The sequence below is a fragment of the Sorex araneus genome, chromosome 2 (genome assembly GCF_027595985.1).
Source record: "Sorex araneus isolate mSorAra2 chromosome 2, mSorAra2.pri, whole genome shotgun sequence".
NCBI classification, from domain to species: Eukaryota; Metazoa; Chordata; class Mammalia; order Eulipotyphla; family Soricidae; genus Sorex; species Sorex araneus.
The window spans coordinates 356,323,656-356,393,043 of record NC_073303.1 but is presented as its reverse complement, the minus strand read 5'-3'; the positions used below and the strand labels follow the sequence as shown (position 1 = coordinate 356,393,043).

General features: G+C 56.5%; 8 protein-coding genes across 8 annotated transcripts; all 8 read left to right on the top strand.

Moving 5' to 3' along the window:
• The first annotated feature begins 17,736 nt into the window (after positions 1–17,736).
• LOC129401901 (elongin-A-like) lies at positions 17,737–19,864 on the top strand. The gene is made up of 4 exons (XM_055124858.1): positions 17,737–17,790; positions 18,055–18,105; positions 18,179–19,185; positions 19,312–19,864. Exons 1-4 carry the CDS (start codon positions 17,737–17,739, stop codon positions 19,862–19,864), a joined length of 1,665 nt encoding a protein of 554 aa, XP_054980833.1.
• A 5,024-nt stretch (positions 19,865–24,888) lies between these two features.
• LOC129401900 (elongin-A-like) lies at positions 24,889–26,514 on the top strand. The gene has a single exon (XM_055124857.1). The coding sequence runs from the start codon at positions 24,889–24,891 to the stop codon at positions 26,512–26,514; it is 1,626 nt and encodes a 541-aa protein (XP_054980832.1).
• A 5,048-nt stretch (positions 26,515–31,562) lies between these two features.
• LOC129401899 (elongin-A-like) lies at positions 31,563–33,182 on the top strand. The gene has a single exon (XM_055124856.1). The coding sequence runs from the start codon at positions 31,563–31,565 to the stop codon at positions 33,180–33,182; it is 1,620 nt and encodes a 539-aa protein (XP_054980831.1).
• Positions 33,183–38,212: 5,030 nt separating this feature from the next.
• Positions 38,213–39,832, top strand: LOC129401897 (elongin-A-like). The gene has a single exon (XM_055124850.1). The coding sequence runs from the start codon at positions 38,213–38,215 to the stop codon at positions 39,830–39,832; it is 1,620 nt and encodes a 539-aa protein (XP_054980825.1).
• A 5,046-nt stretch (positions 39,833–44,878) lies between these two features.
• On the top strand, positions 44,879–46,504 carry LOC129401896 (elongin-A-like). The gene has a single exon (XM_055124849.1). The coding sequence runs from the start codon at positions 44,879–44,881 to the stop codon at positions 46,502–46,504; it is 1,626 nt and encodes a 541-aa protein (XP_054980824.1).
• A 5,024-nt stretch (positions 46,505–51,528) lies between these two features.
• LOC129401895 (elongin-A-like) lies at positions 51,529–53,148 on the top strand. The gene has a single exon (XM_055124848.1). The coding sequence runs from the start codon at positions 51,529–51,531 to the stop codon at positions 53,146–53,148; it is 1,620 nt and encodes a 539-aa protein (XP_054980823.1).
• A 5,025-nt stretch (positions 53,149–58,173) lies between these two features.
• Positions 58,174–59,793, top strand: LOC129401894 (elongin-A-like). Its single transcript, XM_055124847.1, has one exon. The coding sequence runs from the start codon at positions 58,174–58,176 to the stop codon at positions 59,791–59,793; it is 1,620 nt and encodes a 539-aa protein (XP_054980822.1).
• Positions 59,794–64,813: 5,020 nt separating this feature from the next.
• On the top strand, positions 64,814–66,436 carry LOC129401893 (elongin-A-like). Its single transcript, XM_055124846.1, has one exon. It carries the CDS (start codon positions 64,814–64,816, stop codon positions 66,434–66,436), a length of 1,623 nt encoding a protein of 540 aa, XP_054980821.1.
• Positions 66,437–69,388: the final 2,952 nt, after the last annotated feature.

The window sequence follows — 69,388 nt, the reverse complement described above, 5'->3', positions numbered from 1 at the left end:
ATCAGAAAATTACAAGGCATTCTGTAGAAGAAATTTTAAAATAAGGCAGGAGTGAAGTACAGCAGGTAGGGTGCTTGCTTTGCATGGGCCAATGTGGGTTTGATTCTCTAGCAACCCATATGGTTTCCTGAGCCCTTCTAGGAATGATCCCTGAGATCAAAGCCAGGAGTAACTGCTGAGCATTGTCAGGGATGACCCTGACTTCAGAAGGCTGAACACAGACTGAATTCACAAAGTGAGTATCTTCCTGGCCTGTTAGTAAACAGCTGAAGGCAATCACCACATTTTCAGAGACTAGATGTGTTTCCATAGACAGTCACAAGGAATTTATTTGATTTGGCATGTGACAATCCTATTGCCAACCTGGATCTAAGTTGCTCAACTTTTAACAAGGTGGTTTACCTCCATGGAAACATGTCTAAATCATTGACTCAAGAAACCTCACTGTGGGCCAGAGAGACAGCTCAAGTGGCCAGAGACAGGTCCACGAGTTTGAGTTAGAACAGGGACCCTCCTCTAAGCCTGCTGAGGATTAAGTATCCATGTGGAACAACAAACAAACAAAGGAACTTTTTTTGAAGGAGCTCTATGGATAAATTAATAAATGGTCATTTATATTTGTATGTCAACTTATCTTCAAAATATGAGACACTGTAAGAAGTGTTTTTTAATTTTATTTCACATACAAACCTTTGTTTCTACTTTTAACATCTTTGTAAACAACAACAAAAGCATTGTTATTGTTGTTTGTGCTGCCAGGAACCAACCAAGGGCCTCACACATGCAAGATAAGTGCTCTACTGCTGAACTATACCCCTGGCCCTATTTTTTTCACTTCCTTTATCTTTGTTCTTTTCATCTTTGGTTGCTTTTTATTCTTTTTTTTTAAACTGTTTTAATTTTTTTTTAATTTTTATTTTTTTTAAATTTATTTATTTTTAATTAGAGAATCACCGTGAGGGTACAGTTACAGATTTATACACTTTTGTGCTTATACTTCCCTCATACAAAGTTCGGGAACCCATCCCTTCACCAGTGCCGTACAAAGGAGCGCCCCTCAGATTTACAGCAGACCTGTCAGAGGAAACTCTCTGAGCCCAAAGACAATGGTGGGACATAGTGAAAAAACTCAACTAAATGAACGCATCACCAAGAATACTATATCTGGCTAAACTCTCACTCAAACTCGAAGGAACCATACACTATTTCTTGGATAAACAACAGCTCAGGAACTTCATAGACTCAAAGCCAAACTTAAAAGATGGTCTAAAGGGGCTATTGTAAGACAAGGAGGAACCCCATAAGAACAACAAACCCCACAGAAAGATGACCCAAAACCCCATGACAATAATCTCTCTCAATGTCAACGGCCTAAATGTACCTATCAAGAGACACAGAGTGGCAAAATGAATCCGGAAATTAAACCCAACATTCTGCTGCCTGCAAGAAACACACCTGAACAGTCAGAGCAAACACAGACTCAAAGTCAAAGGATGTTTAAAATATTTTAAAATTTATCTCTTTCCGACCTTAAAGTTCCCATTCTTTTTTTAAATTTTTCTTGTTGGGTCACATCCAGCAATGCACAGGGGTTATTCCTGGATTTGAATGTATACCCTTAGCAGGTTATTAAATGTTTCATTATATTGTGTGTATTTACCAAAGAGCAGAAGCTTTCTATCTCTCTCTCAGCCACCTGTGTTCAGTGGTTTCTTCTTCCCCCATCCTGGGGAGGCTGATGGCGATGGATAGGCAAAGGAAAGAAAGAGGGCCAGCTGGTTGGTCTCAGCTGCAGTTTATTCCAATCTCCTCTCCATTCTCCTCTGATTTACCTTCTGCTTCTCTCTGGATCCCCTTTTGCTCTCCTTCTTGCTCCGAACCCCTTTCGATCTTGAGATCTTAGTTTATATAGCAATCATGTAGGGTGGTGATGCAAAGGTGGATTGAACACTAACAAATCAACAAAGAGAGGTAAGACCACTCTTCCAAGAGATTAATTCAAAGACAAAATATCATCTAAGGAGATTACTCCATATTACTAGGAGATCCACCGAAGGGTGGGATCCCAAGGAGGGTGTGTCGCTTTCTTCTTTCCTCAGCTAGTATCACTGTAGCACTGTTGTCCCATTGTTCATCGATATGCTTGAGCGGGCACCAGTTACATCTCCATTGTGAGACTTCTTGTTACTGTTTTTGGCATATAGAATATGCCATGGGTAGCTTGCCAGACTTTGCCATGCGGGTGGGATACTCTCGTTAGCTTGCTGGGCTCTCCGAGAGGGACAAAGGAATTGAACCGGGTTGGCCTCGTACAAGGCAAATGCCCTTCCCACAGTGCTATTAATCCTCAGCTAGTAATCCACTTAAATAGTTGTAGTAAGTCTACTTCTAATATTTCTAGCAATGTTATTCTGTACGAGCACAGTAAGAGATATATCAAACTTAAAGTTTGGTTCTTCCTGAGGACATCTCACTATATATTCCAGACTGCAGTCCTCAGGCCAGGTTAGTCTTCCTAACCCCAGCAGGGTTACCTCTTTTGGGTCATGACAGAGTTTGTCCATGTCTGTGCTCTTAACTTATAGTTAAGTATTATGGCGCTTGGCCTGGCCTATTTCTTTTTTTTTTTTTAATTTATTTATTTTTAATTAGAGAATCACCGTGAGGGTACAGTTACAGATTTATACACTTTTGTGCTTATACTTCCCTCATACAAAGTTTGGGAACCCATCCCTTCACCAGTGCCTGTTCTCCACCACCCGTAAACCCAGTGTCCCTCCCACCCTCCCCAATCCCATCTCCCCCCCACCCCACCCTGCCACTGTGGCAAGGCATTCCCTTCTGTTTTCTCTCTATAATTAGCTGTTGTGGTTTGCAATAGAGGTGTTGAGTGGCCGCTGTGCTCAGTCTCTAGCCCTCATTCAGCCCGCAACTCCCTTCCCCCACATGGCCTTCGACTACAATGTAGTTGGTGATCGCTTCTCTGAGTTGACCTTTCCCTGGAACGTGAGGCCAGCCTCGAAGCCATGGAGTCAACCTCCTGGTACTTGTTTCTACAGTTCTTGGGTGTTAGTCTCCCACTCTGTTATTCTATATACCATAGATGAGTGCAATCTTTCTATGTCTGTCTCTCTCTTTCTGACTCATTTCACTCAGCATGAAACTTTTCATGCTCATCCACTTGACTACAAAATTCTTGACCTCCTTTTTTCTAACAGCTGCATAGTATTCCACTGTATAGATGTACCAAAGTTTCCTCAACCAGTCATCCGTTCTGGGGCATTCGGGTTTTTTCCAGATTCTGGCTATTGTAAACAGTGCTGCGATGAACATACATGTGCAGATGTTGTTTCGATTGTACTTTTTTGCCTCTCTGGGATATATTCCCAGCAGTGGTATTGCTGGGTCAAATGGGAATTCAATATCTAATTTTTTGAGAGTCGTCCAAATTGTTTTCCAGAAGGGCTGAACCAGTCGGCATTCCCACCAGCAGTGAAGAAGGGTCCCTTTCTCCCCACATCCTCTCCAACAGCGGTTGCTTTTGTTCTTTTGGATGTGTGCTAGTCTCTGTGGTGTGAGGTGGTATCTCAAAGTTGTTTTGATCTGCATCTCTCTGATGATTAGTGATGCAGAGCACTTTTCCATGTGCCTTTTGGCCATTCGTATTTCTTCCTTGGTAAAGTTTCTGTTCATTTCTTCGCCCCATTTTTTGATGGGGTTGGATGTTTTCTTCTTGTAGAGTTCAACCAGTGCTTTATATACCATTGATATCAACCCCTTATCTGATGGGTATTGTGTAAATATCCTTTCCCATTCTGTGGATAGTCTTTGTATTCTGGTCACTGTATCTTTTGCGGTGCAGAAGCTTTTTAGTTTAATGTAGTCCCATTTGTTGATCTCTGTTTTTACTAGATTGCTTAGTTCTGTGTCACCTTTGAAGATACCTTTATCTTCAATATCGTGGAGGGTTTCGCCGACCTTGTCTTCAATGTACCTTATGGTTTGTGGTCTAATGTTGAGGTCTTTAATCCATTTTGATCTGACTTTTGTGCATGGTGTCAGGTCAAGGTCTAAACCCATCTTTTTGCATGTGGTTGTCCAGTTGTGCCAGCACCATTTGTTAAAGAGGCTTTCCTTGCTCCACTTCACATCTCTTGCTCCCTTATCAAAGATTAGATGGTCATACATTTGGGGTTGTGTGTAGGGATATTCCACCCTGTTCCATTGGTCTACGGCTCTGCCTTTGTTCCAGTACCATGCTGTTTTAATTGTTACTGCTTTGTAGTAAAGTTTGAGGTTGGGGATGGTGATGCCTCCCATCATCTTTTTCCCAAGAATTGTTTTAGCTATCCTTGGACGTTTGTTATTCCATATGAATTTTAGGATTGCTTGATCCATTTCTTTGAAGAATGTCATGGGTATATTTATAGGGATCGCATTGAATCTGTATAATGCTTTAGGGAGTATTGCCATTTTGACAACATTGATTCTCCCTATCCACGAGCAGGGTATATGTTTCCATTTCCTCATGTCCTCTTTGATTTCATGGAGTAGCGTTATGTAGTTTTCTTTGTAAAGGTCTTTTACTTCCTTGGTTAAGCTGATTCCGAGGTACCTGATTTTCTGGGGCACGATTGTGAATGGGATTGCTTTTTTCATGTCCCTTTCCTCTGCCTCATTGTTTGCATATATGAAGGCCATGGATTTTTGGGTATTGATTTTGTAGCCTGCAACTTTACTGTATAAGTCTATTGTTTCTAAGAGTTTCTTAGTAGAGGTTTTAGGCTTCTCTAGATATAGTATCATGTCATCTGCAAATAGTGAGAGTTTGATTTCTTCCCTTCCTATCTGGATGCCCTTAATCTCTTTTTCTTGTCTAATAGCTATCGCAAGTACTTCCAGTACTATATTGAAGAGGAGTGGTGAGAGTGGGCATCCTTGTCTTGTGCCTGATCTCAGAGGAAAGGCCCTTAGTTTTTCCCCGTTGAGGATAATGCTTGCCGTAGGCTTGTGATAGATGGCTTCGACTATCTTGAGGAAAGTTCCTCCAAACCCCATTTTGGCGAGGGTTTTCATCATGAAAGGATGTTGGATCTTGTCAAATGCTTTCTCTGCATCTATTGATATGATCATATGGTTTTTATCTTTACTTTTGTTGATATGCTGGATTATGTTGATTGATTTCCGAACGTTAAACCATCCTTGCATCCCTGGGATGAATCCCATTTGGTCGTGATGTATGATCTTTTTGATGAGTTGTTGGATCCTATTTGCTAGTATTTTGTTGAGGATCTTCGCATCGGTGTTCATCAGGGAAATTGGTCTGTAATTTTCTTTCTTAGTGGTGTCTTTGTTTGCTTTTGGTATTAGGGAGATATGTGCTTCATAGAAACTGTTTGGGAGAGTTCCTGTTTTTTCAATTTCCTGGAAAAGTTTGAGGAAAACAGGCAATAGGTCTTCTTTAAATGTTTGGAAGAATTCGCCAGTGAAACCATCTGGGCCTGGGCTTTTGTTTTTGGGGAGGTTTTTGATTACCGTTTCAATTTCCTTAACATTGATGGGTCTATTCAGGTATTCCATGGCCTGGCCTATTTCAATGCCAGGGTAGCTCACAACTTGCCCTGCGTCCATTCAGTCCCTTGTTGGGACCCTGCCTTTGGAGTGCTAGGAACTAAGGGCAACTAAGACTTAAGTCGAGAAAGCAGATATCTAGGAGTGAATATTATTCGGAGTCAATTAACTCCCAAGTTACAAAATCGTAATATTAACTGTCTTCCTGTGTCCATACAAAAAGGACATTTCTTTAAATTAAACTATGCAAAAGACGGAGAAAAGCAATATCTTACTTATAATACAAGTTCACTGTCCTGGAAGGACCTGATCTTACAAGCTAACAGAATCTGATTAGGGAAAAAGGTGATTAACTGGTTGGGGAGGAGAGCACAGAGAAGAGTTTACAGAGGAATGGGAGTGACTCAGGAGCACTGTGATGGGTGTAACCTGATACACCTAAATTCCCTGTGGCAAGGCTGAAAGGACAAACCAATGTTATACTACAATATTGCTTGTTCAAAGACTTGAAGACTTGAAGACTTGGGAGGTTTGTTGATTATTTTTGGTTTTGAGTTACATTCAACAATGCTCAGGGATCACTCCTGGCTCTGCACTCTGGAATTACTCTGGGGACCATATGGGATGCTGGGGATAGAACCCAGGTCATGTATGTGCAAGGCAAGTGCACTATCTGCTATACTATTGTTCCAGGCCTGTACTGAAATTTCTGCATTGAGGACCTGCACAGTCTAAATGTCACCATTTATTCATACCCCAATTTGTTTTCTCTTGTTTCTCAAGGGTAGTTATGTTTGTTATAAGACATGGTTACCAAAGAAAATGCTGGGATTCCTATTTCAGCACAAGTAGATAGATCTTCTAGAAAGCCTAAAATTTGTTCTTAAGTTAAACCATACATATTAACATTCAATTTGACAGTAAAATCAGTGTGTTTGGTGAAATACTTGAAGTGTCTAAATATATATTTCATAAACTATAAAGTTGGAATGCCAGATGTAGATAGTTAAGAACCAAGAAAGAGATTACATTGTTATTTGAGCTATATTCATATCAAATTTATATATTTTGCTTGGTTTGTTTTTGCTTTGGGGCCACACACAGCACAGCCAGGGTTTTGTGCTCAGTAATCACTCCTAGCAATGTTATGGGAGCCATCTGGTGCTGAGGATAGAACCTGGGCACCTGGATGCCCAATATACTGAGCTATCTCTATGACCCCATGTTTCCTAAGTATAGGATGAAGTATGGTAAAAAAATGTGATAGTAGAGTAATATGTGGCAATGAAAAGACAGTAAAATATAAGACAATATTTAAAAACTGGAGACTGGAGAAAAGGGTTTGTAAAGTGAAGAAACAAAGTACAATTAGTATGTGATTCATTATGTCCAAAATAGATGAAATTTTATCTAGCTAATATTTCTTAATTAGTATAATTCCTGAATGGCAACTAATTTCTTTGTCATACACACACTTATCTAATCCAAAGTGTTAACTTCTATTTAGGAAACTGGAAAGAATTATGGACTGTGTGACTTCTTTTTGTCTTTTCTTACCATCTTCCAAAAACAGATGATAAAAATGACCCTGAAGTTCTTAATGCTATAACCTCTATAAAAGTAAAGAAGCAAAATGTTAAATGTTTTTTTTTCCTTTGGTAGAACTAACACACTTCCAGGGTGATTTATGTATTGAAATTTCTGAGACACTGAATGTAATAAAAGACATAAGCCACACCAAGCTATGCTCAAGAACCAAACTTTAATGTCTGCAGCAAAGGACCCAGAAATCCACATTACAAACTCTTTAGTAATCCATGCAGGAAACTACATAAACACCTCTGGAGCAGTAGGCTTAGGAAGGTGATAATTTTGTTAACAGCTTCCAACCCCTATTTTGGCTAGAATTTGCAAGTCCCAATCAACCAGAAAAATCCAGATACTTCCAACTCAATTATAAGAGATCTTCTATTTCTAAGCAGCCACTTCCAGCAATCACAGTAAACATCTTCACATCAGTAAATCCCTGACGCTTTTCCATTTTCATCTTTCCACATCCAAAGCCCAATCAGATAACAGACCCCAGAACTCTTGATGAACCAGCACCATCCACTTCACTTGTTTCTCTCAGAGACTCTGAAGGGGGCATTGCCACCTTGAAGGCATTGTCCATATTTCAAAGTGTTAGTTATGAAATTGAGCTCTTTAACACCAAGTAGCATAGGGGAAATGTGATCATCTGAACATTCAGTGTTCAGATGAGGGGTATCAGATGATATCCCTCATCTGGACATTGAGTTAAATTATCTCAAAGATTTTTTGCCATTTGGTTTACATAGAAATAAGAACATTATGTAGGATTCAAGGGTAAAACTTATTTCTATGACAAGTTCTTTTAGGGTGGAGGTGACTCACTGGCAAGTAAGGGCTTACTCTAAGCTTTATGCAACCTGCTTACTGAACTCTAGTTCCTACTGGAGAGCACTGGGGACCAGGTGCAGGGGATAAAATCAGGGTCACATGCCAAAGTGATGACATGAATTAAATTCCAAATGATCATGCTGAACCCTAATCTTGATATTTCCAATGGTAAAGAGGCATAATACATTTTTCCCTTCTAAAGGTAAGTGTTCTATAGAGCCAAAAAGCCTGAAACAAATTGCCTATATAAGCAAGACTAAACCAATAGTACCCTGTTGAATCCACGCATAAAGGCTCACAGGTCATTGGTCAATTCATTAAGGAATTTCTTACACGGTTGGGTCACTTTCCTGAAGAGAATTTTGGGATTAAGATAAAAATTGCACACAAAAGAACATACAATTTTATTTAAAAAACAAAACAAAACAAAACAAAAAAACAACTTTGGGCAAAGACAGACATCATGGGGAATGCTAGAGTCACAAACTTGAGAATGACCTAAGTTCAAATACTAAATTTGCTAAAACTGTTAAAAGACCCAAAGCTGGTCCTAGGGATCAAATTCAGACCAACAATGCTGAAACAGAAATTGGCATAAATATGCAGGATTCCATAAAAAATATTGGACATCTTAACAGGAGAGTAGGACAGGTGAGGTAGTTGAGTAAGTCATGATGGGCAAGATGAGTCACGGTGGACCCCTGGGCTGGGGTCCAGGGTGGAGCCAGTGGTTTTCCCACCCTAAACCTCGTGAAAGGGTGGGTCATCGCCCGCCATTCCACAGAGGACCAATCAGGTGGAGGAGGGGCAGGACCGTGGTTCCAGGGTGTGACCAGTGGGTACATAAGTGTGGTTCTGGCGCCACTTACGCTGTGCAATTTCCCGGGGAACAGAGTTTCACAGAACTGCACCCGCCATGCTGCTCAGGAGCACCGAGTCTGGCCGCTACCAGGAGGTCGGCTGTGACCCCTGTGCCTGCCACGAAGCTCACCTGCCATCCTGCACCCTTTGGCCCCCACCACCAAATACAACCTGCCTGGGCCGCACCTGCAGACCCCCTCGTCCACCTGGAGACATGTAGCAAGAAGGCGAGGCCTGCCCTGCGCCCGACGCCCAGGACGCGCGGATGCGCACCACCTTGGACAAGCTGCAGACTCAGCTGGCCCTCCTGCCCAGACCCGCCAAGTTCCACAAAGTCCTAACCAGGCTCTCCGCGCTGCCGTTCACCGCAACCCTCCTGGGTGATTCCCGCCTCAGGAAGGCCCTCAAGAGCCTGTGCGACTACGAGCAGCTGGCCGCTCAGGCCACATGTTTGCTGGACCAGTGGGGCCCGCTCCTGGATGCTCAAGCCCGCACCGAGTCCAGTACCCCCAGTTCACGCAAGACCCAGGTCCAGAAGCGCTCCAGCGAGGCCCGCCCAGGAAACTGCAGCCAGCAAGAGCCCACGACCCCACACTTGGAAACACAGGATGCCACAGGCCCAGCGCCCCAAGGACCCCAGAGGACCGTGCCCTAACTAAGGATCAAACTCAGACGCCTTCCTTCGGGGACAACAGGCAGTGGGGTCCTCTGACAGCTGCCCGCAGGGACATACAGATAGCGAGTCCCAGGCCACCGAATGCCTGTCTTGGGAGGAGTGTCTGAACTACCAACTGCCACCCAGGAAAAAGTTAAGGACAGACAGCACACAGGCAAGGCACTGTGCACAGAACTTTGCCACAGAGATGCCGATAAAGTAGGAACCATGGTGCAATTTGTACCTGAGGCTTCATCTGGCCAGAGAACAGCGCCTCCAAGCTCTCACCCTGAATTTCCCCTCTGCGCGCTGTACCAACTTGCAAGGCGCAAGCATCAAAATGAACATTTTTCCGACTTCCAAAGAGGCCCCACGTGAACCTGGGAGAAGCCATTTGGGAGGATACCCACAACAGGTCAGCCACAGCATCCACAGACTGCAAGAGAGCCCCCTGCAGCAATGCCAGTGCCTCCCACACTCCCCCCAGCTTCTACAAGGCCACTTTGGCCTGCCCACACCCCGGCACTGCCCAACTCGTGCAGGGTCTTGGCAATGCAAACCCAAGAAACCAATGTCCCCCCTGATGGCCAAGTCCATCAAAAATTTCAGGAGATTGGTCTCCCGGTGCTACTGAAGACACACAGAGCCTAGGACATCTGCAAAGAAACAGTGTGACCTTCGCTAGGACTTTCTGCAGCTCTCAGGACTTAAACCTGGCAACTAACCCTCTCGGACCTTGCTCCCCCTCCCTGACAATCCCTCCAGAAACCCCCAAACTAGAAACTCCACTGACCAAAGAGTACTGGCAGGTCTGGAGAGGTATTGGAAACTAACCTCTGGAAATAAAGACTGAGACTAGACTCTCCAAAAAACCACCTCTTCCATGGAGGTCCATTCACCAAGCTGAAGGGCTGACCCTGTCTTGGGTGGGTGCTTCTCTGCTTTGGTAGAGCAAGGCTTGTGGGGTCCCTTGCAGAGCTCAATGTATACCAGACCGAGGGCAAAAGACCCCTTTCCACCACCACTAACACATCTACTACAAAGGCAGGCCATTCTGTCCCAGAGGACCCAATATCACTGGGCAGGTCTCACACTTTCCTGCTCAATTTGAAAGTTGGGGGCCAGGAAGGTGGGAACTGCTGCATGACAATGTGTCAGGGACCATACAACAGTCTTCCTGAGCAACAAAAGTGCTCCTGTCCTTTAGCTCTCTTGCTGAGAGATCAGTCAAACACATAGATAGTGCAGATCAATATGGGTGTATATATGTGTCTAGAGGTTACACACAGACCACTGGGTTATCTCTGCAACCTTTTCCAGATCTGGGTTATACAAAGAGTCAACAAATGCTGGCCCTGAGACCAGTTTCACAGAACAACCTAAGAGCTACCCATTCTCTATGAATAAAGTCCAGACCCTTAGCTCCAACACCTGGAGAAAATAGACTGGAATTTGGGGTCTTTGAAACCCTGCCAAGCACCACTCTGTCCTCTAATTAGAGGATTAAAGGACAAACCATGAAGTGCTGAGCCTAGAGTAAGACCAAGCATGGCCAATGTTCATCCCCAAAACAGAGTGAGAAAACATGACCCAGAGAGATGATACAAGGTTGAAGAGATTTCCTTGATTTGACCCAACTTGCAGCAGCATTCTCTCTCCTTTTAAAAAACATCAGATCACCATGAGTTACAGTTACAAAATTTTCATGTTTGAGTTTCAGTCATACAATGATTGAATCCCTCTACCAGTGCACATTCTCCACCACCAATGTCCCCACGATATCCTCCCCGTATCCCACCCCTCTCCATGGCTCTATGGCAGGCTATTTCCCCCATACTCTCTCTACTTTTGAGCATTATGGTTTGCAATACAGATACCGAGAGGCTATCATGTTTGGTCCTGTATCTACTTTCAGCACACATCTCCCACCCCAAACGATTCTTCTAACCATATTGACTTAGTGAGCCCCTCTTTATTCCAGCTCTTGTATCTGGCCCTTGTGTCTACTGTCCTTGGGTGTCAGTCTCATTTTATATTCCACAAGTGAGTGTAATCATTCTAAATCTGCCCCTCTCTTTCTGACTCATTTCACTTAGCATGATATTCTCCATAACTATCAACTTGTAAACAAGTTTCATAACTTCATCTTTCCTAAAAACTGCATAGTATCCCATTGTGTAGGTGTACCAAAGTTTCTTTAACAAGTCATCTGTTCTCAGGCACTCGGGTTGTTTCCAGATTCTGGCTATTGTGACAGTACTGCAATGAACATATAAGTGCTGATGTCATTTCTACTGTGTTTTTTGCACCTCCAGATATGTTCCCAGCACTGGTATTGCATGGATAGATGGAAACTCAATTTCTAGATTTTGAAGGAATGTCTATATTGTTTTCCAAAAGGCTGGACAAGTCGGCATTCCCACCAACAGTGAAAGAGTGTCCTTTTTTCCCCACATTCACACCAACACTGGTTATTATTGTTCTTTTGAATGTGTGCCAGTCTCTGTGGTGTGAGATGATATCTTATTGTTTTCAATGCATCTCCCTGATAATTAGCTATGTAGAGCATTTTTTCATGTGCCTTTTGGCCATTTGTATTTTGTTTTTGAGCAAGCTTCTGTTCATTTCTTCTCCCCATTTTTTGATGGGGTTGGAGGTTTTTTTCTTGTACAATTCTACTAGTGTCTTGTCACTGTCACTGTCACTGTCATCTCATTGCTCATGGATTTGTTCGAGCGGGCACCAGTAATGTCTCTCATTGAGAGACTTATTGTTACTGTTTTTGGCATATCCAATATGCCACGGGTAGCTTGCCAGGCTCTGCTGCGCGGGCTTGATACTCTCGGTAGATTGCTGGGCTCTCCGAGAGGGGCGGAGGAATCAAACTCGGGTCTGCCGCGTGAAAGGCAAACGCCCAACGGCTGTGCTATCACTCCAGCCCCTAGTGTCTTATATATCCTGGATATTAATCCCTTATCAGATGGATACTGGGCAAATATTCTCTCCCGTTTCTCTGTATTTTGTTCACTGTTTCTATTGAGATGCAGAAGTTTCTTGGTTTAGTGTAGTCCAATTTGTTTGTTTGTTTCCATTTGCTTGGTCAGTGGTGTTTCATCCTTAAAGATGCTTTGAGCTTCAATGTCATGGAGGGTTCTATCTACATTTTCCTCCATGTACCTTATGGATTCAAGGCTGATACTGAGGTTTTTTACCCACTTTCATCTGACTTTTGTGATGAATCAGATTTCATCAGGCCACCTAGAGTCCCCTGAACCTCTGGAAGTGATTCCACAGCAGCTTGGTGTCCCTGGCATGGCCCCCAAGAAAATACACAGCCTTAAAAATGTTGAAAACACTTTTAGGCAGCCCAGCCAGAGAGACAGAGGGTAGGGCGCTTCTACCACATCTCTCCACCCCAGGTTCTTAAACCCAGCAGCCCAAACAGCCTCCTCATAGCCACTGGCAGTGGACTAAGTCAGAGCCGGGACAAAACCTTAGGCCCTGGATGGGGGTAGGGTGGCCTTTAACCAATAGGCAGAGGAAGAAACACTCATAAGAATGGGAAGGAGCAAATCATTTCACATCAAAGAACACATTTCACAATCTCCTAGGAAAACACAACCATCTCAAGATAAATGATGGGCAAACAAAAAAGAAGATGCTTCCTAGAAAATAAAACACAGGAACCTGAGCAATATCAGCGCGGGCACAAATCTGACCTCACATGCAGCCCACCCTGCCATCATCCCATCAGCACACGGGGTTCCCTAGGCCAACAGGACTCATCTCTTAGCACAGCCAGGAGCAAGCCCTGACCAATGTTGTCTGGGGTCCCATGACCACAAAAAGGGAGAAAGGGAAAATAGAAGACAATACAAATCATTCCAAAATAGATGAAAAAAGGCATTTAGTCTTATCAAGCACCACAAAAAAAGGTACATGCATTTCCACTGGGTGAAAGGCTGGGTATCCAGCTAATTTGTGCTGGTATTTTCTTCACTTTCAACATATGCAGCCCAGGGTTTACTTGCCAGAACCATGCAGAACAATGATCTCCTTCACTGAGTCCAGAAGCAAATTTCTGAGAACCATAGTTTCAGGAGTAGCAGCAGCTGACTCCTGTGGCCCATGTTGATACCTGTGCCACCCGCGAGAAAATCATCCATCCAAATGGACTGTGTATCTGTTCTTGGGTAAAGCCAACTCGTTAGAATTGCAGAAGAAGAAAGGACATAAGCCCAGCCATGTTCAGGACCAACTCCTGTGTCTGCAGCCACACATCCCAGACATTGTCACCATAAACCCTTTAGAGTTCTCTCTAGAATATACCTCCCACCTCTGTAGAAAAGGTATAGGAGGGTCATGATTTGGTTAACACTCCCAACATCCCTCTATAAGTCTCGAATTCTAAACTAGATCAGGCTAAATATCCAGGAAATTCCCACCTTTTCCAGCCCAGCCGACCACCCCCAGCCCCTCAATCATACTTCTCCCACTCGTGATGGCTTTTGCCGTTCTAAGACCAGCCTTCTATCTTATCCAGCACAGACATCCCAATCAGGAAAAGTCCTGAAGCTTTTCCTTCACTTCTTCTCTTCCACCACCTAGGAAAAATAGTCAACCCAAGCAATCTGAAGAAATAAGCCTGATCCAGAGCCTTAGGGCCTATGAGAGACAAACTATTGTTCACATTGGATGCATGGTCCTGATTTCACTCAGGAAATTCAGAAACTCAGGAATTTGTGTCTAAAGTTTCTGGGATTCTCATCACACTACACCTTTTGAGCACTTGGTTTGACTAGAAATCAGCATTATCCATTGAATCCTGGAGCTTTTCGGGGTACCAAGCAACCAAAGAGCATCAACACCAGTCTCTTGACCTTGGAGCTGGCAGGATGACCTGTGGTGTTCAGGGCTCTGTCCAGGTGCTGTACTAAATGGTACCTCCTGCTGGAACTCCAGGGACAAGATGCAATCTTGGACAGGATGGCGGGCCCCAGCCCAAGATAGACTATGATTCAGCTCCTTGAGAATACCCAGGACCCTCTTCCTCTTGATTATTCTTTTATATAAAACTGTGGACCTATAAACTCTATCCTTCTGGATAGAGATTCCCTGTAGTGGGAGGAAGACCAGGAGGACATGGGAGATGTCTAAGCAAATAGATGGAACTCTGAAGACCCCCAGTCAGTGAGGTCTTCAATGGAAGAAGTGTTGGGATGTGTGTTATCCTTGATTTTTTTCTATTTTATGGGATCACCATGATACAGAGCACTACAAATCTGATCATGATCGTGTCTCCATATACAATGTACCAACCGCCATGTCTCCACTGGTGTCATTTTCAAGCACCAGTGTCCCCAGATGTCCTCCCAACCTTTCAATCAAACCCACCCTCAATCTGACTAAATGGCAGGTACCACTCTTCTAACTCTCTCTGTCGCTTTTCTCTCTCTCATTTTAGGCATTATGCTTTGTGTACAGATGCTGAATGGTCATTATGTGTAAGTGTTTCCCTGTTTTGAACGTGCAGATAGATATGTATGCTTAGACGGGTATACAGGATACACATAGACCGCAGGGTTATCGCGCAAACCTTTTCCAGATCTGGGTAATAAAACCAGCAAAGGCATACCGGCCCTAGGACCAGTTTCACCTCTTTCACTCTGGACACAGTGCATGCCCAGAGTGATCATGTCCAATTAATATTCTCAGAACGGACGCTCCTCTAGCTGAATTTCCCTTCAGTCTCTCACGCCATTGACCCACCATTGACTGATAACCCTGACACGTTATTCTAGGCCTTGGTTATTCCGTTCATATTTACTTTTTAAATCATTGTCACTGTCATCCCATTGTACATTAATTTGTTTGAGCGGGCACCAGTAATGTCTCTCATTGTGAGACTTATTGTTACTGTTATTGGCATATCCAGTAGACTTTTTAAATACCCAAAAAATGCAGATATTCTATATCTGTCCTCTCCTTCTAACTCATTGCACTCACCAGGACACATTCCGAGTCTCTCCATTTATAAGCAAATTGAAAAAAATCATTTTTTCTAACAGCTGTGTAGAATTCAACTGAGTACATATAACATAGTTTTTATCTACAATTAAATTCTTGGGCACTCAGCTTGTTTCCATATCCTAACTACACTTAATAAATCTGCACTGAACATAGAAAAACATGTGGAATCAAAGCTGTGAGTTTTTGGGATGCTGGAGGTATATTCCCAGAAATGCTATGTCAGGGTCCCTAAGAGTTACAAATACACGTTTTAGAGAAATACATCATACTGGAGAAAACGGTAGAACCAGTCGACATTCATAGCATCAATGAATGACATATATTTCCATGCATTTACGAGCTAACTCTGGTTGTTCTGAACGTGTAGTTAGACAAATATGTTTAAATGGGTATACAGGATACACAGAGACCGCAGGGTTGATCACTCCAAACTTATCCAGATTTGCGTCATACAAAGAGCCAAACCATGCCGGCCCTGGGACCTGTTGCACTCAACAACCTGTGAGATACTCATTCAACTTTCTCAGCCGATTCAAGAGAGATGGCCGGTCCCGAAAAAAATTGGAAACTAACCCCTGGGGAAAAAAGACCGGATCATTGGACGGCAAAACACCAACTTCTCAATGAAGGTCTGTCCAAGCAGCCGGAGGGCAAACCCAGTCTTCCGTGGGTGGTTCGCTGAAAAGTGGACTGGGGCAGTTGGGATCCCAGACATACTCGTTAGATACCAGTCCCAGGGCACACGATCCCTTGCCATCAGCATTTGCGCATCTGTTACAGAGGTCAGGAACTGTCCAGTTCTGCTAGAATACCTTGTTTATGTGCTACCTCCCTCTCTCTTTCTCTCTTTCACAGAGACACACACACACAGACACAGGGAGGTTCGGGGAGGACGTTCGAGGAGCTGGGAAAACAACCCACCCCAAAGGACCCAACTCCTTTCATTTGAACGAGCCAACGGTGTTTGAGCTGTGTGGGTTTGGACCGTCAGGCTATATTCCCAGAAGCGGTATGGCGGGGGTCCCTGAGAGCTCGATTTCTACCTCTTTGAGGCATGTCTGTCTCGTTTGGCACAAAGAGCGAACCGGCCGGCATTCCCGGCACCCGTGAATTGAGGGTCCCTTTCCCTGCACATCCGTGCCCGCACTGACTGTTCTGATTCTTTTGGATGTGTGTCAGTGTCTATGGCGTGAGTTGCTATCTCCTTGCTGTTTGCTTTTGCATCTCCCCGACGATTCACGAGGTCGGACGCCTCCCCATGAGCCTGGAAGCCATGCGGATGTCTTCGTTGAGGAAGTTCTGTTCATGTCTTCTCCCCGTTTCTTGATGAGTACAGGCGCTTTTTCCTTGGATAGTTCTCCCAGTGCCTAGTAGAGCTGTGATATTCAAGCCTTAGGAGAGGGGTATTGCTTCAATCATCATTCCAATTCCAGGGGCCGTCTCTGAGTCTCGTTCACCGTTTCGGCTGAGGTGCACACGGTTCTTAGGTTCATAGGCTCCCGTGTGTTCATCTTGGTTGGCGTCCGCTTGCTTGGTCGGCGCTGGCTCCTCGTGGAACACGCCTGCAGCTTCATGGGCGTGGAGGGTTTGCCCGTATTCCTCAGGGACCTCTTGCATTCAGGACTGATGTGGAGATCTTCATCCACTTGGAACTGACTTGTGTGCATGGCCTAAGGTAGAGGTCAGGTGTACATTTTTTGCCCCCATGGAGCTGTCCAGTTCTGCAAGCATCCCTCGTTTATGTGCTCTCTCTCCCTCTCTCTTTCTCTCTTTCACGGGGACACACACACACACACACACACACAGGGAGGTTCCGGGAGGACGTTCGAGGGGCTGGGATGACAAGCCACCCCAAAGGACCCAACTCTTTTCATTTGGACAAGATTCCCATCAGCCATCCCCATTCCTCACAGCTTGGGTTCCTGTGCTCACACAGCCCTCGGGAATGATTTCCGTTCAAATTCTGGATCCCTGGATGCGTTTGGGCAAAAAGGAGGCTCCTGACTACATGACATGGCGCTCCAGAGAAAGCACAACTGTGGTCACAGCAAGCCGAGTTGAGGCAAGCCAAGACGGCGCGAGGAACGCCGGAGAGCTACTCCTCCACGAGGGAACGACACGAGTTCCAATTGGAGTTTTCTGCAAGTTGTTCAAAGTCACCAGGCCCAGGTTCCTGAGAGGAACTGCCACGAGATGCCATGATTGCAGACGGGACAGAGAACGGGTGCCACGGGACGGGGGGAGTGGGACAGGTGAGGCAGGCGAGTGAGTGTGGATGGGTAAGAGATGAGTCACGGTGGACCCCCTCCTGGAGTGCAGGTTGGAGCGGGAAGAGGGGGGGGCGGGGGGGATTTCCAGGCATCCCCAGGCCGAACCTCCCGCAAGGGTGCGCCACAGCCGGCCGTTGCACGGAGGACCAAGGGGCGGCGCGGGGGGCGGGACCTGGGGTCCAGGCTGTGTCCAGAGGGTACATAAGCGCGCGTCTGGCGCCACTCCCACTGTGCATCTCGCCGCAGAGACAGAGCTTGGCAGAACTGCGCCGCACCGCGCCGCCCAGGAGCCCGAAGGCCGGCCACTGCCCGACGTCAGCTGCGACTCCTGCACCTGCCGCGAAGCTCACCTCCACCCTTCGGGCCGCAGCGCCTTAGCCCAGCCCGCAAGGGCCGCACCTGCAGGCCCCCTCGCCTCCACCTCGGAGACATGCAGCCAGAAGGCCAGGCCCGCCCGGCGCCGGACGCCACCCTGGACAAGCTGCAAGCTCAGCTGGCCCTCCTGCCCAGACCCGCCAAGCTCCTCAAGGCGCTGACCAGGCTCTCCGCGCTGCCGCCCACCGCCGCTCTCCTGGACGACTCCCGCCTCAGCAAGGCCCTCAGGCGCCTGCGCGACTACCAGCAGCCGGCCGCTCTGGCCGCACGCTTGCTGGACCGCTGGAGTCCGATCCTGGACGCTCCGGCCCCAGCCGAAGCCGGCACCGCCAGCCCAAGCAAGAGCCGGGGCCGGAAGCGCTCCAGGGAGGCCCGAGCGGGAGGAAACTGCGGCCAGCTAGAGCCCACGGCCCCACGCGCGGACACACCGGACGCCACAGAACCCGCGCCCCAGGGACCCCCGAGGACCGTGCCTCCGCTGAGGATCAAACTCACACGCCTTCCTTCGGGGGCGAGAGCAGCGGGGACCCCCACCCGCTGCCCCCGCGGGCACGCAGACAGCGAGTCCCAGGCCCCCGCACGCCTGTCTTGGGAGGAGTGTCTCGACTACCAACCGCCACCCAGGAAAAAGCAAAGGACCAAGAGCGCACAGGCGGGGCAGGAGCCCCGCACCCAGCACGCTCAAGGGAGCGGGGGAGGCGACGACGACCACGACGACCACGACAACGACGACCACTGGGCCTTGGAGTCAGCCGACGGGCCCCCAGCCCGCCCAGAGGACCCGCGGCCTTCCACACGCGAAGACCCCCAGCTGGCAACGGCCCTCTCGGACAGCCTGGCCTGCCGGCCAGACCCCGCTCCCGCTCCGGGAGACGCGGGGGAGGCCCCGCTCCCGCACTGGGACTGGGGGTCCTTCGGGCAGCCTTCGCCCCCACGCCAGCACGAACCGGACTTGGCCCCGTGCAGAGTCAACGCCAAGACCCGCGTGTTCGCGGGCTCCAAGTGAGCCCACGGCCCCGCCGTGCCCAGCCTGCGCCAGCTCTGCACGCGCCTCCTGCAGAATCACCTGGATGCCATCGGCCCGCTGCCGCCCGCCTCCTACTCTCTTCTCCAGCCCGTCCTGCGCAGCTGCTCGCCGGATCAACTCTACCGCATCGAGACCTGCAACCCGGGCCTCGTGCCCCACGCAGACCACCTCTGGAAGGCTCACTGTGCCCAGAAATTTCCCACGGACACGCCGAGACCGGGGGAATCCTGGCGCGACGCCTACCTGAGGCTTCAGCTGGCCAGAGAGCAGCGCCTCCAAGCTCTCACCCTCAATTTCCGCTCGGCCCGCCTCACCAAGTTGCAAGACGCCCGCACCAAGATCGTGGTCTTCCACGGCCCAACCGCAAAGCCCTTCCCACTACCGAAGACGCCCCACGTGGACCCCGAAGAAGCCATTCGGCACGAGGCCGAGCCCCACTCAGCCCCAGCCCCCACCGCCTGCCAGCCAGAGCCCCGCACCAACGCCCCCACCTCCCTTCCTCCGGCGGGCCTGCCCGAGGCCACCTCGGCCAACCCAGGCCCTGCCGCTTCCCAACGCACGCAGGCCTTCGCCAAACGCAAACCCAACAAGCCAATGCCCCGCCTGATGGCCAAGTCCATCAAAGACTTCAGGACATTGCTCTCCCGGCGCTAAGGAAGACGCACAGAGCCTAGGGCGGCGGCAAGGAAACAGTGCAACCCACGCTAGCACTTCCTGCGGCTCCCAGGGCTCGCCCCTGACAAACCGCCTTCTCACACCCCGCTCCCTCTCCCGCAAAAACCCTCCCGAAACCCCCAGGCTTGAACTCGGCCGATTCCAGAGTGATGGCGGGTCCGGAGGAGGATTGGAAACCAACCCCTGGGGAAACAAAGGAAAAAAGACCTGGGCATTGGACGGCAACACGCCACCTCCTCCATGGACCTCTGGCCACCCAGCCGGAGGGCGAACCCAGTCTTCCGTCGCTGGTCCTCTGCTTAGGTGGAGCGCGGCGGGTGGGATCCCGGCCATACTCGCTAGATACCAGACCCATGGCACACGCTCCCTTCCCACCAGCACCGACGCGTCTGCTACTGAAGCCAGGCCACCCGCCCGCACAGGACCCGCTTTCACCGGGCAGCTCTCACACTTTCCTGCTCCTGCCGTAGGCTGAAAGCCAGGCAGGTGGGAACTGCTGCCTGACTGTGTGTCAGGGACCACCACAAAAGTCCCCTCCTTGGAGACAAACTGCTCCAGTCCTGGGGCCTTTCTAGCTGATGGAGACAGGGAGAGGGAGAGAGAGACAGTGAGAGAGAGAGAGAGAGAGAGAGAAAGAGATAGGGAGGGAGAGAGAGACAGAGAGATCAAAGACAGCGCTCACGCACATCGGTATTGGCCCGTATGTGTCTAGAGTATACACAGAGACTGCTGGGTTGATCGCCCCAACCTGTTTCAGATCTTGGTTACACAATCGGCCAATGACTGCTGACCCTGGGCCCGGTCAGGGGAAGAGGAAGCTGAGCGCTCCCTATTCCACACCCTTCACGAATAACAACCAGACCTTCGGCTCCAACACCTGGTTCAAACGGACTTGCAATCCATGCCCGGCACCGCTCTGTCTTCTAAGTGAGAGGGCGAAAGGGACAGAGCGTGGAGTGGCTCTGGAACACCGAGAGGAACACCAAGCACCGGCGTTCACGCCTAAACAGAGAGAGAAAGCCTGAGCCCGAGACACGAAACAGGGCTGAACATGCTGCCTTGACTGGGCCCCCACCGGCAGCAGCCCCACCTTAGGGCCGCCTACAGTCCCCTGAGGAACCGGTGCGAATGAGCCGCGAGCGGCCCTGTGTCTCCATCCTGTCCCCCTAGCAAACACACAGCCCCCAAGAAGTTGCAAACACCGTTAGGCCGCCCAGCCCCTGCTCACACCCCCCTCGGGAATGACTACTTTTTTCAAATTCCAAGACCCTGGGAACGTGCCAGTCTCTTGCCAGGCTGCGGACAGGAGATGTGACTGAAAGAACGCACAGACGGGGTGCGTCACAGCCATCTCACGGGGGCAAATCCACACATCAGAGGAACGCTGGGACACGCGACTTGGGATGACTCCAGGTCCGAGTCTAATTTTGCTAAGCTGTGCAAAATCACCCGGGGCGTCGGGGATCAAATTCAGGCCCACTTTGCTCAAAGGGATGGGCACCATATTCCCCCACGATTCCAGAGGGTCCAAAGAACAGTTTCCATGGGCCACTGGGACAGGTGGGGTAATTGAGTGAGTCACCGTGGGAATCCCCTTCTGCCCCCCACCCCCACCCCCCGGCGGGCCCACCGCAGAGCCAGCCGTCTGCACACAGCCCCACCCTAAACAACCCGACCGGGTGGGTCACAGCCCGCTATTCCATGGAGGACCCTTCATGCCCTGCGGTGGATGGGCAGGCCCGGGGGGCTTCAGGGCACGGCCAGTGGGTCCAGAAGTGCGGGTCTAGCGCGTGTCAAATCGCTTCCAAATAGGTGCCCAAAGCCAGTCCCACACATCCAGCGCCAAGACAACGACGGGACACCCAGGACCACGAGCTGAACGGCACCTGGCACCTGCTGTCTGACACTGTGTCAGGCACCACACCAGCGGTCTCCTCCGAGCAACAAGAGTGCTCCTTCCTCGGACCTCTCTCGCGCAGTGGTCAGACGCGTAGAGCGTGCAGATCGGCACGTGTGCATATCCGGGTACAGAGGACACACAGAGACCGCACGGTTGATCGCTCCAACCTTTTCCAGATCTGGGTTACACAAAGAGCCAAACCATGCCCGCCCTGGCTCCGGTTGCACTCAACAACCTGAGAGCTCCTCATCCCACGTTCTCACGAAGAAATCCATACCCTGAGCTCCAAGTCCTGGAGAGAATCGGCTTGGATTTGGGGGTCTTCGAATGCAGGCTCTGTCTTCTGACTTAGGGAGAGAAAGGACAGAGTCCGGAGTGCTGAGACTAGATTGAACAGCAAGCACGGCCAGCGTTCGCGCCCACACGGAGGGAAACGTGACTCTGAGAGATGATTCAACGCTGAACAGATCGCCTTGTAGGGACCCCATCTACAGTAGCATGCCTTTTTATGTTTATTTTTTTATTATTATTTTTTTAAATTTAATAGTTTGTTTTTAATTAGTGAGTCAACGGGAGGGTACAGTTACAGATTTATACATTTTTGTGCTCATGATTCTCCCTTACAAAGTTTGATAACCCATCCCTTCACCAGTGCCCGTTCTCCACCACCAGTAAACCCAACATCCCTCCCCCCCTCCCGAGTCCTGTCTCCCCCCACCCCACACTGCCACTGTGGCAGGGTATTCCCTTTTGTTCACTCTTTCTGATTAGGTGTTGTGGTTTGCAATAAAGGTGTTGAGTGGCCATTGTGTTCAGTCTCTTGTCTTTATTGGGGCCGCATCATCTTTCCCCCCTACATGACCTCCAATCATATTTGACTTGGTGTTCCCTTCTCTGAGTTGCCCAGAATGAGAGACACCCTCCAGGATATTGAAGAGAAAGGTATCTTCAAAGCATGCCTTGTTAATGAGTGAATCGAAATGAGTTACAGTTACAAACTTTCATGGTTGCGTTTCAATCACAGAAGTATCAAACGGCCATCCCTCCACCAGTGCAATTTCTCCATCCTCAATGTCCCTTGATCTCCCCTCCCCCCGCCCCCGCCCCCTTGAAGCCCTCCATGGCTCTAGGGCAGGCCATTTCCTCGAGAATCACTCTGTACTTTGGGGTATTTTGGTTAGCCATGCAGAGACTCAGAGGCTATCCCTCTGATCCTCTAACTACGTTCGGCACACATCTCCCATCCTGAACGATTCCACCCCCCTCCGGGTTTTCTGCCCACACCTCTGTTTTCGGGCACTCGGGGTGTTTCCAGTTTCTGCCATGGTGAATGGCGCTGCCCTAACGAACATAGACGAGCCGACGGTGTTTGAGCTGTGTGGGTTTGGACCGTCAGGCTATATTCCCAGAAGCGGTATGGCGGGGGTCCCTGAGAGCTCGATTTCTACCTCTTTGAGGCATGTCTGTCTCGTTTGGCACAAAGAGCGAACCGGCCGGCATTCCCGGCACCCGGGAATTGAGGGTCCCTTTCCCTGCACATCCGTGCCCGCACTGACTGTTCTGATTCTTTTGGATGTGTGTCAGTGTCTATGGCGTGAGTTGCTATCTCCTTGCTGTTTGCTTTTGCATCTCCCCGACGATTCACGAGGTCGGACGCCTCCCCATGAGCCTGGAAGCCATGCGGATGTCTTCGTTGAGGAAGTTCTGTTCATGTCTTCTCCCCGTTTCTTGATGAGTACAGGCGCTTTTTCCTTGGATAGTTCTCCCAGTGCCTAGTAGAGCTGTGATATTCAAGCCTTAGGAGAGGGGTATTGCTTCAATCATCATTCCAATTCCAGGGGCCGTCTCTGAGTCTCGTTCACCGTTTCGGCTGAGGTGCACACGGTTCTTAGGTTCATAGGCTCCCGTGTGTTCATCTTGGTTGGCGTCCGCTTGCTTGGTCGGCGCTGGCTCCTCGTGGAACACGCCTGCAGCTTCATGGGCGTGGAGGGTTTGCCCGTATTCCTCAGGGACCTCTTGCATTCAGGCCTGATGTGGAGATCTTCATCCACTTGGAACTGACTTGTGTGCATGGCCTAAGGTAGAGGTCAGGTGTACATTTTTTGCCCCCATGGAGCTGTCCAGTTCTGCAAGCATCCCTCGTTTATGTGCTCTCTCTCCCTCTCTCTTTCTCTCTTTCACGGGGACACACACACACACACACACACAGGGAGGTTCCGGGAGGACGTTCGAGGGGCTGGGATGACAAGCCACCCCAAAGGACCCAACTCTTTTCATTTGGGCAAGATTCCCATCAGCCATCCCCATTCCTCACAGCTTGGGTTCCTGTGCTCACACAGCCCTCGGGAATGATTTCCGTTCAAATTCTGGATCCCTGGATGCGTTTGGGCACCAAGGAGGCTCCTGACTACATGACATGGCGCTCCAGAGAAAGCACAACTGTGGTCACAGCAAGCCGAGTTGAGGCAAGCCAAGACGGCGCGAGGAACGCCGGAGAGCTACTCCTCCACGAGGGAACGACACGAGTTCCAATTGGAGTTTTCTGCAAGTTGTTCAAAGTCACCAGGCCCAGGTTCCTGAGAGGAACTGCCACGAGATGCCATGATTGCAGACGGGACAGAGAACGGGTGCCACGGGACGGGGGGAGTGGGACAGGTGAGGCAGGCGAGTGAGTGTGGATGGGTAAGAGATGAGTCACGGTGGAGCCCCTCCTGGAGTGCAGGTTGGAGCGGGAAGAGGGGGGGGCGGGGGGGATTTCCAGGCATCCCCAGGCCGAACCTCCCGCAAGGGTGCGCCACAGCCGGCCGTTGCACGGAGGACCAAGGGGCGGCGCGGGGGGCGGGACCTGGGGTCCAGGCTGTGTCCAGAGGGTACATAAGCGCGCGTCTGGCGCCACTCCCACTGTGCACCTCGCCGCAGAGACAGAGCTTGGCAGAACTGCGCCGCACCGCGCCGCCCAGGAGCCCGAAGGCCGGCCACTGCCCGACGTCAGCTGCGACTCCTGCACCTGCCGCGAAGCTCACCTCCACCCTTCGGGCCGCAGCGCCTTAGCCCAGCCCGCAAGGGCCGCACCTGCAGGCCCCCTCGCCTCCACCTCGGAGACATGCAGCCAGAAGGCCAGGCCCGCCCGGCGCCGGACGCCACCCTGGACAAGCTGCAAGCTCAGCTGGCCCTCCTGCCCAGACCCGCCAAGCTCCTCAAGGCGCTGACCAGGCTCTCCGCGCTGCCGCCCACCGCCGCTCTCCTGGACGACTCCCGCCTCAGCAAGGCCCTCAGGCGCCTGCGCGACTACCAGCAGCCGGCCGCTCTGGCCGCACGCTTGCTGGACCGCTGGAGTCCGCTCCTGGACGCTCCGGCCCCAGCCGAAGCCGGCACCGCCAGCCCAAGCAAGAGCCGCGGCCGGAAGCGCTCCAGGGAGGCCCGAGCGGGAGGAAACTGCGGCCAGCAAGAGCCCACGGCCCCACGCGCGGACACACCGGACGCCGCAGAACCCGCGCCCCAGGGACCCCCGAGGACCGTGCCTCCGCTGAGGATCAAACTCACACGCCTTCCTTCGGGGGCGAGAGCAGCGGGGACCCCCACCCGCTGCCCCCGCGGGCACGCAGACAGCGAGTCCCAGGCCCCCGCACGCCTGTCTTGGGAGGAGTGTCTCGACTACCAACCGCCACCCAGGAAAAAGCAAAGGACCAAGAGCGCACAGGCGGGGCAGGAGCCCCGCACCCAGCACGCTCAAGGGAGCGGGGGAGGCGACGACGACCACGACGACCACGACGACGACGACCACTGGGCCTTGGAGTCAGCCGACGGGCCCCCAGCCCGCCCAGAGGACCCGCGGCCTTCCACACGCCAAGACCCCCAGCTGGCAACGGCCCTCTCGGACAGCCTGGCCTGCCGGCCAGACCCCGCTCCCGCTCCGGGAGACGCGGGGGAGGCCCCGCTCCCGCACTGGGACTGGGGGTCCTTCGGGCAGCCTTCGCCCCCACGCCAGCACGAACCGGACTTGGCCCCGTGCAGAGTCAACGCCAAGACCCGCGTGTTCGCGGGCTCCAAGCGAGCCCAAGGCCCCGCCGTGCCCAGCCTGCGCCAGCTCTGCACGCGCCTCCTGCAGAATCACCTGGATGCCATCGGCCCGCTGCCGCCCGCCTCCTACTCTCTTCTCCAGCCCGTCCTGCGCAGCTGCTCGCCGGATCAACTCTACCGCATCGAGACCTGCAACCCGGGCCTCGTGCCCCACGCAGACCACCTCTGGAAGGCTCACTGTGCCCAGAAATTTCCCACGGACACGCCGAGACCGGGGGAATCCTGGCGCGACGCCTACCTGAGGCTTCAGCTGGCCAGAGAGCAGCGCCTCCAAGCTCTCACCCTCAATTTCCGCTCGGCCCGCCTCACCAAGTTGCAAGACGCCCGCACCAAGATCGTGGTCTTCCACGGCCCAACCGCAAAGCCCTTCCCACTACCGAAGACGCCCCACGTGGACCCCGAAGAAGCCATTCGGCACGAGGCCGAGCCCCACTCAGCCCCAGCCCCCACCGCCTGCCAGCCAGAGCCCCGCACCAACGCCCCCACCTCCCTTCCTCCGGCGGGCCTGCCCGAGGCCACCTCGGCCAACCCAGGCCCTGCCGCTTCCCAACGCACGCAGGCCTTCGCCAAACGCAAACCCAACAAGCCAATGCCCCGCCTGATGGCCAAGTCCATCAAAGACTTCAGGACATTGCTCTCCCGGCGCTAAGGAAGACGCACAGAGCCTAGGGCGGCGGCAAGGAAACAGTGCAACCCACGCTAGCACTTCCTGCGGCTCCCAGGGCTCGCCCCTGACAAACCGCCTTCTCACACCCCGCTCCCTCTCCCGCAAAAACCCTCCCGAAACCCCCAGGCTTGAACTCGGCCGATTCCAGAGTGATGGCGGGTCCGGAGGAGGATTGCAAACCAACCCCTGGGGAAACAAAGGAAAAAAGACCTGGGCGTTGGACGGCAACACGCCACCTCCTCCATGGACCTCTGGCCACCCAGCCGGAGGGCGAACCCAGTCTTCCGTCGCTGGTCCTCTGCTTAGGTGGAGCGCGGCGGGTGGGATCCCGGCCATACTCGCTAGATAACAGACCCATGGCACACGCTCCCTTCCCACCAGCACCGACGCGTCTGCTACTGAAGCCAGGCCACCCGCCCGCACAGGACCCGCTTTCACCGGGCAGCTCTCACACTTTCCTGCTCCTGCCGTAGGCTGAAAGCCAGGCAGGTGGGAACTGCTGCCTGACTGTGTGTCAGGGACCACCACAAAAGTCCCCTCCTTGGAGACAAACTGCTCCAGTCCTGGGGCCTTTCTAGCTGATGGAGACAGGGAGAGGGAGAGAGAGACAGTGAGAGAGAGAGAGAGAGAGAGAGAAAGAGATAGGGAGGGAGAGAGAGACAGAGAGATCAAAGACAGCGCTCACGCACATCGGTATTGGCCCGTATGTGTCTAGAGTTTACACAGAGACTGCTGGGTTGATCGCCCCAACCTGTTTCAGATCTTGGTTACACAATCGGCCAATGACTGCTGACCCTGGGCCCGGTCAGGGGAAGAGGAAGCTGAGCGCTCCCTATTCCACACCCTTCACGAATAACAACCAGACCTTCGGCTCCAACACCTGGTTCAAACGGACTTGCAATCCATGCCCGGCACCGCTCTGTCTTCTAAGTGAGAGGGCGAAAGGGACAGAGCGTGGAGTGGCTCTGGAACACCAAGAGGAACACCAAGCACCGGCGTTCACGCCTAAACAGAGAGAGAAAGCCTGAGCCCGAGACACGAAACAGGGCTGAACATGCTGCCTTGACTGGGCCCCCACCGGCAGCAGCCCCACCTTAGGGCCGCCTACAGTCCCCTGAGGAACCTGTGCGAATGAGCCGCGAGCGGCCCTGTGTCTCCATCCTGTCCCCCTAGCAAACACACAGCCCCCAAGAAGTTGCAAACACCGTTAGGCCGCCCAGCCCCTGCTCACACCCCCCTCGGGAATGACTACTTTTTTCAAATTCCAAGACCCTGGGAACGTGCCAGTCTCTTGCCAGGCTGCGGACAAGAGATGTGACTGAAAGAACGCACAGACGGGGTGCGTCACAGCCATCTCACGGGGGCAAATCCACACATCAGAGGAACGCTGGGACACGCGACTTGGGATGACTCCAGGTCCGAGTCGAATTTTGCTAAGCTGTGCAAAATCACCCGGGGCGTCGGGGATCAAATTCAGGCCCACTTTGCTCAAAGGGATGGGCACCATATTCCCCCACGATTCCAGAGGGTCCAAAGAACAGTTTCCATGGGCCACTGGGACAGGTGGGGTAATTGAGTGAGTCACCGTGGGCACGATGAGTCACCGTGGGAATCCCCTTCCGCCCCCCACCCCCACCCCCCGGCGGGCCCACCGCAGAGCCAGCCGTCTGCACACAGCCCCACCCTAAACAACCCGACCGGGTGGGTCACAGCCCGCTATTCCATGGAGGACCCTTCATGCCCTGCGGTGGATGGGCAGGCCCGGGGGGCTTCAGGGCACGGCCAGTGGGTCCAGAAGTGCGGGTCTAGCGCGTGTCAAATCGCTTCCAAATAGGTGCCCAAAGCCAGTCCCACACATCCAGCGCCAAGACAACGACGGGACACCCAGGACCACGAGCTGAACGGCACCTGGCACCTGCTGTCTGACACTGTGTCAGGCACCACACCAGCGGTCTCCTCCGAGCAACAAGAGTGCTCCTTCCTCGGACCTCTCTCGCGCAGTGGTCAGACGCGTAGAGCGTGCAGATCGGCACGTGTGCATATCCGGGTACAGAGGACACACAGAGACCGCACGGTTGATCGCTCCAACCTTTTCCAGATCTGGGTTACACAAAGAGCCAAACCATGCCCGCCCTGGCTCCGGTTGCACTCAACAACCTGAGAGCTCCTCATCCCACGTTCTCACGAAGAAATCCATACCCTGAGCTCCAAGTCCTGGAGAGAATCGGCTTGGATTTGGGGGTCTTCGAATGCAGGCTCTGTCTTCTGACTTAGGGAGAGAAAGGACAGAGTCCGGAGTGCTGAGACTAGATTGAACAGCAAGCACGGCCAGCGTTCGCGCCCACACGGAGGGAAACGTGACTCTGAGAGATGATTCAACGCTGAACAGATCGCCTTGTAGGGACCCCATCTACAGTAGCATGCCTTTTTATGTTTATTTTTTTATTATTATTTTTTTAAATTTAATAGTTTGTTTTTAATTAGTGAGTCAACGGGAGGGTACAGTTACAGATTTATACATTTTTGTGCTCATGATTCTCCCTTACAAAGTTTGATAACCCATCCCTTCACCAGTGCCCGTTCTCCACCACCAGTAAACCCAACATCCCTCCCCCCCTCCCGAGTCCTGTCTCCCCCCACCCCACACTGCCACTGTGGCAGGGTATTCCCTTTTGTTCACTCTTTCTGATTAGGTGTTGTGGTTTGCAATAAAGGTGTTGAGTGGCCATTGTGTTCAGTCTCTTGTCTTTATTGGGGCCGCATCATCTTTCCCCCCTACATGACCTCCAATCATATTTGACTTGGTGTTCCCTTCTCTGAGTTGCCCAGAATGAGAGACACCCTCCAGGCTATTGAAGAGAAAGGTATCTTCAAAGCATGCCTTGTTAATGAGTGAATCGAAATGAGTTACAGTTACAAACTTTCATGGTTGCGTTTCAATCACAGAAGTATCAAACGGCCATCCCTCCACCAGTGCAATTTCTCCATCCTCAATGTCCCTTGATCTCCCCTCCCCCCGCCCCCGCCCCCTTGAAGCCCTCCATGGCTCTAGGGCAGGCCATTTCCTCGAGAATCACTCTGTACTTTGGGGTATTTTGGTTAGCCATGCAGAGACTCAGAGGCTATCCCTCTGATCCTCTAACTACGTTCGGCACACATCTCCCATCCTGAACGATTCCACCCCCCTCCGGGTTTTCTGCCCACACCTCTGTTTTCGGGCACTCGGGGTGTTTCCAGTTTCTGCCATGGTGAATGGCGCTGCCCTAACGAACATAGACGAGCCGACGGTGTTTGAGCTGTGTGGGTTTGGACCGTCAGGCTATATTCCCAGAAGCGGTATGGCGGGGGTCCCTGAGAGCTCGATTTCTACCTCTTTGAGGCATGTCTGTCTCGTTTGGCACAAAGAGCGAACCGGCCGGCATTCCCGGCACCCGGGAATTGAGGGTCCCTTTCCCTGCACATCCGTGCCCGCACTGACTGTTCTGATTCTTTTGGATGTGTGTCAGTGTCTATGGCGTGAGTTGCTATCTCCTTGCTGTTTGCTTTTGCATCTCCCCGACGATTCACGAGGTCGGACGCCTCCCCATGAGCCTGGAAGCCATGCGGATGTCTTCGTTGAGGAAGTTCTGTTCATGTCTTCTCCCCGTTTCTTGATGAGTACAGGCGCTTTTTCCTTGGATAGTTCTCCCAGTGCCTAGTAGAGCTGTGATATTCAAGCCTTAGGAGAGGGGTATTGCTTCAATCATCATTCCAATTCCAGGGGCCGTCTCTGAGTCTCGTTCACCGTTTCGGCTGAGGTGCACACGGTTCTTAGGTTCATAGGCTCCCGTGTGTTCATCTTGGTTGGCGTCCGCTTGCTTGGTCGGCGCTGGCTCCTCGTGGAACACGCCTGCAGCTTCATGGGCGTGGAGGGTTTGCCCGTATTCCTCAGGGACCTCTTGCATTCAGGCCTGATGTGGAGATCTTCATCCACTTGGAACTGACTTGTGTGCATGGCCTAAGGTAGAGGTCAGGTGTACATTTTTTGCCCCCATGGAGCTGTCCAGTTCTGCAAGCATCCCTCGTTTATGTGCTCTCTCTCCCTCTCTCTTTCTCTCTTTCACGGGGACACACACACACACACACACACACACAGGGAGGTTCCGGGAGGACGTTCGAGGGGCTGGGATGACAAGCCACCCCAAAGGACCCAACTCTTTTCATTTGGACAAGATTCCCATCAGCCATCCCCATTCCTCACAGCTTGGGTTCCTGTGCTCACACAGCCCTCGGGAATGATTTCCGTTCAAATTCTGGATCCCTGGATGCGTTTGGGCACCAAGGAGGCTCCTGACTACATGACATGGCGCTCCAGAGAAAGCACAACTGTGGTCACAGCAAGCCGAGTTGAGGCAAGCCAAGACGGCGCGAGGAACGCCGGAGAGCTACTCCTCCACGAGGGAACGACACGAGTTCCAATTGGAGTTTTCTGCAAGTTGTTCAAAGTCACCAGGCCCAGGTTCCTGAGAGGAACTGCCACGAGATGCCATGATTGCAGACGGGACAGAGAACGGGTGCCACGGGACGGGGGGAGTGGGACAGGTGAGGCAGGCGAGTGAGTGTGGATGGGTAAGAGATGAGTCACGGTGGAGCCCCTCCTGGAGTGCAGGTTGGAGCGGGAAGAGGGGGGGGGCGGGGGGGATTTCCAGGCATCCCCAGGCCGAACGTCCCGCAAGGGTGCGCCACAGCCGGCCGTTGCACGGAGGACCAAGGGGCGGCGCGGGGGGCGGGACCTGGGGTCCAGGCTGTGTCCAGAGGGTACATAAGCGCGCGTCTGGCGCCACTCCCACTGTGCATCTCGCCGCAGAGACAGAGCTTGGCAGAACTGCGCCGCACCGCGCCGCCCAGGAGCCCGAAGGCCGGCCACTGCCCGACGTCAGCTGCGACTCCTGCACCTGCCGCGAAGCTCACCTCCACCCTTCGGGCCGCAGCGCCTTAGCCCAGCCCGCAAGGGCCGCACCTGCAGGCCCCCTCGCCTCCACCTCGGAGACATGCAGCCAGAAGGCCAGGCCCGCCCGGCGCCGGACGCCACCCTGGACAAGCTGCAAGCTCAGCTGGCCCTCCTGCCCAGACCCGCCAAGCTCCTCAAGGCGCTGACCAGGCTCTCCGCGCTGCCGCCCACCGCCGCTCTCCTGGACGACTCCCGCCTCAGCAAGGCCCTCAGGCGCCTGCGCGACTACCAGCAGCCGGCCGCTCTGGCCGCACGCTTGCTGGACCGCTGGAGTCCGCTCCTGGACGCTCCGGCCCCAGCCGAAGCCGGCACCGCCAGCCCAAGCAAGAGCCGCGGCCGGAAGCGCTCCAGGGAGGCCCGAGCGGGAGGAAACTGCGGCCAGCAAGAGCCCACGGCCCCACGCGCGGACACACCGGACGCCGCAGAACCCGCGCCCCAGGGACCCCCGAGGACCGTGCCTCCGCTGAGGATCAAACTCACACGCCTTCCTTCGGGGGCGAGGGCAGCGGGGACCCCCACCCGCTGCCCCCGCGGGCACGCAGACAGCGAGTCCCAGGCCCCCGCACGCCTGTCTTGGGAGGAGTGTCTCGACTACCAACCGCCACCCAGGAAAAAGCAAAGGACCAAGAGCGCACAGGCGGGGCAGGAGCCCCACACCCAGCACGCTCAAGGGAGCGCGGGAAGCGACGACGACCACGACGACCACGACGACCACTGGGCCTTGGAGTCAGCCGACGGGCCCCCAGCCCGCCCAGAGGACCCGCGGCCTTCCACACGCGAAGACCCCCAGCTGGCAACGGCCCTCTCGGACAGCCTGGCCTGCCGGCCAGACCCCGCTCCCGCTCCGGGAGACGCGGGGGAGGCCCCGCTCCCGCACTGGGACTGGGGGTCCTTCGGGCAGCCTTCGCCCCCACGCCAGCACGAACCGGACTTGGCCCCGTGCAGAGTCAACGCCAAGACCCGCGTGTTCGCGGGCTCCAAGCGAGCCCACGGCCCCGCCGTGCCCAGCCTGCGCCAGCTCTGCACGCGCCTCCTGCAGAATCACCTGGATGCCATCGGCCCGCTGCCGCCCGCCTCCTACTCTCTTCTCCAGCCCGTCCTGCGCAGCTGCTCGCCGGATCAACTCTACCGCATCGAGACCTGCAACCCGGGCCTCGTGCCCCACGCAGACCACCTCTGGAAGGCTCACTGTGCCCAGAAATTTCCCACGGACACGCCGAGACCGGGGGAATCCTGGCGCGACGCCTACCTGAGGCTTCAGCTGGCCAGAGAGCAGCGCCTCCAAGCTCTCACCCTCAATTTCCGCTCGGCCCGCCTCACCAAGTTGCAAGACGCCCGCACCAAGATCGTGGTCTTCCACGGCCCAACCGCAAAGCCCTTCCCACTACCGAAGACGCCCCACGTGGACCCCGAAGAAGCCATTCGGCACGAGGCCGAGCCCCACTCAGCCCCAGCCCCCACCGCCTGCCAGCCAGAGCCCCGCACCAACGCCCCCACCTCCCTTCCTCCGGCGGGCCTGCCCGAGGCCACCTCGGCCAACCCAGGCCCTGCCGCTTCCCAACGCACGCAGGCCTTCGCCAAACGCAAACCCAACAAGCCAATGCCCCGCCTGATGGCCAAGTCCATCAAAGACTTCAGGACATTGCTCTCCCGGCGCTAAGGAAGACGCACAGAGCCTAGGGCGGCGGCAAGGAAACAGTGCAACCCACGCTAGCACTTCCTGCGGCTCCCAGGGCTCGCCCCTGACAAACCGCCTTCTCACACCCCGCTCCCTCTCCCGCAAAAACCCTCCCGAAACCCCCAGGCTTGAACTCGGCCGATTCCAGAGTGATGGCGGGTCCGGAGGAGGATTGCAAACCAACCCCTGGGGAAACAAAGGAAAAAAGACCTGGGCGTTGGACGGCAACACGCCACCTCCTCCATGGACCTCTGGCCACCCAGCCGGAGGGCGAACCCAGTCTTCCGTCGCTGGTCCTCTGCTTAGGTGGAGCGGGGCGGGTGGGATCCCGGCCATACTCGCTAGATACCAGACCCATGGCACACGCTCCCTTCCCACCAGCACCGACGCGTCTGCTACTGAAGCCAGGCCACCCGCCCGCACAGGACCCGCTTTCACCGGGCAGCTCTCACACTTTCCTGCTCCTGCCGTAGGCTGAAAGCCAGGCAGGTGGGAACTGCTGCCTGACTGTGTGTCAGGGACCACCACAAAAGTCCCCTCCTTGGAGACAAACTGCTCCAGTCCTGGGGCCTTTCTAGCTGATGGAGACAGGGAGAGGGAGAGAGAGACAGTGAGAGAGAGAGAGAGAGAGAGAGAAAGAGATAGGGAGGGAGAGAGAGACAGAGAGATCAAAGACAGCGCTCACGCACATCGGTATTGGCCCGTATGTGTCTAGAGGATACACAGAGACTGCTGGGTTGATCGCCCCAACCTGTTTCAGATCTTGGTTACACAATCGGCCAATGACTGCTGACCCTGGGCCCGGTCAGGGGAAGAGGAAGCTGAGCGCTCCCTATTCCACACCCTTCACGAATAACAACCAGACCTTCGGCTCCAACACCTGGTTCAAACGGACTTGCAATCCATGCCCGGCACCGCTCTGTCTTCTAAGTGAGAGGGCGAAAGGGACAGAGCGTGGAGTGGCTCTGGAACACCAAGAGGAACACCAAGCACCGGCGTTCACGCCTAAACAGAGAGAGAAAGCCTGAGCCCGAGACACGAAACAGGGCTGAACATGCTGCCTTGACTGGGCCCCCACCGGCAGCAGCCCCACCTTAGGGCCGCCTACAGTCCCCTGAGGAACCGGTGCGAATGAGCCGCGAGCGGCCCTGTGTCTCCATCCTGTCCCCCTAGCAAACACACAGCCCCCAAGAAGTTGCAAACACCGTTAGGCCGCCCAGCCCCTGCTCACACCCCCCTCGGGAATGACTACTTTTTTCAAATTCCAAGACCCTGGGAACGTGCCAGTCTCTTGCCAGGCTGCGGACAGGAGATGTGACTGAAAGAACGCACAGATGGGGTGCGTCACAGCCATCTCACGGGGGCAAATCCACACATCAGAGGAACGCTGGGACACGCGACTTGGGATGACTCCAGGTCCGAGTCGAATTTTGCTAAGCTGTGCAAAATCACCCGGGGCGTCGGGGATCAAATTCAGGCCCACTTTGCTCAAAGGGATGGGCACCATATTCCCCCACGATTCCAGAGGGTCCAAAGAACAGTTTCCATGGGCCACTGGGACAGGTGGGGTAATTGAGTGAGTCACCGTGGGAATGCCCTTCCGCCCCCCACCCCCACCCCCCGGCGGGCCCACCGCAGAGCCAGCCGTCTGCACACAGCCCCACCCTAAACAACCCGACCGGGTGGGTCACAGCCCGCTATTCCATGGAGGACCCTTCATGCCCTGCGGTGGATGGGCAGGCCCGGGGGGCTTCAGGGCACGGCCAGTGGGTCCAGAAGTGCGGGTCTAGCGCGTGTCAAATCGCTTCCAAATAGGTGCCCAAAGCCAGTCCCACACATGCAGCGCCAAGACAACGACGGGACACCCAGGACCACGAGCTGAACGGCACCTGGCACCTGCTGTCTGACACTGTGTCAGGCACCACACCAGCGGTCTCCTCCGAGCAACAAGAGTGCTCCTTCCTCGGACCTCTCTCGCGCAGTGGTCAGACGCGTAGAGCGTGCAGATCGGCACGTGTGCATATCCGGGTACAGAGGACACACAGAGACCGCACGGTTGATCGCTCCAACCTTTTCCAGATCTGGGTTACACAAAGAGCCAAACCATGCCCGCCCTGGCTCCGGTTGCACTCAACAACCTGAGAGCTCCTCATCCCACGTTCTCACGAAGAAATCCATACCCTGAGCTCCAAGTCCTGGAGACAATCGGCTTGGATTTGGGGGTCTTCGAATGCAGGCTCTGTCTTCTGACTTAGGGAGAGAAAGGACAGAGTCCGGAGTGCTGAGACTAGATTGAACAGCAAGCACGGCCAGCGTTCGCGCCCACACGGAGGGAAACGTGACTCTGAGAGATGATTCAACGCTGAACACATCGCCTTGTAGGGACCCCATCTACAGTAGCATGCCTTTTTATGTTTATTTTTTTATTATTATTTTTTTAAATTTAATAGTTTGTTTTTAATTAGTGAGTCAACGGGAGGGTACAGTTACAGATTTATACATTTTTGTGCTCATGATTCTCCCTTACAAAGTTTGATAACCCATCCCTTCACCAGTGCCCGTTCTCCACCACCAGTAAACCCAACATCCCTCCCCCCCCTCCCGAGTCCTGTCTCCCCCCACCCCACACTGCCACTGTGGCAGGGTATTCCCTTTTGTTCACTCTTTCTGATTAGGTGTTGTGGTTTGCAATAAAGGTGTTGAGTGGCCATTGTGTTCAGTCTCTTGTCTTTATTGGGCCCGCATCATCTTTCCCCCCTACATGACCTCCAATCATATTTGACTTGGTGTTCCCTTCTCTGAGTTGCCCAGAATGAGAGACACCCTCCAGGCTATTGAAGAGAAAGGTATCTTCAAAGCATGCCTTGTTAATGAGTGAATCGAAATGAGTTACAGTTACAAACTTTCATGGTTGCGTTTCAATCACAGAAGTATCAAACGGCCATCCCTCCACCAGTGCAATTTCTCCATCCTCGATGTCCCTTGATCTCCCCTCCCCCCGCCCCCGCCCCCTTGAAGCCCTCCATGGCTCTAGGGCAGGCCATTTCCTCGAGAATCACTCTGTACTTTGGGGTATTTTGGTTAGCCATGCAGAGACTCAGAGGCTATCCCTCTGATCCTCTAACTACGTTCGGCACACATCTCCCATCCTGAACGATTCCACCCCCCTCCGGGTTTTCTGCCCACACCTCTGTTTTCGGGCACTCGGGGTGTTTCCAGTTTCTGCCATGGTGAATGGCGCTGCCCTAACGAACATAGACGAGCCGACGGTGTTTGAGCTGTGTGGGTTTGGACCGTCAGGCTATATTCCCAGAAGCGGTATGGCGGGGGTCCCTGAGAGCTCGATTTCTACCTCTTTGAGGCATGTCTGTCTCGTTTGGCACAAAGAGCGAACCGGCCGGCATTCCCGGCACCCGGGAATTGAGGGTCCCTTTCCCTGCACATCCGTGCCCGCACTGACTGTTCTGATTCTTTTGGATGTGTGTCAGTGTCTATGGCGTGAGTTGCTATCTCCTTGCTGTTTGCTTTTGCATCTCCCCGACGATTCACGAGGTCGCACGCCTCCCCATGAGCCTGGAAGCCATGCGGATGTCTTCGTTGAGGAAGTTCTGTTCATGTCTTCTCCCCGTTTCTTGATGAGTACAGGCGCTTTTTCCTTGGATAGTTCTCCCAGTGCCTAGTAGAGCTGTGATATTCAAGCCTTAGGAGAGGGGTATTGCTTCAATCATCATTCCAATTCCAGGGGCCGTCTCTGAGTCTCGTTCACCGTTTCGGCTGAGGTGCACACGGTTCTTAGGTTCATAGGCTCCCGTGTGTTCATCTTGGTTGGCGTCCGCTTGCTTGGTCGGCGCTGGCTCCTCGTGGAACACGCCTGCAGCTTCATGGGCGTGGAGGGTTTGCCCGTATTCCTCAGGGACCTCTTGCATTCAGGCCTGATGTGGAGATCTTCATCCACTTGGAACTGACTTGTGTGCATGGCCTAAGGTAGAGGTCAGGTGTACATTTTTTGCCCCCATGGAGCTGTCCAGTTCTGCAAGCATCCCTCGTTTATGTGCTCTCTCTCCCTCTCTCTTTCTCTCTTTCACGGGGACACACACACACACACACACACACACAGGGAGGTTCCGGGAGGACGTTCGAGGGGCTGGGATGACAAGCCACCCCAAAGGACCCAACTCTTTTCATTTGGACAAGATTCCCATCAGCCATCCCCATTCCTCACAGCTTGGGTTCCTGTGCTCACACAGCCCTCGGGAATGATTTCCGTTCAAATTCTGGATCCCTGGATGCGTTTGGGCACCAAGGAGGCTCCTGACTACATGACATGGCGCTCCAGAGAAAGCACAACTGTGGTCACAGCAAGCCGAGTTGAGGCAAGCCAAGACGGCGCGAGGAACGCCGGAGAGCTACTCCTCCACGAGGGAACGACACGAGTTGCAATTGGAGTTTTCTGCAAGTTGTTCAAAGTCACCAGGCCCAGGTTCCTGAGAGGAACTGCCACGAGATGCCATGATTGCAGACGGGACAGAGAACGGGTGCCACGGGACGGGGGGAGTGGGACAGGTGAGGCAGGCGAGTGAGTGTGGATGGGTAAGAGATGAGTCACGGTGGAGCCCCTCCTGGAGTGCAGGTTGGAGCGGGAAGAGGGGGGGGGCGGGGGGGATTTCCAGGCATCCCCAGGCCGAACGTCCCGCAAGGGTGCGCCACAGCCGGCCGTTGCACGGAGGACCAAGGGGCGGCGCGGGGGGCGGGACCTGGGGTCCAGGCTGTGTCCAGAGGGTACATAAGCGCGCGTCTGGCGCCACTCCCACTGTGCATCTCGCCGCAGAGACAGAGCTTGGCAGAACTGCGCCGCACCACGCCGCCCAGGAGCCCGAAGGCCGGCCACTGCCCGACGTCAGCTGCGACTCCTGCACCTGCCGCGAAGCTCACCTCCACCCTTCGGGCCGCAGCGCCTTAGCCCAGCCCGCAAGGGCCGCACCTGCAGGCCCCCTCGCCTCCACCTCGGAGACATGCAGCCAGAAGGCCAGGCCCGCCCGGCGCCGGACGCCACCCTGGACAAGCTGCAAGCTCAGCTGGCCCTCCTGCCCAGACCCGCCAAGCTCCTCAAGGCGCTGACCAGGCTCTCCGCGCTGCCGCCCACCGCCGCTCTCCTGGACGACTCCCGCCTCAGCAAGGCCCTCAGGCGCCTGCGCGACTACCAGCAGCCGGCCGCTCTGGCCGCACGCTTGCTGGACCGCTGGAGTCCGCTCCTGGACGCTCCGGCCCCAGCCGAAGCCAGCACCGCCAGCCCAAGCAAGAGCCGCGGCCGGAAGCGCTCCAGGGAGGCCCGAGCGGGAGGAAACTGCGGCCAGCAAGAGCCCACGGCCCCACGCGCGGGAACACCGGACGCCGCAGAACCCGCGCCCCAGGGACCCCCGAGGACCGTGCCTCCGCTGAGGATCAAACTCACACGCCTTCCTTCGGGGGCGAGGGCAGCGGGGACCCCCACCCGCTGCCCCCGCGGGCACGCAGACAGCGAGTCCCAGGCCCCCGCACGCCTGTCTTGGGAGGAGTGTCTCGACTACCAACCGCCACCCAGGAAAAAGCAAAGGACCAAGAGCGCACAGGCGGGGCAGGAGCCCCACACCCAGCACGCTCAAGGGAGCGCGGGAAGCGACGACGACCACGACGACCACGACGACCACTGGGCCTTGGAGTCAGCCGACGGGCCCCCAGCCCGCCCAGAGGACCCGCGGCCTTCCACACGCGAAGACCCCCAGCTGGCAACGGCCCTCTCGGACAGCCTGGCCTGCCGGCCAGACCCCGCTCCCGCTCCGGGAGACGCGGGGGAGGCCCCGCTCCCGCACTGGGACTGGGGGTCCTTCGGGCAGCCTTCGCCCCCACGCCAGCACGAACCGGACTTGGCCCCGTGCAGAGTCAACGCCAAGACCCGCGTGTTCGCAGGCTCCAAGCGAGCCCACGGCCCCGCCGTGCCCAGCCTGCGCCAGCTCTGCACGCGCCTCCTGCAGAATCACCTGGATGCCATCGGCCCGCTGCCGCCCGCCTCCTACTCTCTTCTCCAGCCCGTCCTGCGCAGCTGCTCGCCGGATCAACTCTACCGCATCGAGACCTGCAACCCGGGCCTCGTGCCCCACGCAGACCACCTCTGGAAGGCTCACTGTGCCCAGAAATTTCCCACGGACACGCCGAGACCGGGGGAATCCTGGCGCGACGCCTACCTGAGGCTTCAGCTGGCCAGAGAGCAGCGCCTCCAAGCTCTCACCCTCAATTTCCGCTCGGCCCGCCTCACCAAGTTGCAAGACGCCCGCACCAAGATCGTGGTCTTCCACGGCCCAACCGCAAAGCCCTTCCCACTACCGAAGACGCCCCACGTGGACCCCGAAGAAGCCATTCGGCACGAGGCCGAGCCCCACTCAGCCCCAGCCCCCACCGCCTGCCAGCCAGAGCCCCGCACCAACGCCCCCACCTCCCTTCCTCCGGCGGGCCTGCCCGAGGCCACCTCGGCCAACCCAGGCCCTGCCGCTTCCCAACGCACGCAGGCCTTCGCCAAACGCAAACCCAACAAGCCAATGCCCCGCCTGATGGCCAAGTCCATCAAAGACTTCAGGACATTGCTCTCCCGGCGCTAAGGAAGACGCACAGAGCCTAGGGCGGCGGCAAGGAAACAGTGCAACCCACGCTAGCACTTCCTGCGGCTCCCAGGGCTCGCCCCTGACAAACCGCCTTCTCACACCCCGCTCCCTCTCCCGCAAAAACCCTCCCGAAACCCCCAGGCTTGAACTCGGCCGATTCCAGAGTGATGGCGGGTCCGGAGGAGGATTGGAAACCAACCCCTGGGGAAACAAAGGAAAAAAGACCTGGGCGTTGGACGGCAACACGCCACCTCCTCCATGGACCTCTGGCCACCCAGCCGGAGGGCGAACCCAGTCTTCCGTCGCTGGTCCTCTGCTTAGGTGGAGCGGGGCGGGTGGGATCCCGGCCATACTCGCTAGATACCAGACCCATGGCACACGCTCCCTTCCCACCAGCACCGACGCGTCTGCTACTGAAGCCAGGCCACCCGCCCGCACAGGACCCGCTTTCACCGGGCAGCTCTCACACTTTCCTGCTCCTGCCGTAGGCTGAAAGCCAGGCAGGTGGGAACTGCTGCCTGACTGTGTGTCAGGGACCACCACAAAAGTCCCCTCCTTGGAGACAAACTGCTCCAGTCCTGGGGCCTTTCTAGCTGATGGAGACAGGGAGAGGGAGAGAGAGACAGTGAGAGTGAGAGAGAGAGAGAGAGAGAGAAAGAGATAGGGAGGGAGAGAGAGACAGAGAGATCAAAGACAGCGCTCACGCACATCGGTATTGGCCCGTATGTGTCTAGAGGATACACAGAGACTGCTGGGTTGATCGCCCCAACCTGTTTCAGATCTTGGTTACACAATCGGCCAATGACTGCTGACCCTGGGCCCGGTCAGGGGAAGAGGAAGCTGAGCGCTCCCTATTCCACACCCTTCACGAATAACAACCAGACCTTCGGCTCCAACACCTGGTTCAAACGGACTTGCAATCCATGCCCGGCACCGCTCTGTCTTCTAAGTGAGAGGGCGAAAGGGACAGAGCGTGGAGTGGCTCTAGAACACCAAGAGGAACACCAAGCACCGGCGTTCACGCCTAAACAGAGAGAGAAAGCCTGAGCCCGAGACACGAAACAGGGCTGAACATGCTGCCTTGACTGGGCCCCCACCGGCAGCAGCCCCACCTTAGGGCCGCCTACAGTCCCCTGAGGAACCGGTGCGAATGAGCCGCGAGCGGCCCTGTGTCTCCATCCTGTCCCCCTAGCAAACACACAGCCCAAGAAGTTGCAAACACCGTTAGGCCGCCCAGCCCCTGCTCACACCCCCCTCGGGAATGACTACTTTTTTCAAATTCCAAGACCCTGGGAACGTGCCAGTCTCTTGCCAGGCTGCGGACAAGAGATGTGACTGAAAGAACGCACAGATGGGGTGCGTCACAGCCATCTCACGGGGGCAAATCCACACATCAGAGGAATGCTGGGACACGCGACTTGGGATGACTCCAGGTCCGAGTCGAATTTTGCTAAGCTGTGCAAAATCACCCGGGGCGTCGGGGATCAAATTCAGGCCCACTTTGCTCAAAGGGATGGGCACCATATTCCCCCACGATTCCAGAGGGTCCAAAGAACAGTTTCCATGGGCCACTGGGACAGGTGGGGTAATTGAGTGAGTCACCGTGGGCACGATGAGTCACCGTGGGAATGCCCTTCCGCCCCCCACCCCCACCCCCCGGCGGGCCCACCGCAGAGCCAGCCGTCTGCACACAGCCCCACCCTAAACAACCCGACCGGGTGGGTCACAGCCCGCTATTCCATGGAGGACCCTTCATGCCCTGCGGTGGATGGGCAGGCCCGGGGGGCTTCAGGGCACGGCCAGTGGGTCCAGAAGTGCGGGTCTAGCGCGTGTCAAATCGCTTCCAAATAGGTGCCCAAAGCCAGTCCCACACATCCAGCGCCAAGACAACGACGGGACACCCAGGACCACGAGCTGAACGGCACCTGGCACCTGCTGTCTGACACTGTGTCAGGCACCACACCAGCGGTCTCCTCCGAGCAACAAGAGTGCTCCTTCCTCGGACCTCTCTCGCGCAGTGGTCAGACGCGTAGAGCGTGCAGATCGGCACGTGTGCATATCCGGGTACAGAGGACACACAGAGACCGCACGGTTGATCGCTCCAACCTTTTCCAGATCTGGGTTACACAAAGAGCCAAACCATGCCCGCCCTGGCTCCGGTTGCACTCAACAACCTGAGAGCTCCTCATCCCACGTTCTCACGAAGAAATCCATACCCTGAGCTCCAAGTCCTGGAGAGAATCGGCTTGGATTTGGGGGTCTTCGAATGCAGGCTCTGTCTTCTGACTTAGGGAGAGAAAGGACAGAGTCCGGAGTGCTGAGACTAGATTGAACAGCAAGCACGGCCAGCGTTCGCGCCCACACGGAGGGAAACGTGACTCTGAGAGATGATTCAACGCTGAACACATCGCCTTGGAGGGACCCCATCTACAGTAGCATGCCTTTTTATGTTTATTTTTTTATTATTATTTTTTTAAATTTAATAGTTTGTTTTTAATTAGTGAGTCAACGGGAGGCTACAGTTACAGATTTATACATTTTTGTGCTCATGATTCTCCCTTACAAAGTTTGATAACCCATCCCTTCACCAGTGCCCGTTCTCCACCACCAGTAAAACCCAACATCCCTCCCCCCCTCCCGAGTCCTGTCTCCCCCCACCCCACACTGCCACTGTGGCAGGGTATTCCCTTTTGTTCACTCTTTCTGATTAGGTGTTGTGGTTTGCAATAAAGGTGTTGAGTGGCCATTGTGTTCAGTCTCTTGTCTTTATTGGGCCCGCATCATCTTTCCCCCCTACATGACCTCCAATCATATTTGACTTGGTGTTCCCTTCTCTGAGTTGCCCAGAATGAGAGACACCCTCCAGGCTATTGAAGAGAAAGGTATCTTCAAAGCATGCCTTGTTAATGAGTGAATCGAAATGAGTTACAGTTACAAACTTTCATGGTTGCGTTTCAATCACAGAAGTATCAAACGGCCATCCCTCCACCAGTGCAATTTCTCCATCCTCGATGTCCCTTGATCTCCCCTCCCCCCGCCCCCGCCCCCTTGAAGCCCTCCATGGCTCTAGGGCAGGCCATTTCCTCGAGAATCACTCTGTACTTTGGGGTATTTTGGTTAGCCATGCAGAGACTCAGAGGCTATCCCTCTGATCCTCTAACTACGTTCGGCACACATCTCCCATCCTGAACGATTCCACCCCCCTCCGGGTTTTCTGCCCACACCTCTGTTTTCGGGCACTCGGGGTGTTTCCAGTTTCTGCCATGGTGAATGGCGCTGCCCTAACGAACATAGACGAGCCGACGGTGTTTGAGCTGTGTGGGTTTGGACCGTCAGGCTATATTCCCAGAAGCGGTATGGCGGGGGTCCCTGAGAGCTCGATTTCTACCTCTTTGAGGCATGTCTGTCTCGTTTGGCACAAAGAGCGAACCGGCCGGCATTCCCGGCACCCGGGAATTGAGGGTCCCTTTCCCTGCACATCCGTGCCCGCACTGACTGTTCTGATTCTTTTGGATGTGTGTCAGTGTCTATGGCGTGAGTTGCTATCTCCTTGCTGTTTGCTTTTGCATCTCCCCGACGATTCACGAGGTCGGACGCCTCCCCATGAGCCTGGAAGCCATGCGGATGTCTTCGTTGAGGAAGTTCTGTTCATGTCTTCTCCCCGTTTCTTGATGAGTACAGGCGCTTTTTCCTTGGATAGTTCTCCCAGTGCCTAGTAGAGCTGTGATATTCAAGCCTTAGGAGAGGGGTATTGCTTCAATCATCATTCCAATTCCAGGGGCCGTCTCTGAGTCTTGTTCACCGTTTCGGCTGAGGTGCACACGGTTCTTAGGTTCATAGGCTCCCGTGTGTTCATCTTGGTTGGCGTCCGATTGCTTGGTCGGCGCTGGCTCCTCGTGGAACACGCCTGCAGCTTCATGGGCGTGGAGGGTTTGCCCGTATTCCTCAGGGACCTCTTGCATTCAGGCCTGATGTGGAGATCTTCATCCACTTGGAACTGACTTGTGTGCATGGCCTAAGGTAGAGGTCAGGTGTACATTTTTTGCCCCCATGGAGCTGTCCAGTTCTGCAAGCATCCCTCGTTTATGTGCTCTCTCTCCCTCTCTCTTTCTCTCTTTCACAGGGACACACACACACACACACACACAGGGAGGTTCCGGGAGGACGTTCGAGGGGCTGGGATGACAAGCCACCCCAAAGGACCCAACTCTTTTCATTTGGACAAGATTCCCATCAGCCATCCCCATTCCTCACAGCTTGGGTTCCTGTGCTCACACAGCCCTCGGGAATGATTTCCGTTCAAATTCTGGATCCCTGGATGCGTTTGGGCACCAAGGAGGCTCCTGACTACATGACATGGCGCTCCAGAGAAAGCACAACTGTGGTCACAGCAAGCCGAGTTGAGGCAAGCCAAGACGGCGCGAGGAACGCCGGAGAGCTACTCCTCCACGAGGGAACGACACGAGTTCCAATTGGAGTTTTCTGCAAGTTGTTCAAAGTCACCAGGCCCAGGTTCCTGAGAGGAACTGCCACGAGATGCCATGATTGCAGACGGGACAGAGAACGGGTGCCACGGGATGGGGGGAGTGGGACAGGTGAGGCAGGCGAGTGAGTGTGGATGGGTAAGAGATGAGTCACGGTGGAGCCCCTCCTGGAGTGCAGGTTGGAGCGGGAAGAGGGGGGGGCGGGGGGGATTTCCAGGCATCCCCAGGCCGAACCTCCCGCAAGGGTGCGCCACAGCCGGCCGTTGCACGGAGGACCAAGGGGCGGCGCGGGGGGCGGGACCTGGGGTCCAGGCTGTGTCCAGAGGGTACATAAGCGCGCGTCTGGCGCCACTCCCACTGTGCATCTCGCCGCAGAGACAGAGCTTGGCAGAACTGCGCCGCACCGCGCCGCCCAGGAGCCCGAAGGCCGGCCACTGCCCGACGTCAGCTGCGACTCCTGCACCTGCCGCGAAGCTCACCTCCACCCTTCGGGCCGCAGCGCCTTAGCCCAGCCCGCAAGGGCCGCACCTGCAGGCCCCCTCGCCTCCACCTCGGAGACATGCAGCCAGAAGGCCAGGCCCGCCCGGCGCCGGACGCCACCCTGGACAAGCTGCAAGCTCAGCTGGCCCTCCTGCCCAGACCCGCCAAGCTCCTCAAGGCGCTGACCAGGCTCTCCGCGCTGCCGCCCACCGCCGCTCTCCTGGACGACTCCCGCCTCAGCAAGGCCCTCAGGCGCCTGCGCGACTACCAGCAGCCGGCCGCTCTGGCCGCACGCTTGCTGGACCGCTGGAGTCCGCTCCTGGACGCTCCGGCCCCAGCCGAAGCCAGCACCGCCAGCCCAAGCAAGAGCCGCGGCCGGAAGCGCTCCAGGGAGGCCCGAGCGGGAGGAAACTGCGGCCAGCAAGAGCCCACGGCCCCACGCGCGGACACACCGGACGCCGCAGAACCCGCGCCCCAGGGACCCCCGAGGACCGTGCCTCCGCTGAGGATCAAACTCACACGCCTTCCTTCGGGGGCGAGGGCAGCGGGGACCCCCACCCGCTGCCCCCGCAGGCACGCAGACAGCGAGTCCCAGGCCCCCGCACGCCTGTCTTGGGAGGAGTGTCTCGACTACCAACCGCCACCCAGGAAAAAGCAAAGGACCAAGAGCGCACAGGCGGGGCAGGAGCCCCGCACCCAGCACGCTCAAGGGAGCGGGGGAGGCGACGACGACCACGACGACCACGACGACGACGACCACTGGGCCTTGGAGTCAGCCGACGGGCCCCCAGCCCGCCTAGAGGACCCGCGGCCTTCCACACGCGAAGACCCCCAGCTGGCAACGGCCCTCTCGGACAGCCTGGCCTGCCGGCCAGACCCCGCTCCCGCTCCGGGAGACGCGGGGGAGGCCCCGCTCCCGCACTGGGACTGGGGGTCCTTCGGGCAGCCTTCGCCCCCACGCCAGCACGAACCGGACTTGGCCCCGTGCAGAGTCAACGCCAAGACCCGCGTGTTCGCGGGCTCCAAGCGAGCCCACGGCCCCGCCGTGCCCAGCCTGCGCCAGCTCTGCACGCGCCTCCTGCAGAATCACCTGGATGCCATCGGCCCGCTGCCGCCCGCCTCCTACTCTCTTCTCCAGCCCGTCCTGCGCAGCTGCTCGCCGGATCAACTCTACCGCATCGAGACCTGCAACCCGGGCCTCGTGCCCCACGCAGACCACCTCTGGAAGGCTCACTGTGCCCAGAAATTTCCCACGGACACGCCGAGACCGGGGGAATCCTGGCGCGACGCCTACCTGAGGCTTCAGCTGGCCAGAGAGCAGCGCCTCCAAGCTCTCACCCTCAATTTCCGCTCGGCCCGCCTCACCAAGTTGCAAGACGCCCGCACCAAGATCGTGGTCTTCCACGGCCCAACCGCAAAGCCCTTCCCACTACCGAAGACGCCCCACGTGGACCCCGAAGAAGCCATTCGGCACGAGGCCGAGCCCCACTCAGCCCCAGCCCCCACCGCCTGCCAGCCAGAGCCCCGCACCAACGCCCCCACCTCCCTTCCTCCGGCGGGCCTGCCCGAGGCCACCTCGGCCAACCCAGGCCCTGCCGCTTCCCAACGCACGCAGGCCTTCGCCAAACGCAAACCCAACAAGCCAATGCCCCGCCTGATGGCCAAGTCCATCAAAGACTTCAGGACATTGCTCTCCCGGCGCTAAGGAAGACGCACAGAGCCTAGGGCGGCGGCAAGGAAACAGTGCAACCCACGCTAGCACTTCCTGCGGCTCCCAGGGCTCGCCCCTGACAAACCGCCTTCTCACACCCCGCTCCCTCTCCCGCAAAAACCCTCCCGAAACCCCCAGGCTTGAACTCGGCCGATTCGAGAGTGATGGCGGGTCCGGAGGAGGATTGCAAACCAACCCCTGGGGAAACAAAGGAAAAAAGACCTGGGCGTTGGACGGCAACACGCCACCTCCTCCATGGACCTCTGGCCACCCAGCCGGAGGGCGAACCCAGTCTTCCGTCGCTGGTCCTCTGCTTAGGTGGAGCGGGGCGGGTGGGATCCCGGCCATACTCGCTAGATACCAGACCCATGGCACACGCTCCCTTCCCACCAGCACCGACGCGTCTGCTACTGAAGCCAGGCCACCCGCCCGCACAGGACCCGCTTTCACCGGGCAGCTCTCACACTTTCCTGCTCCTGCCGTAGGCTGAAAGCCAGGCAGGTGGGAACTGCTGCCTGACTGTGTGTCAGGGACCACCACAAAAGTCCCCTCCTTGGAGACAAACTGCTCCAGTCCTGGGGCCTTTCTAGCTGATGGAGACAGGGAGAGGGAGAGAGAGACAGTCAGAGAGAGAGAGAGAGAGAGAGAAAGAGATAGGGAGGGAGAGAGAGACAGAGAGATCAAAGACAGCGCTCACGCACATCGGTATTGGCCCGTATGTGTCTAGAGGATACACAGAGACTGCTGGGTTGATCGCCCCAACCTGTTTCAGATCTTGGTTACACAATCGGCCAATGACTGCTGATCCTGGGCCCGGTCAGGGGAAGAGGAAGCTGAGCGCTCCCTATTGCACACCCTTCACGAATAACAACCAGACCTTCGGCTCCAACACCTGGTTCAAACGGACTTGCAATCCATGCCCGGCACCGCTCTGTCTTCTAAGTGAGAGGGCGAAAGGGACAGAGCGTGGAGTGGCTCTGGAACACCAAGAGGAACACCAAGCACCGGCGTTCACGCCTAAACAGAGAGAGAAAGCCTGAGCCCGAGACACGAAACAGGGCTGAACATGCTGCCTTGACTGGGCCCCCACCGGCAGCAGCCCCACCTTAGGGCCGCCTACAGTCCCCTGAGGAACCTGTGCGAATGAGCCGCGAGCGGCCCTGTGTCTCCATCCTGTCCCCCTAGCAAACACACAGCCCCCAAGAAGTTGCAAACACCGTTAGGCCGCCCAGCCCCTGCTCACTCCCCCCTCGGGAATGACTACTTTTTTCAAATTCCAAGACCCTGGGAACGTGCCAGTCTCTTGCCAGGCTGCGGACAAGAGATGTGACTGAAAGAACGCACAGACGGGGTGCGTCACAGCCATCTCACGGGGGCAAATCCACACATCAGAGGAACGCTGGGACACGCGACTTGGGATGACTCCAGGTCCGAGTCTAATTTTGCTAAGCTGTGCAAAATCACCCGGGGCGTCGGGGATCAAATTCAGGCCCACTTTGCTCAAAGGGATGGGCACCATATTCCCCCACGATTCCAGAGGGTCCAAAGAACAGTTTCCATGGGCCACTGGGACAGGTGGGGTAATTGAGTGAGTCACCGTGGGAATGCCCTTCCGCCCCCCACCCCCACCCCCCGGCGGGCCCACCGCAGAGCCAGCCGTCTGCACACAGCCCCACCCTAAACAACCCGACCGGGTGGGTCACAGCCCGCTATTCCATGGAGGACCCTTCATGCCCTGCGGTGGATGGGCAGGCCCGGGGGGCTTCAGGGCACGGCCAGTGGGTCCAGAAGTGCGGGTCTAGCGCGTGTCAAATCGCTTCCAAATAGGTGCCCAAAGCCAGTCCCACACATGCAGCGCCAAGACAACGACGGGACACCCAGGACCACGAGCTGAACGGCACCTGGCACCTGCTGTCTGACACTGTGTCAGGCACCACACCAGCGGTCTCCTCCGAGCAACAAGAGTGCTCCTTCCTCGGACCTCTCTCGCGCAGTGGTCAGACGCGTAGAGCGTGCAGATCGGCACGTGTGCATATCCGGGTACAGAGGACACACAGAGACCGCACGGTTGATCGCTCCAACCTTTTCCAGATCTGGGTTACACAAAGAGCCAAACCATGCCCGCCCTGGCTCCGGTTGCACTCAACAACCTGAGAGCTCCTCATCCCACGTTCTCACGAAGAAATCCATACCCTGAGCTCCAAGTCCTGGAGAGAATCGGCTTGGATTTGGGGGTCTTCGAATGCAGGCTCTGTCTTCTGACTTAGGGAGAGAAAGGACAGAGTCCGGAGTGCTGAGACTAGATTGAACAGCAAGCACGGCCAGCGTTCGCGCCCACACGGAGGGAAACGTGACTCTGAGAGATGATTCAACGCTGAACACATCGCCTTGTAGGGACCCCATCTACAGTAGCATGCCTTTTTATGTTTATTTTTTTATTATTATTTTTTTAAATTTAATAGTTTGTTTTTAATTAGTGAGTCAACGGGAGGGTACAGTTACAGATTTATACATTTTTGTGCTCATGATTCTCCCTTACAAAGTTTGATAACCCATCCCTTCACCAGTGCCCGTTCTCCACCACCAGTAAAACCCAACATCCCTCCCCCCCTCCCGAGTCCTGTCTCCCCCCACCCCACACTGCCACTGTGGCAGGGTATTCCCTTTTGTTCACTCTTTCTGATTAGGTGTTGTGGTTTGCAATAAAGGTGTTGAGTGGCCATTGTGTTCAGTCTCTTGTCTTTATTGGGCCCGCATCATCTTTCCCCCCTACATGACCTCCAATCATATTTGACTTGGTGTTCCCTTCTCTGAGTTGCCCAGAATGAGAGACACCCTCCAGGCTATTGAAGAGAAAGGTATCTTCAAAGCATGCCTTGTTAATGAGTGAATCGAAATGAGTTACAGTTACAAACTTTCATGGTTGCGTTTCAATCACAGAAGTATCAAACGGCCATCCCTCCACCAGTGCAATTTCTCCATCCTCGATGTCCCTTGATCTCCCCTCCCCCCGCCCCCGCCCCCTTGAAGCCCTCCATGGCTCTAGGGCAGGCCATTTCCTCGAGAATCACTCTGTACTTTGGGGTATTTTGGTTAGCCATGCAGAGACTCAGAGGCTATCCCTCTGATCCTCTAACTACGTTCGGCACACATCTCCCATCCTGAACGATTCCACCCCCCTCCGGGTTTTCTGCCCACACCTCTGTTTTCGGGCACTCGGGGTGTTTCCAGTTTCTGCCATGGTGAATGGCGCTGCCCTAACGAACATAGACGAGCCGACGGTGTTTGAGCTGTGTGGGTTTGGACCGTCAGGCTATATTCCCAGAAGCGGTATGGCGGGGGTCCCTGAGAGCTCGATTTCTACCTCTTTGAGGCATGTCTGTCTCGTTTGGCACAAAGAGCGAACCGGCCGGCATTCCCGGCACCCGGGAATTGAGGGTCCCTTTCCCTGCACATCCGTGCCCGCACTGACTGTTCTGATTCTTTTCGATGTGTGTCAGTGTCTATGGCGTGAGTTGCTATCTCCTTGCTGTTTGCTTTTGCATCTCCCCGACGATTCACGAGGTCGGACGCCTCCCCATGAGCCTGGAAGCCATGCGGATGTCTTCGTTGAGGAAGTTCTGTTCATGTCTTCTCCCCGTTTCTTGATGAGTACAGGCGCTTTTTCCTTGGATAGTTCTCCCAGTGCCTAGTAGAGCTGTGATATTCAAGCCTTAGGAGAGGGGTATTGCTTCAATCATCATTCCAATTCCAGGGGCCGTCTCTGAGTCTCGTTCACTGTTTCGGCTGAAGTGCACACGGTTCTTAGGTTCATAGGCTCCCGTGTGTTCATCTTGGTTGGCGTCCGCTTGCTTGGTCGGCGCTGGCTCCTCGTGGAACACGCCTGCAGCTTCATGGGCGTGGAGGGTTTGCCCGTATTCCTCAGGGACCTCTTGCATTCAGGCCTGATGTGGAGATCTTCATCCACTTGGAACTGACTTGTGTGCATGGCCTAAGGTAGAGGTCAGGTGTACATTTTTTGCCCCCATGGAGCTGTCCAGTTCTGCAAGCATCCCTCGTTTATGTGCTCTCTCTCCCTCTCTCTTTCTTTCTTTCACAGAGACACACACACACACAGACACAGGGAGGTTCCGGGAGGACGTTCGAGGGGCTGGGATGACAAGCCACCCCAAAGGACCCAACTCTTTTCATTTGGACAAGATTCCCATCAGCCATCCCCATTCCTCACAGCTTGGGTTCCTGTGCTCACACAGCCCTCGGGAATGATTTCCGTTCAAATTCTGGATCCCTGGATGCGTTTGGGCACCAAGGAGGCTCCTGACTACATGACATGGCGCTCCAGAGAAAGCACAACTGTGGTCACAGCAAGCCGAGTTGAGGCAAGCCAAGACGGCGCGAGGAACGCCGGAGAGCTACTCCTCCACGAGGGAACGACACGAGTTGCAATTGGAGTTTTCTGCAAGTTGTTCAAAGTCACCAGGCCCAGGTTCCTGAGAGGAACTGCCACGAGATGCCATGATTGCAGACGGGACAGAGAACGGGTGCCACGGGACGGGGGGAGTGGGACAGGTGAGGCAGGCGAGTGAGTGTGGATGGGTAAGAGATGAGTCACGGTGGAGCCCCTCCTGGAGTGCAGGTTGGAGCGGGAAGAGGGGGGGGGCGGGGGGGATTTCCAGGCATCCCCAGGCCGAACGTCCCGCAAGGGTGCGCCACAGCCGGCCGTTGCACGGAGGACCAAGGGGCGGCGCGGGGGGCGGGACCTGGGGTCCAGGCTGTGTCCAGAGGGTACATAAGCGCGCGTCTGGCGCCACTCCCACTGTGCATCTCGCCGCAGAGACAGAGCTTGGCAGAACTGCGCCGCACCGCGCCGCCCAGGAGCCCGAAGGCCGGCCACTGCCCGACGTCAGCTGCGACTCCTGCACCTGCCGCGAAGCTCACCTCCACCCTTCGGGCCGCAGCGCCTTAGCCCAGCCCGCAAGGGCCGCACCTGCAGGCCCCCTCGCCTCCACCTCGGAGACATGCAGCCAGAAGGCCAGGCCCGCCCGGCGCCGGACGCCACCCTGGACAAGCTGCAAGCTCAGCTGGCCCTCCTGCCCAGACCCGCCAAGCTCCTCAAGGCGCTGACCAGGCTCTCCGCGCTGCCGCCCACCGCCGCTCTCCTGGACGACTCCCGCCTCAGCAAGGCCCTCAGGCGCCTGCGCGACTACCAGCAGCCGGCCGCTCTGGCCGCACGCTTGCTGGACCGCTGGAGTCCGCTCCTGGACGCTCCGGCCCCAGCCGAAGCCAGCACCGCCAGCCCAAGCAAGAGCCGCGGCCGGAAGCGCTCCAGGGAGGCCCGAGCGGGAGGAAACTGCGGCCAGCAAGAGCCCACGGCCCCACGCGCGGGAACACCGGACGCCGCAGAACCCGCGCCCCAGGGACCCCCGAGGACCGTGCCTCCGCTGAGGATCAAACTCACACGCCTTCCTTCGGGGGCGAGGGCAGCGGGGACCCCCACCCGCTGCCCCCGCGGGCACGCAGACAGCGAGTCCCAGGCCCCCGCACGCCTGTCTTGGGAGGAGTGTCTCGACTACCAACCGCCACCCAGGAAAAAGCAAAGGACCAAGAGCGCACAGGCGGGGCAGGAGCCCCACACCCAGCACGCTCAAGGGAGCGCAGGAAGCGACGACGACCACGACGACCACGACGACCACTGGGCCTTGGAGTCAGCCGACGGGCCCCCAGCCCGCCCAGAGGACCCGCGGCCTTCCACACGCGAAGACCCCCAGCTGGCAACGGCCCTCTCGGACAGCCTGGCCTGCCGGCCAGACCCCGCTCCCGCTCCGGGAGACGCGGGGGAGGCCCCGCTCCCGCACTGGGACTGGGGGTCCTTCGGGCAGCCTTCGCCCCCACGCCAGCACGAACCGGACTTGGCCCCGTGCAGAGTCAACGCCAAGACCCGCGTGTTCGCGGGCTCCAAGCGAGCCCACGGCCCCGCCGTGCCCAGCCTGCGCCAGCTCTGCACGCGCCTCCTGCAGAATCACCTGGATGCCATCGGCCCGCTGCCGCCCGCCTCCTACTCTCTTCTCCAGCCCGTCCTGCGCAGCTGCTCGCCGGATCAACTCTACCGCATCGAGACCTGCAACCCGGGCCTCGTGCCCCACGCAGACCACCTCTGGAAGGCTCACTGTGCCCAGAAATTTCCCACGGACACGCCGAGACCGGGGGAATCCTGGCGCGACGCCTACCTGAGGCTTCAGCTGGCCAGAGAGCAGCGCCTCCAAGCTCTCACCCTCAATTTCCGCTCGGCCCGCCTCACCAAGTTGCAAGACGCCCGCACCAAGATCGTGGTCTTCCACGGCCCAACCGCAAAGCCCTTCCCACTACCGAAGACGCCCCACGTGGACCCCGAAGAAGCCATTCGGCACGAGGCCGAGCCCCACTCAGCCCCAGCCCCCACCGCCTGCCAGCCAGAGCCCCGCAGAAACGCCCCCACCTCCCTTCCTCCGGCGGGCCTGCCCGAGGCCACCTCGGCCAACCCAGGCCCTGCCGCTTCCCAACGCACGCAGGCCTTCGCCAAACGCAAACCCAACAAGCCAATGCCCCGCCTGATGGCCAAGTCCATCAAAGACTTCAGGACATTGCTCTCCCGGCGCTAAGGAAGACGCACAGAGCCTAGGGCGGCGGCAAGGAAACAGTGCAACCCACGCTAGCACTTCCTGCGGCTCCCAGGGCTCGCCCCTGACAAACCGCCTTCTCACACCCCGATCCCTCTCCCGCAAAAACCCTCCCGAAACCCCCAGGCTTGAACTCGGCCGATTCGAGAGTGATGGCGGGTCCGGAGGAGGATTGGAAACCAACCCCTGGGGAAACAAAGGAAAAAAGACCTGGGCGTTGGACGGCAACACGCCACCTCCTCCATGGACCTCTGGCCACCCAGCCGGAGGGCGAACCCAGTCTTCCGTCGCTGGTCCTCTGCTTAGGTGGAGCGGGGCGGGTGGGATCCCGGCCATACTCGCTAGATACCAGACCCATGGCACACGCTCCCTTCCCACCAGCACCGACGCGTCTGCTACTGAAGCCAGGCCACCCGACCGCACAGGACCCGCTTTCACCGGGCAGCTCTCACACTTTCCTGCTCCTGCCGTAGGCTGAAAGCCAGGCAGGTGGGAACTGCTGCCTGACTGTGTGTCAGGGACCACCACAAAAGTCCCCTCCTTGGAGACAAACTGCTCCAGTCCTGGGGCCTTTCTAGCTGATGGAGACAGGGAGAGGGAGAGAGAGACAGTGAGAGAGAGAGAGAGAGAGAGAGAGAAAGAGATAGGGAGGGAGAGAGAGACAGAGAGATCAAAGACAGCGCTCACGCACATCGGTATTGGCCCGTATGTGTCTAGAGGATACACAGAGACTGCTGGGTTGATCGCCCCAACCTGTTTCAGATCTTGGTTACACAATCGGCCAATGACTGCTGACCCTGGGCCCGGTCAGGGGAAGAGGAAGCTGAGCGCTCCCTATTCCACACCCTTCACGAATAACAACCAGACCTTCGGCTCCAACACCTGGTTCAAACGGACTTGCAATCCATGCCCGGCACCGCTCTGTCTTCTAAGTGAGAGGGCGAAAGGGACAGAGCGTGGAGTGGCTCTGGAACACCAAGAGGAACACCAAGCACCGGCGTTCACGCCTAAACAGAGAGAGAAAGCCTGAGCCCGAGACACGAAACAGGGCTGAACATGCTGCCTTGACTGGGCCCCCACCGGCAGCAGCCCCACCTTAGGGCCGCCTACAGTCCCCTGAGGAACCGGTGCGAATGAGCCGCGAGCGGCCCTGTGTCTCCATCCTGTCCCCCTAGCAAACACACAGCCCCCAAGAAGTTGCAAACACCGTTAGGCCGCCCAGCCCCTGCTCACACCCCCCTCGGGAATGACTACTTTTTTCAAATTCCAAGACCCTGGGAACGTGCCAGTCTCTTGCCATGCTGCGGACAGGAGATGTGACTGAAAGAACGCACAGACGGGGTGCGTCACAGCCATCTCACGGGGGCAAATCCACACATCAGAGGAACGCTGGGACACGCGACTTGGGATGACTCCAGGTCCGAGTCTAATTTTGCTAAGCTGTGCAAAATCACCCGGGGCGTCGGGGATCAAATTCAGGCCCACTTTGCTCAAAGGGATGGGCACCATATTCCCCCACGATTCCAGAGGGTCCAAAGAACAGTTTCCATGGGCCACTGGGACAGGTGGGGTAATTGAGTGAGTCACCGTGGGAATGCCCTTCCGCCCCCCACCCCCACCCCCCGGCGGGCCCACCGCAGAGCCAGCCGTCTGCACACAGCCCCACCCTAAACAACCCGACCGGGTGGGTCACAGCCCGCTATTCCATGGAGGACCCTTCATGCCCTGCGGTGGATGGGCAGGCCCGGGGGGCTTCAGGGCACGGCCAGTGGGTCCAGAAGTGCGGGTCTAGCGCGTGTCAAATCGCTTCCAAATAGGTGCCCAAAGCCAGTCCCACACATGCAGCGCCAAGACAACGACGGGACACCCAGGACCACGAGCTGAACGGCACCTGGCACCTGCTGTCTGACACTGTGTCAGGCACCACACCAGCGGTCTCCTCCGAGCAACAAGAGTGCTCCTTCCTCGGACCTCTCTCGCGCAGTGGTCAGACGCGTAGAGCGTGCAGATCGGCACGTGTGCATATCCGGGTACAGAGGACACACAGAGACCGCACGGTTGATCGCTCCAACCTTTTCCAGATCTGGGTTACACAAAGAGCCAAACCATGCCCGCCCTGGCTCCGGTTGCACTCAACAACCTGAGAGCTCCTCATCCCACGTTCTCACGAAGAAATCCATACCCTGAGCTCCAAGTCCTGGAGAGAATCGGCTTGGATTTGGGGGTCTTCGAATGCAGGCTCTGTCTTCTGACTTAGGGAGAGAAAGGACAGAGTCCGGAGTGCTGAGACTAGATTGAACAGCAAGCACGGCCAGCGTTCGCGCCCACACGGAGGGAAACGTGACTCTGAGAGATGATTCAACGCTGAACACATCGCCTTGTAGGGACCCCATCTACAGTAGCATGCCTTTTTATGTTTATTTTTTTATTATTATTTTTTTAAATTTAATAGTTTGTTTTTAATTAGTGAGTCAACGGGAGGGTACAGTTACAGATTTATACATTTTTGTGCTCATGATTCTCCCTTACAAAGTTTGATAACCCATCCCTTCACCAGTGCCCGTTCTCCACCACCAGTAAAACCCAACATCCCTCCCCCCCTCCCGAGTCCTGTCTCCCCCCACCCCACACTGCCACTGTGGCAGGGTATTCCCTTTTGTTCACTCTTTCTGATTAGGTGTTGTGGTTTGCAATAAAGGTGTTGAGTGGCCATTGTGTTCAGTCTCTTGTCTTTATTGGGCCCGCATCATCTTTCCCCCCTACATGACCTCCAATCATATTTGACTTGGTGTTCCCTTCTCTGAGTTGCCCAGAATGAGAGACACCCTCCAGGCTATTGAAGAGAAAGGTATCTTCAAAGCATGCCTTGTTAATGAGTGAATCGAAATGAGTTACAGTTACAAACTTTCATGGTTGCGTTTCAATCACAGAAGTATCAAACGGCCATCCCTCCACCAGTGCAATTTCTCCATCCTCGATGTCCCTTGATCTCCCCTCCCCCCGCCCCCGCCCCCTTGAAGCCCTCCATGGCTCTAGGGCAGGCCATTTCCTCGAGAATCACTCTGTACTTTGGGGTATTTTGGTTAGCCATGCAGAGACTCAGAGGCTATCCCTCTGATCCTCTAACTACGTTCGGCACACATCTCCCATCCTGAACGATTCCACCCCCCTCCGGGTTTTCTGCCCACACCTCTGTTTTCGGGCACTCGGGGTGTTTCCAGTTTCTGCCATGGTGAATGGCGCTGCCCTAACGAACATAGACGAGCCGACGGTGTTTGAGCTGTGTGGGTTTGGACCGTCAGGCTATATTCCCAGAAGCGGTATGGCGGGGGTCCCTGAGAGCTCGATTTCTACCTCTTTGAGGCATGTCTGTCTCGTTTGGCACAAAGAGCGAACCGGCCGGCATTCCCGGCACCCGGGAATTGAGGGTCCCTTTCCCTGCACATCCGTGCCCGCACTGACTGTTCTGATTCTTTTGGATGTGTGTCAGTGTCTATGGCGTGAGTTGCTATCTCCTTGCTGTTTGCTTTTGCATCTCCCCGACGATTCCCGAGGTCGGACGCCTCCCCATGAGCCTGGAAGCCATGCGGATGTCTTCGTTGAGGAAGTTCTGTTCATGTCTTCTCCCCGTTTCTTGATGAGTACAGGCGCTTTTTCCTTGGATAGTTCTCCCAGTGCCTAGTAGAGCTGTGATATTCAAGCCTTAGGAGAGGGGTATTGCTTCAATCATCATTCCAATTCCAGGGGCCGTCTCTGAGTCTCGTTCACCGTTTCGGCTGAGGTGCACACGGTTCTTAGGTTCATAGGCTCCCGTGTGTTCATCTTGGTTGGCGTCCGCTTGCTTGGTCGGCGCTGGCTCCTCGTGGAACACGCCTGCAGCTTCATGGGCGTGGAGGGTTTGCCCGTATTCCTCAGGGACCTCTTGCATTCAGGCCTGATGTGGAGATCTTCATCCACTTGGAACTGACTTGTGTGCATGGCCTAAGGTAGAGGTCAGGTGTACATTTTTTGCCCCCATGGAGCTGTCCAGTTCTGCAAGCATCCCTCGTTTATGTGCTCTCTCTCCCTCTCTCTTTCTTTCTTTCACAGAGACACACACACACACAGACACAGGGAGGTTCCGGGAGGACGTTCGAGGGGCTGGGATGACAAGCCACCCCAAAGGACCCAACTCTTTTCATTTGGACAAGATTCCCATCAGCCATCCCCATTCCTCACAGCTTGGGTTCCTGTGCTCACACAGCCCTCGGGAATGATTTCCGTTCAAATTCTGGATCCCTGGATGCGTTTGGGCACCAAGGAGGCTCCTGACTACATGACATGGCGCTCCAGAGAAAGCACAACTGTGGTCACAGCAAGCCGAGTTGAGGCAAGCCAAGACGGCGCGAGGAACGCCGGAGAGCTACTCCTCCACGAGGGAACGACACGAGTTGCAATTGGAGTTTTCTGCAAGTTGTTCAAAGTCACCAGGCCCAGGTTCCTGAGAGGAACTGCCACGAGATGCCATGATTGCAGACGGGACAGAGAACGGGTGCCACGGGACGGGGGGAGTGGGACAGGTGAGGCAGGCGAGTGAGTGTGGATGGGTAAGAGATGAGTCACGGTGGAGCCCCTCCTGGAGTGCAGGTTGGAGCGGGAAGAGGGGGGGGCGGGGGGGATTTCCAGGCATCCCCAGGCCGAACGTCCCGCAAGGGTGCGCCACAGCCGGCCGTTGCACGGAGGACCAAGGGGCGGCGCGGGGGGCGGGACCTGGGGTCCAGGCTGTGTCCAGAGGGTACATAAGCGCGCGTCTGGCGCCACTCCCACTGTGCATCTCGCCGCAGAGACAGAGCTTGGCAGAACTGCGCCGCACCGCGCCGCCCAGGAGCCCGAAGGCCGGCCACTGCCCGACGTCAGCTGCGACTCCTGCACCTGCCGCGAAGCTCACCTCCACCCTTCGGGCCGCAGCGCCTTAGCCCAGCCCGCAAGGGCCGCACCTGCAGGCCCCCTCGCCTCCACCTCGGAGACATGCAGCCAGAAGGCCAGGCCCGCCCGGCGCCGGACGCCACCCTGGACAAGCTGCAAGCTCAGCTGGCCCTCCTGCCCAGACCCGCCAAGCTCCTCAAGGCGCTGACCAGGCTCTCCGCGCTGCCGCCCACCGCCGCTCTCCTGGACGACTCCCGCCTCAGCAAGGCCCTCAGGCGCCTGCACGACTACCAGCAGCCGGCCGCTCTGGCCGCACGCTTGCTGGACCGCTGGAGTCCGCTCCTGGACGCTCCGGCCCCAGCCGAAGCCAGCACCGCCAGCCCAAGCAAGAGCCGCGGCCGGAAGCGCTCCAGGGAGGCCCGAGCGGGAGGAAACTGCGGCCAGCAAGAGCCCACGGCCCCACGCGCGGACACACCGGACGCCGCAGAACCCGCGCCCCAGGGACCCCCGAGGACCGTGCCTCCGCTGAGGATCAAACTCACACGCCTTCCTTCGGGGGCGAGGGCAGCGGGGACCCCCACCCGCTGCCCCCGCGGGCACGCAGACAGCGAGTCCCAGGCCCCCGCACGCCTGTCTTGGGAGGAGTGTCTCGACTACCAACCGCCACCCAGGAAAAAGCAAAGGACCAAGAGCGCACAGGCGGGGCAGGAGCCCCACACCCAGCACGCTCAAGGGAGCGCGGGAAGCGACGACGACCACGACGACCACGACGACCACTGGGCCTTGGAGTCAGCCGACGGGCCCCCAGCCCGCCCAGAGGACCCGCGGCCTTCCACACGCCAAGACCCCCAGCTGGCAACGGCCCTCTCGGACAGCCTGGCCTGCCGGCCAGACCCCGCTCCCGCTCCGGGAGACGCGGGGGAGGCCCCGCTCCCGCACTGGGACTGGGGGTCCTTCGGGCAGCCTTCGCCCCCACGCCAGCACGAACCGGACTTGGCCCCGTGCAGAGTCAACGCCAAGACCCGCGTGTTCGCGGGCTCCAAGCGAGCCCACGGCCCCGCCGTGCCCAGCCTGCGCCAGCTCTGCACGCGCCTCCTGCAGAATCACCTGGATGCCATCGGCCCGCTGCCGCCCGCCTCCTACTCTCTTCTCCAGCCCGTCCTGCGCAGCTGCTCGCCGGATCAACTCTACCGCATCGAGACCTGCAACCCGGGCCTCGTGCCCCACGCAGACCACCTCTGGAAGGCTCACTGTGCCCAGAAATTTCCCACGGACACGCCGAGACCGGGGGAATCCTGGCGCGACGCCTACCTGAGGCTTCAGCTGGCCAGAGAGCAGCGCCTCCAAGCTCTCACCCTCAATTTCCGCTCGGCCCGCCTCACCAAGTTGCAAGACGCCCGCACCAAGATCGTGGTCTTCCACGGCCCAACCGCAAAGCCCTTCCCACTACCGAAGACGCCCCACGTGGACCCCGAAGAAGCCATTCGGCACGAGGCCGAGCCCCACTCAGCCCCAGCCCCCACCGCCTGCCAGCCAGAGCCCCGCACCAACGCCCCCACCTCCCTTCCTCCGGCGGGCCTGCCCGAGGCCACCTCGGCCAACCCAGGCCCTGCCGCTTCCCAACGCACGCAGGCCTTCGCCAAACGCAAACCCAACAAGCCAATGCCCCGCCTGATGGCCAAGTCCATCAAAGACTTCAGGACATTGCTCTCCCGGCGCTAAGGAAGACGCACAGAGCCTAGGGCGGCGGCAAGGAAACAGTGCAACCCACGCTAGCACTTCCTGCGGCTCCCAGGGCTCGCCCCTGACAAACCGCCTTCTCACACCCCGCTCCCTCTCCCGCAAAAACCCTCCCGAAACCCCCAGGCTTGAACTCGGCCGATTCGAGAGTGATGGCGGGTCCGGAGGAGGATTGGAAACCAACCCCTGGGGAAACAAAGGAAAAAAGACCTGGGCGTTGGACGGCAACACGCCACCTCCTCCATGGACCTCTGGCCACCCAGCCGGAGGGCGAACCCAGTCTTCCGTCGCTGGTCCTCTGCTTAGGTGGAGCGCGGCGGGTGGGATCCCGGCCATACTCGCTAGATACCAGACCCATGGCACACGCTCCCTTCCCACCAGCACCGACGCGTCTGCTACTGAAGCCAGGCCACCCGCCCGCACAGGACCCGCTTTCACCGGGCAGCTCTCACACTTTCCTGCTCCTGCCGTAGGCTGAAAGCCAGGCCGGTGGGAACTGCTGCCTGACTGTGTGTCAGGGACCACCACAAAAGTCCCCTCCTTGGAGACAAACTGCTCCAGTCCTGGGGCCTTTCTAGCTGATGGAGACAGGGAGAGGGAGAGAGAGACAGTCAGAGAGAGAGAGAGAGAGAGATAGGGAGGGAGAGAGAGACAGAGAGATCAAAGACAGCGCTCACGCACATCGGTATTGGCCCGTATGTGTCTAGAGGATACACAGAGACTGCTGGGTTGATCGCCCCAACCTGTTTCAGATCTTGGTTACACAATCGGCCAATGACTGCTGACCCTGGGCCCGGTCGGACAGAGGAAGCTGAGCGCTCCCTATTGCACACCCTTCACGAATAACAACCAGACCTTCGGCTCCAACACCTGGTTCAAACGGACTTGCAATCCATGCCCGGCACCGCTCTGTCTTCTAAGTGAGAGGGCGAAAGGGACAGAGCGTGGAGTGGCTCTGGAACACCAAGAGGAACACCAAGCACCGGCGTTCACGCCTAAACAGAGAGAGAAAGCCTGAGCCCGAGACACGAAACAGGGCTGAACATGCTGCCTTGACTGGGCCCCCACCGGCAGCAGCCCCACCTTAGGGCCGCCTACAGTCCCCTGAGGAACCTGTGCGAATGAGCCGCGAGCGGCCCTGTGTCTCCATCCTGTCCCCCTAGCAAACACACAGCCCCCAAGAAGTTGCAAACACCGTTAGGCCGCCCAGCCCCTGCTCACACCCCCCTCGGGAATGACTACTTTTTTCAAATTCCAAGACCCTGGGAACGTGCCAGTCTCTTGCCAGGCTGCGGACAGGAGATGTGACTGAAAGAACGCACAGATGGGGTGCGTCACAGCCATCTCACGGGGGCAAATCCACACATCAGAGGAACGCTGGGACACGCGACTTGGGATGACTCCAGGTCCGAGTCTAATTTTGCTAAGCTGTGCAAAATCACCCGGGGCGTCGGGGATCAAATTCAGGCCCACTTTGCTCAAAGGGGTGGGCACCATATTCCCCCACGATTCCAGAGGGTCCAAAGAACAGTTTCCATGGGCCACTGGGACAGGTGGGGTAATTGAGTGAGTCACCGTGGGAATGCCCTTCCGCCCCCCACCCCCACCCCCCGGCGGGCCCACCGCAGAGCCAGCCGTCTGCACACAGCCCCACCCTAAACAACCCGACCGGGTGGGTCACAGCCCGCTATTCCATGGAGGACCCTTCATGCCCTGCGGTGGATGGGCAGGCCCGGGGGGCTTCAGGGCACGGCCAGTGGGTCCAGAAGTGCGGGTCTAGCGCGTGTCAAATCGCTTCCAAATAGGTGCCCAAAGCCAGTCCCACACATGCAGCGCCAAGACAACGACGGGACACCCAGGACCACGAGCTGAACGGCACCTGGCACCTGCTGTCTGACACTGTGTCAGGCACCACACCAGCGGTCTCCTCCGAGCAACAAGAGTGCTCCTTCCTCGGACCTCTCTCGCGCAGTGGTCAGACGCGTAGAGCGTGCAGATCGGCACGTGTGCATATCCGGGTACAGAGGACACACAGAGACCGCACGGTTGATCGCTCCAACCTTTTCCAGATCTGGGTTACACAAAGAGCCAAACCATGCCCGCCCTGGCTCCGGTTGCACTCAACAACCTGAGAGCTCCTCATCCCACGTTCTCACGAAGAAATCCATACCCTGAGCTCCAAGTCCTGGAGACAATCGGCTTGGATTTGGGGGTCTTCGAATGCAGGCTCTGTCTTCTGACTTAGGGAGAGAAAGGACAGAGTCCGGAGTGCTGAGACTAGATTGAACAGCAAGCACGGCCAGCGTTCGCGCCCACACGGAGGGAAACGTGACTCTGAGAGATGATTCAACGCTGAACACATCGCCTTGTAGGGACCCCATCTACAGTAGCATGCCTTTTTATGTTTATTTTTTTATTATTATTTTTTTAAATTTAATAGTTTGTTTTTAATTAGTGAGTCAACGGGAGGGTACAGTTACAGATTTATACATTTTTGTGCTCATGATTCTCCCTTACAAAGTTTGATAACCCATCCCTTCACCAGTGCCCGTTCTCCACCACCAGGAAACCCAACATCCCTCCCCCCCTCCCGAGTCCTGTCTCCCCCCACCCCACACTGCCACTGTGGCAGGGTATTCCCTTTTGTTCACTCTTTCTGATTAGGTGTTGTGGTTTGCAATAAAGGTGTTGAGTGGCCATTGTGTTCAGTCTCTTGTCTTTATTGGGCCCGCATCATCTTTCCCCCCTACATGACCTCCAATCATATTTGACTTGGTGTTCCCTTCTCTGAGTTGCCCAGAATGAGAGACACCCTCCAGGCTATTGAAGAGAAAGGTATCTTCAAAGCATGCCTTGTTAATGAGTGAATCGAAATGAGTTACAGTTACAAACTTTCATGGTTGCGTTTCAATCACAGAAGTATCAAACGGCCATCCCTCCACCAGTGCAATTTCTCCATCCTCGATGTCCCTTGATCTCCCCTCCCCCCGCCCCCGCCCCCTTGAAGCCCTCCATGGCTCTAGGGCAGGCCATTTCCTCGAGAATCACTCTGTACTTTGGGGTATTTTGGTTAGCCATGCAGAGACTCAGAGGCTATCCCTCTGATCCTCTAACTACGTTCGGCACACATCTCCCATCCTGAACGATTCCACCCCCCTCCGGGTTTTCTGCCCACACCTCTGTTTTCGGGCACTCGGGGTGTTTCCAGTTTCTGCCATGGTGAATGGCGCTGCCCTAACGAACATAGACGAGCCGACGGTGTTTGAGCTGTGTGGGTTTGGACCGTCAGGCTATATTCCCAGAAGCGGTATGGCGGGGGTCCCTGAGAGCTCGATTTCTACCTCTTTGAGGCATGTCTGTCTCGTTTGGCACAAAGAGCGAACCGGCCGGCATTCCCGGCACCCGGGAATTGAGGGTCCCTTTCCCTGCACTTCCGTGCCCGCACTGACTGTTCTGATTCTTTTGGATGTGTGTCAGTGTCTATGGCGTGAGTTGCTATCTCCTTGCTGTTTGCTTTTGCATCTCCCCGACGATTCCCGAGGTCGGACGCCTCCCCATGAGCCTGGAAGCCATGCGGATGTCTTCGTTGAGGAAGTTCTGTTCATGTCTTCTCCCCGTTTCTTGATGAGTACAGGCGCTTTTTCCTTGGATAGTTCTCCCAGTGCCTAGTAGAGCTGTGATATTCAAGCCTTAGGAGAGGGGTATTGCTTCAATCATCATTCCAATTCCAGGGGCCGTCTCTGAGTCTCGTTCACCGTTTCGGCTGAGGTGCACACGGTTCTTAGGTTCATAGGCTCCCGTGTGTTCATCTTGGTTGGCGTCTGCTTGCTTGGTCGGCGCTGGCTCCTCGTGGAACACGCCTGCAGCTTCATGGGCGTGGAGGGATTGCCCGTATTCCTCAGGGACCTTTTGCATTCAGGCCTGATGTGGAGATCTTCATCCACTTGGAACTGACTTGTGTGCATGGCCTAAGGTAGAGGTCAGGTGTACATTTTTTGCCCCCATGGAGCTGTCCAGTTCTGCAAGCATCCCTCGTTTATGTGCTCTCTCTCCCTCTCTCTTTCTCTCTTTCACAGGGACACACACACGCACACACACACACAGACACAGGGAGGTTCCGGGAGGACGTTCGAGGGGCTGGGATGACAAGCCACCCCAAAGGACCCAACTCTTTTCATTTGGACAAGATTCCCATCAGCCCTCCCCATTCCTCACAGCTTGGGTTCCTGTGCTCACACAGCCCTCGGGAATGATTTCCGTTCAAATTCTGGATCCCTGGATGCGTTTGGGCACCAAGGAGGCTCCTGACTACATGACATGGCGCTCCAGAGAAAGCACAACTGTGGTCACAGCAAGCCGAGTTGAGGCAAGCCAAGACGGCGCGAGGAACGCCGGAGAGCTACTCCTCCACGAGGGAACGACAGGAGTTCCAATTGGAGTTTTCTGCAAGTTGTTCAAAGTCACCAGGCCCAGGTTCCTGAGAGGAACTGCCACGAGATGCCATGATTGCAGACGGGACAGAGAACGGGTGCCACGGGACGGGGGGAGTGGGACAGGTGAGGCAGGCGAGTGAGTGTGGATGGGTAAGAGATGAGTCACGGTGGAGCCTCTCCTGGAGTGCAGGTTGGAGCGGGAAGGGGGGGGCGGGGGGGATTTCCAGGCATCCCCAGGCCGAACGTCCCGCAAGGGTGCGCCACAGCCGGCCGTTGCACGGAGGACCAAGGGGCGGCGCGGGGGGCGGGACCTGGGGTCCAGGCTGTGTCCAGAGGGTACATAAGCGCGCGTCTGGCGCCACTCCCACTGTGCACCTCGCCGCAGAGACAGAGCTTGGCAGAACTGCGCCGCACCGCGCCGCCCAGGAGCCCGAAGGCCGGCCACTGCCCGACGTCAGCTGCGACTCCTGCACCTGCCGCGAAGCTCACCTCCACCCTTCGGGCCGCAGCGCCTTAGCCCAGCCCGCAAGGGCCGCACCTGCAGGCCCCCTCGCCTCCACCTCGGAGACATGCAGCCAGAAGGCCAGGCCCGCCCGGCGCCGGACGCCACCCTGGACAAGCTGCAAGCTCAGCTGGCCCTCCTGCCCAGACCCGCCAAGCTCCTCAAGGCGCTGACCAGGCTCTCCGCGCTGCCGCCCACCGCCGCTCTCCTGGACGACTCCCGCCTCAGCAAGGCCCTCAGGCGCCTGCGCGACTACCAGCAGCCGGCCGCTCTGGCCGCACGCTTGCTGGACCGCTGGAGTCCGCTCCTGGACGCTCCGGCCCCAGCCGAAGCCGGCACCGCCAGCCCAAGCAAGAGCCGGGGCCGGAAGCGCTCCAGGGAGGCCCGAGCGGGAGGAAACTGCGGCCAGCAAGAGCCCACGGCCCCACGCGCGGACACACCGGACGCCGCAGAACCCGCGCCCCAGGGACCCCCGAGGACCGTGCCTCCGCTGAGGATCAAACTCACACGCCTTCCTTCGGGGGCGAGGGCAGCGGGGACCCCCACCCGCTGCCCCCGCGGGCACGCAGACAGCGAGTCCCAGGCCCCCGCACGCCTGTCTCGGGAGGAGTGTCTCGACTACCAACCGCCACCCAGGAAAAAGCAAAGGACCAAGAGCGCACAGGCGGGGCAGGAGCCCCGCACCCAGCACGCTCAAGGGAGCGGGGGAGGCGACGACGACGACGACGACGACGACGACGACCACTGGGCCTTGGAGTCAGCCGACGGGCCCCCAGCCCGCCCAGAGGACCCGCGGCCTTCCACACGCGAAGACCCCCAGCTGGCAGCGGCCCTCTCGGACAGCCTGGCCTGCCGGCCAGACCCCGCTCCCGCTCCGGGAGACGCGGGGGAGGCCCCGCTCCCGCACTGGGACTGGGGGTCCTTCGGGCAGCCTTCGCCCCCACGCCAGCACGAACCGGACTTGGCCCCGTGCAGAGTCAACGCCAAGACCCGCGTGTTCGCGGGCTCCAAGCGAGCCCACGGCCCCGCCGTGCCCAGCCTGCGCCAGCTCTGCACGCGCCTCCTGCAGAATCACCTGGATGCCATCGGCCCGCTGCCGCCCGCCTCCTACTCTCTTCTCCAGCCCGTCCTGCGCAGCTGCTCGCCGGATCAACTCTACCGCATCGAGACCTGCAACCCGGGCCTCGTGCCCCACGCAGACCACCTCTGGAAGGCTCACTGTGCCCAGAAATTTCCCACGGACACGCCGAGACCGGGGGAATCCTGGCGCGACGCCTACCTGAGGCTTCAGCTGGCCAGAGAGCAGCGCCTCCAAGCTCTCACCCTCAATTTCCGCTCGGCCCGCCTCACCAAGTTGCAAGACGCCCGCACCAAGATCGTGGTCTTCCACGGCCCAACCGCAAAGCCCTTCCCACTACCGAAGACGCCCCACGTGGACCCCGAAGAAGCCATTCGGCACGAGACCGAGCCCCACTCAGCCCCAGCCCCCACCGCCTGCCAGCCAGAGCCCCGCACCAACGCCCCCACCTCCCTTCCTCCGGCGGGCCTGCCCGAGGCCACCTCGGCCAACCCAGGCCCTGCCGCTTCCCAACGCACGCAGGCCTTCGCCAAACGCAAACCCAACAAGCCAATGCCCCGCCTGATGGCCAAGTCCATCAAAGACTTCAGGACATTGCTCTCCCGGCGCTAAGGAAGACGCACAGAGCCTAGGGCGGCGGCAAGGAAACAGTGCAACCCACGCTAGCACTTCCTGCGGCTCCCAGGGCTCGCCCCTGACAAACCGCCTTCTCACACCCTGCTCCTTCTCCCGCAAAAACCCTCCCGAAACCCCCAGGCTTGAACTCGGCCGATTCCAGAGTGATGGCGGGTCCGGAGGAGGATTGCAAACCAACCCCTGGGGAAACAAAGGAAAAAAGACCTGGGCGTTGGACGGCAACACGCCACCTCCTCCATGGACCTCTGGCCACCCAGCCGGAGGGCGAACCCAGTCTTCCGTCGCTGGTCCTCTGCTTAGGTGGAGCGCGGCGGGTGGGATCCCGGCCATACTCGCTAGATACCAGACCCATGGCACACGCTCCCTTCCCACCAGCACCGACGCGTCTGCTACTGAAGCCAGGCCACCCGCCCGCACAGGACCCGCTTTCACCGGGCAGCTCTCACACTTTCCTGCTCCTGCCGTAGGCTGAAAGCCAGGCCGGTGGGAACTGCTGCCTGACTGTGTGTCAGGGACCACCACAAAAGTCCCCTCCTTGGAGACAAACTGCTCCAGTCCTGGGGCCTTTCTAGCTGATGGAGACAGGGAGAGGGAGAGAGAGACAGTCAGAGAGAGAGAGAGAGAGAGAGAAAGAGATAGGGAGGGAGAGAGAGACAGAGAGATCAAAGACAGCGCTCACGCACATCGGTATTGGCCCGTATGTGTCTAGAGGATACACAGAGACTGCTGGGTTGATCGCCCCAACCTGTTTCAGATCTTGGTTACACAATCGGCCAATGACTGCTGACCCTGGGCCCGGTCAGGGGAAGAGGAAGCTGACCGCTCCCTATTGCACACCCTTCACGAATAACAACCAGACCTTCGGCTCCAACACCTGGTTCAAACGGACTTGCAATCCATGCCCGGCACCGCTCTGTCTTCTAAGTGAGAGGGCGAAAGGGACAGAGCGTGGAGTGGCTCTGGAACACCAAGAGGAACACCAAGCACCGGCGTTCACGCCTAAACAGAGAGAGAAAGCCTGAGCCCGAGACACGAAACAGGGCTGAACATGCTGCCTTGACTGGGCCCCCACCGGCAGCAGCCCCACCTTAGGGCCGCCTACAGTCCCCTGAGGAACCTGTGCGAATGAGCCGCGAGCGGCCCTGTGTCTCCATCCTGTCCCCCTAGCAAACACACAGCCCCCAAGAAGTTGCAAACACCGTTAGGCCGCCCAGCCCCTGCTCACACCCCCCTCGGGAATGACTACTTTTTTCAAATTCCAAGACCCTGGGAACGTGCCAGTCTCTTGCCAGGCTGCGGACAAGAGATGTGACTGAAAGAACGCACAGATGGGGTGCGTCACAGCCATCTCACGGGGGCAAATCCACACATCAGAGGAACGCTGGGACACGCGACTTGGGATGACTCCAGGTCCGAGTCTAATTTTGCTAAGCTGTGCAAAATCACCCGGGGTGTCGGGGATCAAATTCAGGCCCACTTTGCTCAAAGGGATGGGCACCATATTCCCCCACGATTCCAGAGGGTCCAAAGAACAGTTTCCATGGGCCACTGGGACAGGTGGGGTAATTGAGTGAGTCACCGTGGGCACGATGAGTCACCGTGGGAATCCCCTTCCGCCCCCCACCCCCACCCCCCGGCGGACCCACCGCAGAGCCAGCCGTCTGCACACAGCCCCACCCTAAACAACCCGACTGGGTGGGTCACAGCCCGCTATTCCATGGAGGACCCTTCATGCCCTGCGGTGGATGGGCAGGCCCGGGGGGCTTCAGGGCACGGCCAGTGGGTCCAGAAGTGCGGGTCTAGCGCGTGTCAAATCGCTTCCAAATAGGTGCCCAAAGCCAGTCCCACACATCCAGCGCCAAGACAACGACGGGACACCCAGGACCACGAGCTGAACGGCACCTGGCACCTGCTGTCTGACACTGTGTCAGGCACCACACCAGCGGTCTCCTCCGAGCAACAAGAGTGCTCCTTCCTCGGACCTCTCTCGCGCAGTGGTCAGACGCGTAGAGCGTGCAGATCGGCACGTGTGCATATCCGGGTACAGAGGACACACAGAGACCGCACGGTTGATCGCTCCAACCTTTTCCAGATCTGGGTTACACAAAGAGCCAAACCATGCCCGCCCTGGCTCCGGTTGCACTCAACAACCTGAGAGCTCCTCATCCCACGTTCTCACGAAGAAATCCATACCCTGAGCTCCAAGTCCTGGAGAGAATCGGCTTGGATTTGGGGGTCTTCGAATGCAGGCTCTGTCTTCTGACTTAGGGAGAGAAAGGACAAAGTCCGGAGTGCTGAGACTAGATTGAACAGCAAGCACGGCCAGCGTTCGCGCCCACACGGAGGGAAACGTGACTCTGAGAGATGATTCAACGCTGAACACATCGCCTTGTAGGGACCCCATCTACAGTAGCATGCCTTTTTATGTTTATTTTTTTATTATTTTTTTTTTAATTTAATAGTTTGTTTTTAATTAGTGAGTCAACGGGAGGCTACAGTTACAGATTTATACATTTTTGTGCTCATGATTCTCCCTTACAAAGTTTGATAACTCATCCCTCCACCAGTGCCCTTTCTCCACCACCAGTAAACCCAACATCCCTCGCCCCCTCCCCAGTCCTGTCTCCCCCCACCCCACACTGCCACTGTGGCAGGGTATTCCCTTTTGTTCACTCTTTCTGATTAGGTGTTGTGGTTTGCAATAAAGGTGTTGAGTGGCCATTGTGTTCAGTCTCTTGTCTTTATTGGGCCCGCATCATCTTTCCCCCCTACATGACCTCCAATCATATTTGACTTGGTGTTCCCTTCTCTGAGTTGCCCAGAATGAGAGACACCCTCCAGCTTATTGAAGATAAAGGTATCTTCAAAGCATGCCTTGTTAATGAGTGAATCGAAATGAGTTACAGTTACAAACTTTCATGGTTGCGT

Coding starts and splice junctions, on each gene's coding strand:
- LOC129401894 (XM_055124847.1), top strand. CDS start 58,174: ATGCAGCCAGAAGGCCAGGCCCGCCCGGCGCCGGACGCCACCCTGGAC.
- LOC129401893 (XM_055124846.1), top strand. CDS start 64,814: ATGCAGCCAGAAGGCCAGGCCCGCCCGGCGCCGGACGCCACCCTGGAC.
- LOC129401899 (XM_055124856.1), top strand. CDS start 31,563: ATGCAGCCAGAAGGCCAGGCCCGCCCGGCGCCGGACGCCACCCTGGAC.
- LOC129401896 (XM_055124849.1), top strand. CDS start 44,879: ATGCAGCCAGAAGGCCAGGCCCGCCCGGCGCCGGACGCCACCCTGGAC.
- LOC129401900 (XM_055124857.1), top strand. CDS start 24,889: ATGCAGCCAGAAGGCCAGGCCCGCCCGGCGCCGGACGCCACCCTGGAC.
- LOC129401901 (XM_055124858.1), top strand. CDS start 17,737: ATGATTGCAGACGGGACAGAGAACGGGTGCCACGGGACGGGGGGAGTG. Junction 17,791..18,054: donor GGACGGGGGGAGTGGGACAG/GTGAGGCAGGCG, acceptor ATCTCGCCGCAG/AGACAGAGCTTGGCAGAACT. Junction 19,186..19,311: donor CGCGTGTTCGCGGGCTCCAA/GTGAGCCCACGG, acceptor CGTCCTGCGCAG/CTGCTCGCCGGATCAACTCT.
- LOC129401895 (XM_055124848.1), top strand. CDS start 51,529: ATGCAGCCAGAAGGCCAGGCCCGCCCGGCGCCGGACGCCACCCTGGAC.
- LOC129401897 (XM_055124850.1), top strand. CDS start 38,213: ATGCAGCCAGAAGGCCAGGCCCGCCCGGCGCCGGACGCCACCCTGGAC.